General features: G+C 45.3%; 1 protein-coding gene across 1 annotated transcript; it reads left to right on the forward strand.

Moving 5' to 3' along the window:
• Positions 1–18,628: 18,628 nt before the first annotated feature.
• Positions 18,629–29,410, forward strand: LOC140206984 (uncharacterized). The gene is made up of 2 exons (XM_072275303.1): positions 18,629–18,680; positions 26,410–29,410. The coding sequence occupies exon 2, from the start codon at positions 26,850–26,852 to the stop codon at positions 28,707–28,709; it is 1,860 nt and encodes a 619-aa protein (XP_072131404.1). The 5' UTR covers positions 18,629–18,680; positions 26,410–26,849; the 3' UTR covers positions 28,710–29,410.
• Positions 29,411–72,089: the final 42,679 nt, after the last annotated feature.

Below are 72,089 nucleotides of genomic sequence, written 5' to 3' on the forward strand. Positions count from 1 at the left end.
TCAGCTCATTTGGAGTATTCTATACAGTCGCCCACCAGATTAACAAAACAAACATTCAAGAAGAACAGTGAGGAAACGATCGGGAGCGGAACTTGGACATGTTATTGGCACTGACAATTGAAACGTCCCTAATATTCTTCGGCACCTCCCCCAGGGTAAAAGTTTTTGGTATGGCATAATTTATCAGTTGTGTCCAGGATGGATTCATGTCACTATGAGGCGGGCTAGTGAACAGTCCATACGAGATCTAATAGTAGAAAAGCAAACGGATCAGGTGGCAGATCTCTCCGCGGGTCAGCATTTCAGAATGATAGAGCAGAACCCCCCGACATTTACCTTGCACAGGGACAGGACCAGAGTGCATGGACTGTGTTTAATCGGGGGTCTGCGATTTATGGTGCTACCTGGCAAGAACTTGGGAAGGACAATGGGAAATGGTGTTCTCAGGGAAATGCGAAAGAGATGTTGTTCAGGGAGCACTTACATAGGGTTCAATATAGGTTTGCCTCATTGAGGCAGGGAAATGATGATAGCTAAAGTAACCCCGGGTTACAAGAAATGTGGAGCAACCCATCAAGAGAAAAGAAAGAAAGATATTTACGGTTTAGGAAGAAAGGATCAGATAGGGCTATGGCGAGTCAGAAGGGGAGAAGAGAAGGCCTTGGCGAGTTGCTCTAACGTAAGTGAAGAACAGGAGGAGAGTGGAGATCGTGTGGGCAGATCAGAGGTGAAAGAGGAAAATTTGTGTCTGGAGTCCAAGGAGACATTGAAGCACCTCACTGAAGACCTTTGAATCGTGGCTTTATCATATCGGGTGTAGATACGTTCATATTTTGATCCCTTGAGCCCTGAATCCACATGGCCGGTGTGGAATCCGTGTCTCCCTCTGAAATCAATAATAAATGAAACATACAAAATGACACAAACTGACAACGCAGCGCGAGCAAAGTAAACATCCATACTCACACTTGTCTTCCTTCAAAACTATCGCAAGCAATTGCAGAATACAGAATAAACAACTTGTGAAGCAAAAGGCCTCAGCACGTATTCTACAGAACTTAGGAGAGTAAGATGTGGGGAGCTGAGGCTCCCATACACTAACACTTCATAGAATTTTGAAAAGTCTTGCAGGCTCCGAATTTCACATCCGTTCCTGGAAATCACTTCTGGCAAGGAGACACACAATTTCTGCCACATGTATGGTGAAAAAGATGATGAATTCAATCATCCACGCAACACAAACTAAAGAAACACACGACTCCTAAAAAGTATTTCATTACCATAATCTTCCTCTTTCTCTTTCAATTGAACTCACTTATGATCCACACATTGTGGAATATTTTAAAACCACAATGCAACCATATTTTAAAAATATCACAGAAAATGGCATGCTCTTATTTGTTCAACAGTTATCAAACATCTGTAATGGCAATCAGACAATATTTAATAGAGCCTTTCGATTCCAAGACAAAGAGACACAGAAATTAATATTCAGCACAATTAAAATATGACGTCCCCACAACTTCAAACATTCAACGACTGCCAGGATTTCCCACCTCCAATTTCTGATCAGGAATGGCTGATCCCCAGCTGGGCTCCACCAGGAGCTGCTCTAAAAAGCCATCTTGTGGGCATTCTAGGAAATCACCCTCTTGGTATACAGCAACTACCTGATCTTCCCATTATATCTGCATGACTATCTCCCAGGAATACGGCAATATTGCTGTTTTGACATGCCTTTTCCCTCTCTCGTTGCAATTTGTGGAAGATATACATACTACTGATGGGGGGGTCTCTATAAAAATCCCATCAGTGTCTTTTCACTCTTGCTATTCCTCTGTTCTACCCACAGTGACTCAACACCTTCCGACTCTAATGATTTGATTTTATTTTTTACCAACAGAACCATACAACCTTCTCTGCCTACCTGTGTGTCCTATTCAAGAAACATGCAAGTATATGGGACACAAGAGACCCTGCAGGTGCTGGGAATCTACAGCAATACACACAATGTGCTGGAGGAGATCAGCAGGTCAGGCAGTGTCTATGGTTGGGAATCAACATCTTGGGCCAAGACCCTTCATCAGAACTCTTGATACACAGGTATCTGGAATATCAACAAGCAGAGAAAATAGAAAGTAGTGTGAAAAAGCAAAAACATGTTTCAAAATTTACTTCAAGGCTTAAGAACATTTGCCAACCATATTTCCATGGTATAGCAAATACAACAAAGGCAATAAACTCTTTCACTATTCCCATATTAATATATTCCTTGGCAAAATATCTTGGTTCCATTCCAATCTGGAAACTTTACAAAAAAAAATAAGAACTGAAATGACAAATTCAGAAAAGACTATTTACACTCAAACGCACTTAGATTAACACTACCAAGGACAGAAGGAGGAAGAGCTATAACAGACATTTAAAAAAAATCACTCAACAGTCTGGTAAGATTTCTAAAGTATATATTTTCATCAAAAATACAGGATTCAGCACTCCATGCGAGTATATACAATTCTGATAAGAAATACAGACCAGAAAACTTAAATGAGAGGCCAACCCAGAAAAATGAATCATCACTATGGAAGAAAACATTAACCAGTGGAATGAGTATGACCCTCCATGGGAGACATTCCAATGATCTGAGCAGACTAGCTGGTGACAGGGAAGCATCGAGCACCTGACTGAGAGTTGGAGACCTCTTCACAGAAATAGGGGTTTCTTGGGGAAATACAGAACAAGGTAGTTAACATTTTAAAATATCAAAATTACATTAAAGACAAACAAACCAGGCAATAAATGCAGAAAATGCCAAGGGAAACCAGACACAGTCCAAAACATTCTGGGATCCTGCAGGAATTTAACTCAATCTGATTACTTATATAGGTACAATCAAGTGACAAATATCATTCACCAAAATCTTGCTTTAAAATACAAACTTATGAATGACCACCGTAACATCATAAAGGCACAATAAATTCAAGCCTTATCCAGTTTTAGAGTAAAAATCTTACAAAGTATATGATAATCAATACATAACCACTAATAGGACAATCCGTAATAACCATCCGGATATAATATTACAGGATAAACAAGCAGGAACAACTCCCTCAATAGATAAAAACATTCCCCACACACACATGTTCCTCAACCAGAGGAGCACCTCACAACAGGCAGTGATTGTGTCATCAGTCAGACAAACAAATTATTTTCTCTGTCAATCAGCTTCCAAATGTTGCTACTCTGAAATATGTTGCCACGCCCCGCTGCTGATACCCTTCTCCTCATTATACATTCTTACCCCGACCATCGTCCAGAGCCCCAAACTCTGCCCTGTGCCCGCCTCTGGTTTCTGACTCTTCTCCGTTGAACATCCAACTGATGGTTTTCCATTCTGTTTTCAGTATTTAGAGGACAGTGGTGTTTTCTAACAACCCTTTAGAAGCAGAAAAAATGACCCATAATGTGAAAAAGAGTCATGATTAAGGAGGTTAACTCCCAATGTCATTCTCCCTCAGCCCAGGGATTGGAGGGGCAAAGAATATCTCAGACAGAACTGCAGTCAGCTCGACTTCTTCAGTCTGCAGAGAATTCAGGGGAAACCTCTTAATTCACAGAGTGGTGACTGTTTGGAAGCCATCACCACAGGGAGAGTGAGAGGGGAACAACAGGGGAGGATTTAAAAGGACTGTCATGGAACTGAATCACTGGCAGGGTCCAGATGGCCTGAGTTGACTCTCTTCTGTACACTAGTTGTGTTGTAAATTCACTAAGTACTGGAGACAGAGTTTAAAATAGAACTGAATTATTTGTCTACGATCCAGAATATTAAACTCCAGTCCCGTTAAAGGTGAATGTGCAGCAGAAGAAACTCCTCCCATGCCCAGTGACCAGGGTGCAGAACTGGGTGTGGTGAGCAGCAACAATAATTGCAGAGTTCAGCACCGACAGTCACTGCTGAAATTGCACTGAGAAACAATGATGGACAAATACCAGCATGCAGCTTATTGAAACTTTCTCTCCAGTGTGAACCCGGTAGTGTGACACAAGTGTAACATGCTGTAGGTTTCGCTGCTAACATAATAGCCTCTCTGTAATATTTCACTGCTGAGGTAATGGTTTCTCTGCAGCAGCAATGTTTGGGTTACGACTAGAGATAACAGGGTTTTGGAGTGTGGGTGATCCAACAAGAGAAACGTTCTTTCTTGTGAGTCTGGAAGAGAGATTTTCGTGGTCTTTTGCCGGGGAGAGATGAGAAGACGCGAATGGAGAGAGTGGGCCCTTTTTCTTATTTCTTCACGAACCGTATAGTCAAAGTAAGAATTATAAAGCGCAATCCTTTAATCACAGATTGTGTACTGTTTGTTATTTCAGGGTACTGATTTGTAACAGGGGACACATCGTGCAGTATCCACCCAAACGAGATTTCTCAAGTTTTGCTGGGCTGGGGGGCTATCACCCCCTATATTATACTGCTAGCCAAAACAAGAGTTACATAAGGCCAGATGACTGAGTGAATCACTTCCCACATTCACAGCAGATGAATGGCCTCTCTCCAATGTGAACTCGCTCATGTAACTTCAGTTGAGATGAATGAGTGAATCCTTTCCCACAGACAGAGCAGGTGAACAGTCATTTCCCTGTGTGGGCTGACTGGTGTTTCTGTAGGCGATCTGATGAAGTGAATCCCTTCTCACAAACTGAGCACGTGAATGGCCACTCTCCGGTGTGAACTTACTGGTGTCTCAGTAGGTGATATGAGGAAGTGAATCCCTTTCCACAGTCTGAGCAGGCAAATGGCCTCTCTCCATTGTGAACTCTCTGATGTACCTTCAGTTGGGATGACAAAATGAAGCCCTTCCCACAGTCTGAGCAGGTATAAGGCCTCTCCCCAGTGTGAACTCGCTGATGTATCTTCAGTAGAGATGACTGAGTGAATCCCCTCCCACAGTCTGAGCAGGTGAATGGCCCTTTCCCTGTGTGGGCTGACTGATGTCTTAGTAGATGAGATGACCGATTGAATCCCTTCCCACAGTCTGAGCAGGTGAACTGCCACTTCCCAGTGTGAACTGACTGGTGTCTCTGTAGGGAGGATGATTCAGTGAATCCCTTCCCACACTCTGAGCAGGTGAATGGCCACACCCCAGTGTGAACTCGCTGATGTACCTTCAGTTGAGATGACTGAGTGAATCCCTTCCCACAGTCTGAGCAGGTGAATGGCCACTCTCCAGTGTGAACTGACTGGTGTCTCAGTAGATGAGATGACTGAGTGAATCCCTTCCCACAGTCCGAGCAGGTGAACGGCCACTCCCCAGTGCAAACTCGCTGGTGAGCCATTAGGTCAGATGACTGAGTGAATCCTTCCCCACAATTTCAGCAGATGACCAGTCTCTGCCCAGTGTGAAATGACTGGTGTGTCCACAGGTGGGAAGAGTGACTGAATCCCTTCTCACCCACAGAACAGGTGAATGGCCTTGTCCCAGTGTGAATTTGCTGATGTACCTTCATGAATTGACCTTGAATCCCCACAGTCTGAAAAGGTGAATGGCCTCTCCCCTGTGTAAACTGACAGGCATGCCAGTTAGTCAGATGATTGAGTGAATCCCTCGCCACAGTCTGAGCAGGAAGGAAGGTCGAGTGAATCCCTTGCTCCACTTCTTAAATATCTGGACAGAGACAGCAAAACTGGTGTGTTGTGTTTGAGATTCCTGTAGATATATTCCTTGTCGTTTTTAACCTGAAAAAAGATTTATAAAATCCATCAATGAGTGGAGGACAACACTTAAGAAGAGATCACTCTGTTGTCAAGGTGTGATCTGGCATCACACTGTTACAGTGAAGTTCAACGTAAGTTGGAGAGAGAAATCATCTTCTAACTGGGCACAGTACTGGTATCTGGAATGACCATTAAACTCTCTGAAGCTCTTCCTGTCTCTATAAGAATCGGGCATTTCTGCATCTCCAATCTGTTACTTGGCTCAGTTTAACACTCTCCATTGGTATTATTCCCTGTTCCCACTGAGCTGCATGGGTGCCTGGCCCCACACTAACTGAAACACTGTCAGACAAATCGCCTTTGTTGACGTGCAGCTGGGATTTTCTATTATCTACTGTCAATGTGAAGTGCCACAGTTTTAAAGCCATGTAAACATTTCCTGACCAGATGAATGGTTGGTCCACACAGCTGTTAAAAGGAATTACATTAATATTAGTACTATTTCATGTCACAGAGTCATAGAAAAGTACAACATAGAAACAGGCCCTTTGGGCCTTCTAGTTCGTGCTGAACTATTTAAACTGCCTACACCCACACCCATACCATCCAGGTACTTATACAAACCTCCTAAATGCTGAAATTGAGCTCGCATGCAACAGTTGGACTGTCTGCTCATTCCACACCTGGATGACCATCTGTGTGAAGAAGTTTTCCCCCATTTTCCCCTTAATGTTTCACCTTTCACCCTTAACCCATGACCCTGGTTGTAGTCCCAACCAATCTCAGTGGAAAAAGCCAGCTTGCATTTACTCCATCTATAACTCTCATAATTTTTTCACACCTCCATCAAATCTCCCCTCAATCTCTACATTCCAAGGAATAAAGCCCAGACCCGTTCAATCTCTCCTTATAACCCAAGACCTCCAGACCTGGCAAAATCCTTGTGAATTTCTTCTGAACTCTTTCAAACTCTTTTACATCTTTTCTGTAGGTTGGTGACCAAAACTGCACACAATACTCCAAATTATGCCTCACCAATATCTTGTACAATGTCAACATAATATCCATCTCCTCTACTTACCACTTTTGTTTATGAAAGCCAATGTGCCAAAATCTTTATTTCCATCCTGTTGAACTGTGCCACCAGTTTCAGTGAAATATAGACCTGTATTCCCATGTCCCTTTCTTCTACAACATTCCTCAGTGCCCTACCAGTCACTGTGTACGACCTACCCTGGCAGCAACTACCAAAGCACAACACCTCACGCTTGTCTGCATTAAATTCCATTTTCCATTTCTCAAACCATTTTTTTCCAGCAGTCCAGATCGCACTGCAAGCCATGATAGTCTTCCTCACTGTCTACTGCACCACCAGTCCTGGTGTCATCCTCAAATTTGCTGATCCAGTTAACCACACTATCATCCAGGTTACTGATAGAGATGACAAACAACAACAGATCCAGCACTGATCCATGTGGCGCTCCACTAGTCACAGGTTTTCAGTCAGAAAGGCAACTATCTGCTACAACACTCTGGTGATGAAGTTTTAAGGGTATTGGGGGATGTAAGAAATGATTCTTGGATTCTGTAAATAACAGGTTAAAACTAAGTCCAAACTTATGTGTGCTCTGTTCCGGATAGTGTGCAAATTTCTGTTCTGTCCTTCACTGAGGAATCTGCTTGCAGCTTGTTTAGATTAACGACTCACAGATGTCTCTTGGGAATGTTATGTAGAGTTGAGTTCTCACGAGACACGAATTGAACAAAGTGTCTAACGAAAGAGAATAACTAATAAGGATTGGACAAAACATTCATTTGTATTTAAGACCCTGATTTAGTGGACTCTCTTATCTAAGAAATGAAGTTTTGCTCCGACAGCCTTGGTGGGAATACCAGTTGAACTAAAGTGCTCTTTGTTTCGCTAGTTCTGTAACTGTAACGTTTCTGCATGTTAGACAGAGATTCATCATGAGCCGCCAGAGGGAGAGGAGTTGTGTCCCTCTGATGCTTGGCCCCGAGCTTCTCGCCGGCTGAGTTTGAAGAAATAAACTGGTGAAAAGGATAAAGTAAAGAACTGTTTGTAGTGTTGCTATTCATCTGGCAAATTTAAGTTTACACCATAAAAAAGTATCCCATCCGGATACTTCACACCTTTGCACAGCTATTCTCTTCTTTTGACTTCAAGAAATAGAAGAGAACTGTGGACACATCATGGACACAAGTCTCCCCTCCATGGACTCTCTCTATACCTCCTGCAGCCTCAGTAAATCAGGCAACATAGTTAAAGATTCCCAAGCCTAGGGACATTTTCCATTCTGCTGTTATAAGCAAACTGAAAATTCCTCAGCATTGTTAGATGGACTCTTGATTTCATAATGTAACTCGATTTGACCTTGCACCATATGTCTACCTGCAGTGGATTTTCTCTGTAACCATAATGCTTTGTTACACTCTGTTAATGAATTACCATAACCTACTGTTGTAATGTGTTGATCTGAGAGGATGGTATGCAGGACAAAATTTTCATTAAACCTTGGTACATGACAATAATAAATAATTCCCTACTTTAATTGTGTGGAAACATTAGACAGACTGAGCTTCTACTCTAGAACTTCCGGAGGGATATTTAACCGAAGTGTACAAATATTTGAGAAGCCCAGAAAAACAGAAAAGGCTTCCTTCTTGCATTAATAGGGTTATATACCTCGAAACATTGGCTGCACTTCGGCAAGTTGTAATAGTGGAATAGAGTCAATGGGGAAAAAAAAATGCCCACCCACAATGAGAGAACGTGACAGATCTGGATCTCACTCCCTTGTCTGAACGGAAGAAAGATTAAACTGCACAACCACGAGAAACAAACCTGCACACATGAAGTCAGACCCCAGTGTAGCAAAACCATGCATGACATCAGGCATGTGGAGGGGGAGGGAAAGAGAGGGGATAAGATTTTTGGTTCCATGGCTCTCTTCCAGTGAAGGTGGGACCTGTACAGAAGGGACCACAACAAGAGAGAAGGTTCTTTGGAAACTGAAGATCTGAAGGCAGATAAGTCACTTGGACCAGATGGTTTGCACCCACTGTTCTGAAAGAGGTAGCCGGAGAGATTGTGGAGGCATTAGTAATGATCCTTCAAGAACCACTAAATTCAGGAATGGTTCTGAAAGACTGGAAAGTTGCAAATGTCACTCCACTCTTCAAGAACGGAGAGAGGCAATGAAAGGAAACTATACACCACTCAGTCTGACAGTGGTTTGAACGGTGTTGGAGACGATTGGTATGGATGTGAATTCAGGGTACTTGAAGGCACAAGATAAAATAGGCCGGAGTCAGCATTGTTTCCTCAAGGGAAAATCTTGTCTGATAAATTTGTTGGAATGCTTTGAAGAAATAATAAGCAGGGTAGACAAAGGAGAATTGGTTGATGTTGTGTGCTTGGATTTTCAGGCCTTTGACAAGGCGCCACACGTGAGGCTCCTTAACGAGCTCTGAGCCTATGTTATTACAGGGAAAAGGTAGTGACTGATTGGCAGGAGGAAACGAGTGGGAATGGAGACAGCCTTTTCTGGCTGGCTACTGGTTTCTAGTGGAGTTCCACAGTGGTCTATGTTGGGAACGATTCTTCTCATGTTATATGCCAATGATTTGGATGATGGAATTGATGGCTTTGTTGCAAAGTTTGCAGGAGATGTAAAGATAAGTGGAAGGGCAGGTTGTTTTGGGGAAGTAGGGACGCTACAGAAAGATCAGGAAAATGGGCAAGGAAATGGCAGATGGAATACTGTGTCGGGAGGTGCATGATTATACACTTTTCTAGAAGAAATGAAAGGGTTGGCTATTCTCTAAATGGACAGAATGTACAAAAAAAATCTGAGGTGCAAATGGACTTGGGAGCCATTGTTCAGGATTCCCTAAAGGTTAATTTGTGCATTCAGTCTTTAATGAGGAAGGCAAGTATGATGTTTGCATTCAGTTCAAGAATATAAAATATAAATACAAAACTAAATATAAAAGTGAGGATGTAATGTTGAGACTTCACAAAGCTCCTGGATTATTCTCAGCAGTTTTGGGCCCCTTATCTCAGGAAGGATGTGCTAATACTGGAGAGAGTTCAAAGGAGGTTTACGAAAATGAGTACAGAATTGAATGGCCTGTCATATGAGAATATTTGATGGCTCTGGACCTGTATTCAGAGGAATAAAGGATGATTTCTTTGAATCCTATCAAATGGTGAATGGCCTTGATGGAGTGGATGTGGAGAGGATGTTTCCTGTGTTGGGAGAGTCCAGGACCAGAGGACACAACCTCAGATTAAAGGGGATAGGCGGGAATTCTTTTAGAAAGGATATGGGGGGAATTTCTTCAGCCAGAGAGTGGTGAATCTATGGAATTCTTTGTCATGAGATGCTGTGAATGCCAAGTACTTATGGATATCAAAGGCAGAGGTTCCTAGATTCTTGATTGATGACGGTTTATGGGGAGAAGGAAGGAGACTGGGAATGAGGAAAATTGGAGCAGGCATGATTAAATGGCAGAACAGGAGCAATGGGCCAAATGGCCTAATTTTGCTCCTAAGTTTTATGGTTTTATGTGAGGGCATCAGAATGACGTCACATATGGGTGAAAGTTTGTACTGAAAAGCTGTTTAATGGAGTTTTTTAATGATTTCGGGGAGTGAGCGAAGGAAACCTAATGGGTTTCATCAATGAACCAACATTGTGTGATTTAAAGTCCCCTACAAGATACCCTGCTCTGCCATGTTGTCCGTAGAGTGGGCAGTGTGGTGCTTGTCTCGAGTTGGGTCACAAAGCTCCAATGTTTCTGAGGAGGACTTCCCAGAGTGATCTGGTCTGGGGTGGTTCAGTCAGTGCAGTGTCTCGTTGTTTTGTATTTTCAGAAACAACAGTTTTACTGATATAACCCGGAATTGCCAGCAGGGTAAAGACAGGTTCATATCAGTTAACTGAAGATCTCTTATCCCTGTGGTCCTTGTCTCCCGGCAATCTAAACACCCCAACAGTGTAGGTACCCGTTCATCTAAAAGTGAGTGAATCATTCCGATAGTTGATCACTAAGAGGAATTATATTTGTTGGGAACAGCTAGACGATAGGAAGCAGATGATGATGATAGGAAGCTGTTTATTGGAGTCAAGGCCCTGTGCCTCATGGAGTTCTCCAGGGTTTGGGTAGTGAGTTTGCAGCAAGTAATTTCAAAGAATTACCTCTTTTTGCAAGATAGTAAATATAAGCACCCCTCTTTCCCTCTCCACACTTAGAACCGGCCAAAAGCTACTTCAGAAGATGCAAGTTCTTCAAATGAGCAAATACTGAGAGAATGTGCGTGAGTTTAAAGAGCTGGGATACTGACAGAATATTACCAGACCTGGAGTGATTGCAACTGGGTCTGACAAAGGCATAACTGATATTTCTGGGCACATTCATTCTCACCTCAACTATTCCCTACCTCACTTTGTACAGATATGTAATGTCTAAAGGACCAGTGTCTGAGTAAATGAGACTCACCAAACTTTCTCCTGGTGAATCAATGGAAACCCTGAGTCAGATGGGTTCTCTCCAGTTTGTGCTCTCAGTCCTCGGGCTGGTTCACTTGCTGCTGTTCCCTCGTCTTCAGTTGTAGTTCACTTCCAGTTGTGGGTTTTTCTTCCAATAAAACTCTCACCGCAGGTCTAACTTTAACATGAAAGATAATGAAGCATGTCAACAATACAAAGGAGAACAAAATATTTCTGCTCACTGAAATCTAAACATTGAAGACAAATATAATGATCTCAGTGAACAAATCTGTAATTGTCCCTGACAAGTCACAAGACTTGATTTGGGATAGGAAGGACTCATCGTTCAGTCATGGTAAGATATGAGATGGAGGAACAGAATTAGGTGATTCGATCCATCGAGTCTGCTCCAGCACTCAACCATGGCTGAGATTTATTCCAACACCATATTCCTGCCTTCCTCCTGTAACCTTGAAGCTACTTAGCAATCATAAATATATTAATCTTTGCCCTAAATATGCACAAATGACAGCCTCAACCACACTCAGTGGCAACAAATTCCACGCATCAGCCATCTTTTGGCTGAAGAAATTTTTCTCACCTCAGTTTCTTTATTCTGAGACTGTGCTGTCAAATCAGACTCTCCGTGTAATGGAAACGTCCTCTCCATGTCCACTGTATCCAGGCTTTTCAGCATTCAGTCAGTTTACTTAACCACACACCTGCTTTCACCACCCCGTTAAAGGCTCCTCATTCATAAAGCCGATCATTTCTGAGATTACTCATGTGAACCTTGTTAGCAACAACCACACTGATCACATTTTCACGTATAACAGACAATCAGGAAATGTAAACCATTCCAGGGTGAACGTAAAAAAAAGAAACTGGAATCACCAGAATCGCCCAACAGGTAAGGAGCTGCTGTGGGGAGAGCAACAAATTTAACGATTCAGGTTCACAATCTTCTGTCAGAATGCATTCACAATTTTCCATTTTTACTGCAGACCGCCAGCAACGTGAGTTCCTGTTTGATTTCCACTGCCTGACAGACAGGTGACAGTGAGGAGGAATTTCCATACACAGTTTGAACACTGAACCCCCAGGTCTATTTCTACTGGTGTAAACACAGAACAGCCCATTTGATCACAGCGTCTCCTTGTGAGGGATGTAATACAAACTCATTCTTTCCTCAGATTAACAGCCATTTCTTCCAAAGGAACTCCAGATATGAACATTTGATCCCAGACCAGAAATATTCGCTCAACACCTCATAAACCCGGGTCCATTTTACTTGGATCTAAAACTGTGATATCCCAGGACCCAACCTCACACAGCCACACAGCTGGACGTGCCACTTACCCACACCGAGAGTCTCACACATCGTCCCCACATCTCAGACTGGGTGGTGCAGTCAGGGATTCCCCCACAACCAATGTCCAGCTGCTTGAAATTTCTGCTTCATTGCAGAAGGACGACCACCCAGCCCCATCTGTAGAAGCAGTGACCAATGTCAAAGCCAAAACACCAATAGTTCCATATCCCTGGAATGCTGATCACAGAATTATATCCCAAGCACCAACTCTCCCAGTACTCTTTGCAGTAAAATGCTGCAGTGTGTCAGCCAGTCACAGTTCAATAACTAGCACCTCCACACCAATGTACAACAGAACTGGTACCTGATGACCCTTTGGCATTCCAGCTCACATAAACTGATTCCAGAAATAACTCAGCGAGGCCAAAGCTGTAAAAGAACACATTGCAATGAAGACAAGTGTTAGAAGAAAGATTGCTGATATATATCATTGAAGAGGTGTAATGCAGGGTGGACCAAGATTGACCCAGATGGTTGATATACATCACTGAAGCTGGGGGAGAGAGAGACTGGACAGAGGTTGAACAAGATGGGCAGGGAATGAGCAAATGGAACCAGGTGGAGAAGAGCTCAAGGAGGATCAGTGATGGTTCTCCAGCAATACACAGATACAGAATTAATAGTACACACTACCGCATAAAAGATCTTAAAATGACAAAGTTAGAACAAACAATAAGAACTTTGGCATTTACAATTTGACCCTCACCAAATTTTTATCAGCACACCATAGAAAGTTTCCGAGCTGGACACTTCAACCCCTTGCATGGTAACTACTCTGTCCGTGACTGTAAGGAGCTGCAGAGACCTTTGGATACAGATCAGCACATCACAGAAACCATTCTCCCCCCCTAGTCTTCCCAGTCCCTCGGTAAGCAGGCAGTGAAATCAAACATCTCCTCAACCTGGGACGTTCTTCCTCACCCACCCCAGTCAGGGAGAAGACACAACAGCCATAATGCTCAAGTACCGACGCGAGGAGCCTCAGGAAGCGAGGCGAGTTGGGGGAAGTTAACGAGACTCAGTGGCCAACATCAGATTCCCCAACACAATATGGATGAAGCATCACCACACATCCCGGGAGTGTAAAACATACCACGTGATCGTGCGTCGCAAAGCGGAGGGCGGGGCAAATCTGCTGGAAGCAGCCTCACATGACCTGTTGGCGGGACTGCTATTTCAATTCTGCGGAAATATACAGCCTGGGCTCCTGGTTTGAATCGTTCAATGCAGATTAAGTGAAGTCTACACATTTTTGACGAGCCCAGATAACTGGGTACTAAATGAGCAATCGGCCCTCAGTTCCGGGCTCACGGCCAACATCAGATCTTCCCGCTCAGGATCTATACTCACCAATGGGAAAGTGATATCTTCGGCCCGCAAACAGTGACCCCGACGCCCGAGTCCCCAAGCGAGGAAGCGAGGACACTTTCCCGAAATCACAGACGATCCGCTTCAGCACTGGAGGAGAAAGGTAAACACCGCTCACTCGGAGACTGTCAGCATGCGCGAAGTGATTATTGCATCGGGGTCTCGGAAACAGACGCGCAGATGCTGCCCATCTGCGGATAAATGGGAGGGGCGAACGTGGTCACGTGACGTGTGTGTGTGTGTGTGTGTGTGTGTGTGTGTGTGTGTGTGTGTGTGTGTGTGTGTGTCTCTCTAACTCTCTCTCTCTAACTCTCTCTCTCTCTTCCCCACCCCCCCAGCCCAGGCAGAGCATTCCAGCTACCCACCACTCTGTGGAAATAAACAAACTTGCCCCTCACATCTCCTCTCACCTTGAATGTATTAGACATTTCAATCCCCTGGAAAATTATATCATCTGTCCACTCTATCTATTCCTCTCGTAATCTTATAAACGTTCATCCATTCTCACCCCAGCCTGCGCCGCTCTGTACAAAACAAAATAAGTGTGTCCAACCTCTCGTTATAGCTCATGCCCTCTAATCCAGGCAGTATCCTGGTAAACCTCCTCTGCGCCCTCTCCAAAGCCCCGACATCCTTCCGAGAGTGGGGGCGACCAGAACTGTATGAAACATTCCAGATGTGGTCTAACTAGTTTTATAAAGCTGTGTTACAAACTGTAACGTTTTAGAAACGAACCAGCAGCAATAGAGATCACACTAGAGTCTGGTTTTGATGTTAAAATCGTTATCTTTATTAATACCTACTTATTACATAGTAACTTAACCGTATAGAGGAAAGTTAACAGTGTTATGTGTATATATGTGTAAATATAACTCTCAAACTATCGAGCCTGAGGGAACAAAGCTTAGAGTCTTGAGACGGTAAAGTAGGAAAGTTCAGTAATCCACGGAATAAATGATGGGAGAGAGATATTTGTAATCCAGGGTGAAACGTAGAGAAAAGGCCGTTACACCAAAATAACCGTCGTCGATGTTCTTATTCGTTGAATCCGTCCACATACAAGTTATCAGCGAAAGTGACCTGTCACAGGAATACGGTTTTCCAGGGGTTACCACACAACATACCCAGGCAAGGGTTAACACTAGCGGTCCCCCAAGATATTCCAAAATCCACTCCTGTGGATATTATGAAGTGATAGCCACACACATTCGTTGTGGTTCCGTGTACCGATGATCAACCCACTCTTGTGGGCATAGGAGAGTTCCAAGCCTCAGCTGCGACAGACTGAAGCTATCAGCTTTTCCAGTCCCTCTCTCTCTCTGTCTAGACTGGCCGACTGCCTGTCTGCAGATCGCTCTCTCTCTCTTATGGTTAAATCCACAGTCAGCGCCGTCAGCCTGTGACTGACGTCATAGTCCCGCCTCCTCACTCCGGCGCTCTTAAAGACACAGTCACAGTCCGACCGCAGGCTCGCAACAGCCACAACACAACTTCCCGACTTTTCAACTCAATGCTTCAACTAATAAAGACAACCACGTCATTTGCCTTCTTAACCACCCGATCAATCTGTGCAGTCTCTTTCAGGAAGCGATGAACCTGGAGTCTAAGATCCCTCTGATCATCAACACTGTTCAGGGTTTCGCATTTCACAGTGTACTGTCTCATACATTCGACCGACCGAGCTGCCAAGATGATCATCACTAATCAAATCTCACTGAGATTTCTCAGATCCTGTTGAATTTATTGCCAAGTGCACAAGTACGGGAAGGTACAGGTACAGAGAAACACTGACTTGTGGCAGCATCACAGGCAAGTACATTCAGATAACACACAGAACACAAATTATACGATTCTCTGTCAGTCACAATCTATAAATATGTTTTATGTCATTAACAGTATATAAAATACATTGTGTCAGGATAAATATTAAAATGTGAATTTTGTGTCAATAACAAACTTGGAAATGTTGAATTTGGTCCCTGTTTCCATTCCTCCTGTAGTCCACAACCAGCTCCTTTGTTTTTTGTCACCATGAGGGAGAGGTTGTGTTCTTCACACCACTGTGTTGGGGTGATGACTTCTTCTCTGTAGGCTGCCTCGTTATTATTTGAGATTAGGCCAATCAGTGTAGTGTCGTCAGCAAATGTAATTAGCAGATTGGAGCTGTGGGTGGCGACACAAGTCATGGGAATACAGGGAGTAAAAGAGGGGGCCAAGGAGACAGCCCTGTGGGGTATGAGTGCTGAGGGTCAGAGAGACAGGGGTGAGGGAGTCCACTCTTACCACCTGCCGGCGATCTGACAGGAAGTCCAGGATCCAGTGACACAAGGCAGGGTGAAGGCCGAGGTCTCTGAGCTTCTTGTCGATACTTCACGCCTTCGTATGGCTACCGCTCTGCCCATGGCTGCAAGGAACTGCAGAGAACTTTGGAGAGCAGAGAACATCAGAGAAACAAGCCTCCCCTCCATGGACTCTTCCTACACTTCCCCTGCATCGGAAAAGCAGGCCGTGTACTCAAAGATCCTCACAACCTGGACATTCTTGCTGCATTCCTCCCCATTTTAATTGTGTGGAAATATTAGACAGACTGAGCTTCTGCTTTGGAACCTCAGAAGGAAACTTAACTGAACTGTTGTCATTTCTGAGGAATGCAGGTAAATAGAAAAGGCTTCAATCTCACATTATGATCTGCGGTAACTGGGATCAGGTGACCGGTGGTGGTTCTCCCATATCAATATCAGAATCAGGTTTAATAGCACCGTCATATGTCATGACATTCGTTATCTCTGCGGCAGCAGTAGAACCTGATTCATAACAATAGATTTTAATAACGATGAATTACAATAATGTACATATTAAATAGGTAAATTACGTAAGTGGTGCAAAACAAAAATAAAAAAAAATGTAATAAACTCTTTTAATTGTGTGGAAATTCTGGAGCAAAGCTTAACTAAACTGTACAAGTTTATGAGAAGCTCAGAAAAATAGGAAAGGCTAAATTCTCACATGAATGCTCTGTGTTAAATGTTTAACCATCACGGTGACTGAAGGCAGCTGTAGGTTCATGAGGGACTGTTACTGTCAGATTCTGCAGTTCTTGCGGCTGCTCATCGCACCCAGGACTGAACCCTGGTCACTTGAGCATTGGAGGAGCCTGTTCTGCTGATGTTAGCCTTAAACTGGACTGGTGTTTAATATTGTGGATCTGTGAAAGATCAATCAGTTTTGTATCAAATCTCGTGTCTCAGGTACTTCCTGTCTCTACCACACTCACAATGTACACTAGAGAGGCCAGTCGGCCCATCTGGTCCCTGCCCATGTTTCTGTTCCATATCAGTATATCAAAATCTATCCCTGCCGTTCCCCTCTCACTCTCCCTGTGATGACAGGTTGCAACTAGTCACCACTCCGTGGGATAGGAGATTTCCCTTGAATTTCAGAGAATCATAGAAATCTACAGCACATTACAGACACTTTGGCTCAAAATGATGTGACAACCATGTAACTTACTCTGGAACCTGCCTAGAATTACCATACCGCATAGCCCTCTATTTTCCTAAACTCCATGTACCTATCTAAGAGTCTCTTAAAAGACCTGATTGTATCCGCCTCTATCACCGTCGCAGGCAGTGCATTCTACACACACACCACACTTTGTTTAAAAAACGTAGCTCTGACATCTCCTCTGTACCTACTTCCAAGCACCTTAAGCCTATGTCCCCTTGTGTTAGCCGTTTCAGCCCTGGGAAGAAGCCTCTGGCTATCGACACGACCAATGCCTCCCATCATCCTGCACACCTGCATGAATTTCCTGCATGCTTCTGTCCAGGCTGAATAACGCGATGAGCTCACTGTGGTTTTAACGTTCTTCGGGGCTCTGGACTAAGGTGGTTAAGCTCCTTCTTCCCTGATCTTTTCAATGTTTTGTGTCATTTTCACTCATTTCAAAGGTCTGTGCCTCAGACAGCTGGGTTGGTTGAATGAGGCTCTAAAGTCTGACAGCAGATGAGCGAGTGAATCTTCGATGGTGTAGAGTCAGAAACCAAAAAGTTAACAGCCTGAGTCAGGGCTTTGGGGCTCCAGGAAGAGCTGGGAATTAAGAGTTTACAAGGACAAGGAGGAAGAGGAATCCAACCAGCAGAATATGGCTACAAATGAAAGATCAGAAACACTTTGAAACTGTTTGATTGAAAAAAAAGGTGGTTAATTTCAGCAAAGTACTGGAGGAAATCAACAGATCAGGCAGCAAATGTGGAGAGGAATAAATAGACAACGTTTAGGCCGAGCCCCTTCAGCATGCCCAGACTGTGTACTACTCTGCTTAGTTGCTGCCTGAACTGCAGAGTTCCTCCAGCATTTTGTGTGTATTTGTTCACATTTCCATCAACAGTAGAATCTCTTGTGTTGTATATCTGCATTTGTAACAAGGTTCTACTTTGGCATTAGACACGCGGAAAGCTTGTTGACATTAAGTGTATTGCTTATGGGAGCTGCTTTCTGCATTAGAAGAGCTGCCGAGTTTTCTACACAAAAAAAAACTGAGGTATGGACATGGAACCGGTGCTTGCAGAAACTTTTAATGGCACCGTGATTACCCAGAAAGCTCTGCGAAGAATTTTCGCCGTCGATGAAACACCGATCGAATGCACAGGCTGTTCCCGAATATCGCGCATGCGCGCGGTACACAAAGGCCTTGAGGAATCGGCACCAGGTAAGAGATATTCCCCGGCTGCGGGTGGGGGTTTTCAACACCGAATTCGGGACAATTGCTGTGAGCTCCGGACACCGTGGGCCGTAATCCCGGGACAGTCCTGCTCTCTTCCCTCTGTCTCAGCCCCACGATCTGTACACGGGCCCCGGGGAGCTTCCGGCTGATGAGGGAATGGGAACCGATGGATCTCTCAGACAGAGCTGAGCTCCAGCTGTCTAAATGCAAGGATTAGGAACTCGGAGAAAGGGGACAAAATCTTTTACATCAGCTGTTGAGAAAATCACCTTCCTTCTCCCTCCAATCACAAACAAGAGAAAATCTGCAGATATTGAAAATCCAAGCAACACACACAAAATGCTGGAGCAACTCAGCATTAGTACACTTTTCCATAGATGCTGCCTGGCCTGCTGATTTCCTCCAGCATTTTGTGTGTGTTGCTTGTTCTACCTCCTCTTGTTCTGGACCTTTGTACCCGTGGGAACATGTTTTGACCCATTCTCTCTGTGAAGATAATGATATCAAACACCTTTGTCCTGAGCAACAAATAGCTTTCACATCACAAATGTGCCAGACTCCAATGAGACAGACTACTGCCCTTCTCTTCATATTCATTGGCCGTCAGTCACCTGGGGGAGGGTTCAGGGGAAATATTTATGTACAATACAGAAACTGGTATTACCTGTGTGTATTGTGGCGATGCAAAAGTTGCTGGAGAATTTGCAAGTGGGAGGAAGTGGAGTAATATTTGGAAATCTGACTTTTTAAAGCATCATTTAGCGAGCAAATCAGATATGGACGGTGTGCAAAAGGTCTGGCGAGAAAATCCTTCATAACCCTCTACAGGCCTGCTATATAGGTTGTGTGAGAGTGCAGATGAACACGATCAAACCCAGAGGAGATCAAAGTTCTCATTTGCTAGCTGTTAAAATAAATACCTCTCTATTTAAAGTTCAGTGTGCACATGTTGTTGTCAATGGGTAAAAACTGCACAGGCAAGATTTTTTGGCACACTGGTCATTACAAATTAGATGGGACATTGGTGGGAAGGTGAGGAGACTTCCAGTGTCCTTGACACCCTCACCTGCTAGGTATGCATCCAGCTGCAGCTTGTAACCCCGCACGTTAGGGAGTTGGAGCTGGAAATGGTTGAATTCCAGATCATCCAGGAGTTGGTGAGGGTGATAGATATGACATGAAGAGAGGTGAATTCTCACCCACAGGAATCTGGGTGAGAGTCAGGAAGGCAAATGAGGTTAATTAGCCATTGCAGAGTACTCTTGTTGCCATCCCACACAACAACACTTTAGAAACTGTTGGGGGGGGGGATAACCTGGCAGGGGAGTGTCAAAGAGCTGATAGGGGATTTGTTAGCAGAGATCAAATATCCTAGTGGTAAGGCTTGCTAGTGCTAGTGTGTGGTGGGGGAGGGGGGATGGTGGTTAAACTAAATTTGCAGAGGGGATTGGAGTCAGAATGCCAGAACAGATAGTGGAGAGGGTGAATTGAAATGACATGCATCTTTAATTAACATGAGGAGTAGAAATCTTTACATTACTTCTCTATCTAAATGTGCAATGTGTAATTTCTAGTAATTTATAATAAATAGTACATAGGACAGTCATTAAAACATAGAAATACAATTGCATCAGTATGAATTAATCAGTCTGACGACCTGGTGGAATGAGCTGTCCCGGAGCCTGTCGGGCCTGGCTTTTATGCTGTGGTACCGTTTCCTGGATGGTAGCAGCTGGAACAGTTTGTGGTTGGGGTGACTCAGGTCCCCAATAATCCTTCGGGCTTTTTTACGCACCTGACTCTGTAAATGTCCTGAATAGTGGAAAGTTCACGTCTACAGATGCGCTGGGCTGTCCGCACCACTCTCTGCAGAGTCCTGCGATTGAGGGAAGTACAGTTCCCATACCAGGCAGTGATGCAGCCAGTCAGGATGCTCTCAATTGTGCCCCGGTAGAAAGATCTTCCATACCAAACTTCATCAAGCATCTGAGGTGGAAGAGGCGCACAGCCACATGACACACAGTGGGTATGTACAGACTATGTGAGATCCTTGGTGATGTTTATGCCGAGGAACTTAAAGCTGTTCACCCTCTCAGCCCCAGATCCATTGATGTCAATAGGGGTCAGCCTGTCTCCATTCCTCCTGTCATCCACAATCAGTTCCTTTGTTTTTGTGACATTGAGGGAGAGGGTGCTTTCTTTACACCCAGACAGATGTTGTTCAGACAAAGTCAGCAATCAAATGGTTGAGCATGGTGTGATGAATGTGCTGAGCTGTGTATATCACAATGCAGGAAACGTCATAGGAAAGCCAGATGAGCTCAGGACAGGGAATCATGATATTGTAGCCATTACTGGGACTTGGTTGCACCCAACAGTCTGAGGGATTTAGAGGAACACATTTCTAGAGAGATTGCACCCCATGCCAAGAAACAAAGGTGGATTCAGTAAGTGATTATAACTTTCCATATGTTGACTGGGACTCCCATACTTAAAAGGAGTAGATGGGGTAGAGTTTGTCAAATGTGCCCCTAATTAGGGCTGGTGACAGAAATTAGTGATTATAATGCTATTAGATCTAAAGTAATTATGGAAAAAGAGAGGTCTAGACCATGAGTTGAGATTCTAAATTGGAGAAAGGTTAATTTTGATGGTATCAGAAAGGATCTAGAGGAACAGATTTGTCGAGAGATTGCAGAATATGCCAAGAAACAAATATTGATATAGTAAGCAATTTTAACTTTCCAAATATTGACTGGGTCTCCCATACTGTCAAAGGTCTAGCTGGGGTAGAGTTTGTCAATTGTGTCCTCAATCAGCATGTAGAGTTCCCAATGTAGAAGTGTGCAATAAGCTGTTAGGAAATGATCCAGGGCTGGTGATGGAAATTAGTGTATGGAAACACTTTGTATCTAGTGATCATAATGCCATGAGATTTAAAGTAAATATGGAAAAAGAGAAGTCAGGACCACGGGTTGAGATTGTAAATTGGAGAAAGGTCAATTTTAATGGTATCAGAAAGGATCTGACAAGTGCGGTTTGTGACAGGCTGTTTTCTGGCAAAGGAGTACTTGGTAAGTGGGAATTCTTCAGAAGTGCAATCTTGAATGTGCAGAGTTTGTGTGTGCCTGCCAAATTAAAAGTTGAAAGGTCACTGGTGCAGGGGTCCCTGATTTTCAAGAGATATTGAGGCCCTGGATATTTTGTTCCTCTAAATGCCTCAGACTTTTGGGTGCAACCAAGAAACATTAATGGTTACAAACCATAATTCAATGCCCTGAGCATATCTCATTTTTTTTTTTTAGTTGTCTTCTGTAAGTTTTAAAAATCTTTGCAATAGTTTTTGTTCTATTATTTGCCCTCTCTGGCTTTTATGTTGGCTTTGGCTTCTCATTTCAGCCATGGTTGTGTCCTCCTGCCTTTACAATGCTTCCATTTCTTTGGGATGTATCTATCACTCACCTCCCAAATTGCTCCCAGAAACTCCAGCCTTTGCTGCTCTGTTGTCATTCCTACCAGTTTCCCCTGACAATCAAATTTGCCCAGCTTCTCTGTCATAGAGACATGGAGAAGTTCCATGAAACAGGCCATTTGGCCCATTTAGACAATGCCAAAAATATGTAAACTCTAATGCAATGTCCTACACTGGGACCACAGCCCTCCATACCCCTACCATCCAGGTACCTATCCAAACTTCTCTTAAATGGTGAAATCGAGCTGGCATGAATCACTTGTGCTGGCATCTCATTCCACACTGTCACGAGCATTTCAGTGAAGAGTTTTTTCACATGTTCCCCTTGACCTTTCACCTTCCTCACTTACCCATGACCTCCAGTTGTTGTCCCACCCAACCTCAGTGGAAAAAGTCTGCTGCATTTACCCTATCTCTACCTTCATAATTGTGTATACTTCCAACAAATCCTCAGAGCAATGTATAATTTCCTTGTTTATGTTTAGAGCGTTTTTTACGTGTATAAGATGATGAGGGGTATTGATCATGTGGATAGCCAGAGGCTTTTTCCCAGTGCTGAAATGGCTAACGTGATGGGGCACAGTGTTAAGGTGCTTGAAAATATGTACCAATGGGATGTCAGGGGTAAGTTTTGCACACAGAGAGTAGTGGATGCATGGAATGCACGGCCAGCAGCAGTGGTAGAGGCAGATACAATAGGGTCTTTTAAGAGACTCGGATAGGTACATGGAGCTTAGAAAAATAGAGGGCTATGATTTAGGGAAATTCCAGGCAGTTTCTAGAGTAGGTATGAGGATTGGCAGAACATTGTGGGCCGAAGGGCCTACAATATGTTGTAGATTTCTCATTCCTATGTTAAACAGCAAAACAACATTGGCTGTTCTCCAATCCTCTGGTACCTCCCCCTATCACTACGGAAGATTTAATCATCTCTGCTAGGGGCCTCAACAATTTCTGCACTTAACTCCCGTAGAGTCTGAGGGAGCACCTTGTCATGCCCTGGAGATTTATCCACCCTAATCTGCCTCATGATAGCAAACATCTCCTCTTTTAATCTGTACAGGGTCCATGATGTTAATGCCATTGCCCACACTTCCATAGACTCTGTGTCCATCTCCTGGGTAAATAGAGATGATCTTCCCCGTCTGCATTGGTTCCAAACATGGATTACCATTCTGGTCTTCCAGAGGACCAACTTTGTCCCTTGCAATACTTTTACTCTTAATCTATCTCTCGAATCACTTAGGATTATCCTTCATCTTTCCTGTGAGGGCAACCTCATGCCTTCTTTCAGCCATCCTGATTTACTTCTTCTTTGTTCTCTTGCATTTATTCTTCATAAGAACCTACCCGCTATCCCTATTATGTAACTCCATTTTGTGCTCAATACCAATGTCTCAATATCTCTTGGAAACCAAGGTTCCCTATAGTTTCTATCTTTACCTTTTATTCTGACAAGCACATACCCGCTTTGTACTTACAAAATATTGCTTTGAAGGCCTCAATTTACGAAGCACACCTTTGCCATAAAGCAGCCTATCCCAGCCCACAGTTGCCAGATCCTAGTGTCATAATTCAGATCCATACCCTGAACACATCCACCTTTCCTACGATGCTCCTTGTATTGAAATATACAGGGCTCAGCATATTCACTGCACCATGCTCAACTTTTTCATTCCTGACTTTGTCTGAGGTCTGAACAACATCTGTTTCCACAACCCCTCCATTATCTGTTCTGTTATCCAGGCTCCTATTCCCCCTGCAACTTCAGTTTAAACACCACCCTACCCCCAACTCCCACCATACCACTCTGTCACCCCTTTGGCTTTCATCTCCCAGATCAATAAAAAGGAGGTGCATACCAGGTACAGGCAGACAGGAACAAATGGGGTACTTATGAAGTACAGGAAATTCACGTGAATACTTATGAAAGAAATAAAAGAAGGCATGAGGTTGCCCCAGCAGACAAGGTGAAGGAGAATCCTCAGGGATTCTGCAGATATGTTAAGAGTGAAAAGATTGCAAGGGAAAAAAATAATCCTCTGGAAGATCAGAATGGTAATCCATATAAGGAGACAAAATAGATGGGGCAGATTTTTTTTGCATCCGTATTTACACAGGAGATGGACACAGAGTCTATAGAAGTGAGGCAAAGCAGCATCGACTTCATGGACCCTGTACAGATTACAGAGGTGGAGGTGTTTGCTGTCTTAAGGCAAATTACCATGGATAAATCCCCAGGGTCTGATAAGTTGTTCCCTGGGACCCCGCGGAAGACAAGTGCAGAAATTGTCAGGGCCCAAGCACAAATATTTAAATCATCCTCAGTGTCAGGTGAGGTACCGGAGGACTGGGGGACAGCCAATGTTGTTCCACTGTTCAAGAAAGGCTCTAAAAATAAACTAAGAAATTGTATGGTGGTGAGCTTGACATCAGTAGAGGGAAAGTTATTGGAATGCATGTGCAGGAACCGGATATATAAGTATTTGGATAGATGTGGACTGATTAAAGATAGACAGCATGGCTTTGTGCACGGTAGGTCATGTCTAACAAATCTTATAGAATCTCTCGAGGAAGTTATCAGGAAAGTGGATGAAGGCAAGGCAGTGGATGTTGTCTACATGGACTTTAGCAAGGCACTTGACAGAGTCTCATATGGGAGGTTGCTCAAGAAGGTTCAGTCACTCAGCATTCAAGATGATATAGTAAATTGGATGAGACACTGTCTTTGGGAGAAGCCACACTGTGGTAGCAGATGGTTGCCTCTCTGACCGGAGGCCTGTGACTAGTGGTGTGCAATAGGGATCAGTTGGATCTGTTGTTGTTTGTCATCTATATCAGTAATCTGCATGATAGTGTGGTTAACTGGATCAGCAAATTTGTGGATGACACCAAGATTGGTGGTGTAGTGGACAACGAGGAAGACTATCATGGCTTGCACTGCTATCTGGACCAGCTGAGAAAATGGTTTGAGAAATGGAAAATGGAATTTAATGCAGACAAGTGTGAGTAATTGCACTTTGGTATGATCTACCAAGGGAGGTCTTTCACAGTGACTGGTCGGGCACGGAGGAATGTTGTAGTAGAAAGGGACCTGTGAATACAAGTCCTTAATTCACTGAAAGTGGTATCACAGTTAGATAGGGACGGAAAGAAAGATTTCAGCCCATTGGCCTTCATGAACCAAAGTACTGACAACAATAGATGGATGTTATGTTGATTTATAGAAGACATCGGTGAGGCCGAATTTGGAGTATTGTGTGCTGTTTTGGTCACCTACCTGCAGGAAAGATGTAAAATTGAAAGAGTTCAGAGGAAATTCACAAGGATGTTGCCAGGTCTGGAGGACTTGGGTTATTGGGAAAGATTGAACAGGTCAGGACTTTATTGCTTGGAATGTAGAAGATTGAGGGGAGATTTGATTGTGATGGAGGGGCATAGATAGGGTAAATGCAAGCTGGCTTTCTCCACTGAGATTGGGTGGGACTACAACCAGAGGCCATGGGTTAAGGGTGAAAGGTGAAACATTAAGGGGAACATGAGCGGAAACTTCTTCACACAGATGGTTATCCGGGTGTGGAATGAGCAGCCAGCACAAGTGGTGCATGCGAGCATGATTTCAACATTTAAGAGGTTTGTATGGGTACCTGGATGGTAGAGGAATGGGAGTAGACAGTTTAAATTGTTCAATGCAAACTAGGTGGCCCAAAGGGTCTATGTTGTAACTTTCTATGACTATGACTGTGACAAGAACCTGAAATATTACAAAAAATCACTCTAAGTACTCTTAACAGCTGTGCGGACCAACCATTCATCTCGGCAGGAAGTTTTTATATGGCGTTAAAACTGTGGCGCTTTAAGTTAATAATACATAAAAGAAAATCCCAGCTGCACGTCTTGAAAGACTATTTGCATGATAATGTTTCAGTTACTGTGGGGCCAGGCACTCATGCAGCTCAGTAGGAACAGGGAATAATACCAATGGAGAGAGTCAAACTGAGCCAAGGCATGAATTGGAGATGGCAGAAATGCCCCATTCTTATAGAGACAGGAAGAGCGTCAGGGAATTGATGGTCATTCCAGATGCCACCACTGTGCCCAGACAGAAGATGATTTCTCTGTCCAACTTGGGTTGAACCTCACTGTAACAGTGTGATACCAGATCAAACCGTGGCAACTCAAGTGATCTCATCTGAAATGTTGTCCTACACCCATTGATGGAATTTGTAAATCTTTTTACAGGTTAAAAACGAGAAGGAATTTGCTCCAGGATTCTCAAACACGGCATGCCAGTTTTGCTGCCTCTGTCTAGGTATTTAAGAAGTGGAGCAAGGGATTCAAACGACCATCCTTCTTGCTCAGACTGTGGGGAGGGATTCACTCGGTCATTTGACCAACTGGCATGCCCAACATTTGACAGAGGGGAAAGACCGTTCACCTGCTCAGACAGTGGGAATGGATTCACTCGGTCATCTCAATTGAAGGTACATCAGCAGGTTCACACTGGCCAAGGCCATTCATCTGTTCTGTGTGTGAGAAAGGTTTCAGTCGGTCTTCCCACCTGTGGACACACCAGTCAGTACAGACCGGGCAGAGGCTTGTCATATGCTGAATTTCTGGGAAAGGAATTCACTCAGTCATCTGACCTAGTGGCTCACCAGTGAGTTCACACCGGGGAGTGGATGTTCAGCTGCTCAGACTCTGGGAAGGGATTCACTTGGTCATCTAACATAATGGCTCACCAGCGAGTTCACACCAGGGAGCAGCCGTTCACCTGCTCGGACTGTGGGAAGGGATTCACTTTGTCATTTAAGCTACTGACACACCAGTCAGTTCACACAGGAGAGAAGCCGTTCACCTGCTCAGTCTGTGGGAAGGGATTCACTCGGTCATACAACCTGCAGAGTCATCAGCGAGTTCACACAGGGGAGAAGCCGTACACCTGCTCAGAATGTGGGAAGAGATTCACTCAGTCATTCTACCTACAGAGACACCTGCGAATTCACACTGGGGAGAAGCTGTTCACCTGCTCAGTCTGTGAGAAGAGATTCACTCACCCTTTCACCCTACAAAGACACCAGCGAGTTCACACTGGGGAGAAGCCATTTACCTGCTCAGTCTGTGAGAAGAGATTTACTCACTGTTTCACCCTACAAAGACACCAGCGAGTTCACATTGGGGAGAAGCCGTTCACCTGCTCAGTCTGTGGGAAGAGATTCACTGATTCATCCACCCTACAGAGTCACCATCGAGTTCACACTGGGGAGAAGCCGTTCACCTGCTCAGAATGTGGGAAGGGATTCACTCAGTCATCCAACCTACAGAGTCATCAGCGAGTTCACACTGGGGAGAAGCCATTTACCTGCTCAGAATGTGGGAAGGGATTCACTCAGTTACACAACCTACAGAGTCATCAGCGAGTTCACACTGGGGAGAAGCCGTTCACATGCCCAGACTGTGGGAAGGGATTCACTCGGTCATCCCAACTATTGTCACACCGGTCAGTTCACACTGGAGAGAAGCCATTCTCCTGCTCAGAATGTGGGAAGGGATTCACTCAGTCATCCCAACTACTGGCACACCAGTCAGTTCACATTGGAGAAAGGCCATTCACCTGCTCAGTCTGTGGGAAGAGATTCACTCAGTCATCCCACCTACAGAGTCATCACCGAGTTCACACAGGGGAGAAGCCATTCACCTGCTCAGTCTGTGGGAAGAGATTCACTGCGTCATCCCAACTGAAGGTACATCAGCGGGTTCACACTGGGGAGAGACCGTTCACCTGCTCAGTCTGTGGGAAGGGATTCTCTCAGTCATCCCAACTACAGACTCATCAGCGAGTTCACACTGGGGAGAGGCCATTCACCTGCTCAGTCTGTGGGAAGAGGTTCACTCAGTCATCCCAACTACAGATTCATCAGCGAGTTCACACTGGGGAGAAGCCGTTCACCTGCTCAGAATGTGGGAAACGATTCACTCAGTCATCCCAACTACTGGCACATCAGTCAGTTCACAGTGAGGAGTGGTCTTTCACCTGCTCAGAATGTGGGAAGGGATTCACTCAGTCATCCCAACTACTAGCACACCAGTCAGTTCACACTGGAGAGTGGCCACTCACCTGCTCAGACTGTGGGAAGGGATTCACTCGGTCATCCAACCTACTGGCACACCAGTCAGTTCACACAGGGGAGAGGCCATTCAGCTGCTCAGAATGTGGGAAAGGATTCACTCATTTATCCAAGCTACTGGCACACCAGTTAGTTCACACCGGGGACAGGCCATTCACGTGCTCGGTCTGTGAGAAGAAATTCACTCAGTCATCCTACCTACAGAGACATCTGCGAGTTCACACTGGGGAGAAGCCATTCAACTGCTCAGAATGTGGGAAGAAATTCACTCACTCTTCCACCCTACAGAGACATCAGCAGGTTCACACCGGGAAGAAGCCATTCACCTGCTCAGAATGTGGGAAAGGATTCACTCAGTCATCCCAACTACTGGCACACCAGTCAGTTCACAATGGGGAGTGGTCGTTGTTATGAATCCCTGGGTTTCCTTTGCTGTGGACTGTCATCTTAAGAGAGAGAGAGAGAGAGATATTAAGGCGAATCAGTCTGACTTACGGCTTGTTTACATCGCTCGCAGCTTGTTTAGTTTTAACTGAGGACACAGACACTCAAAGTCAGACAGAGATGAAGGAGAAAAAAATGGAAGGATCGACATAAGGGAACTGGTGGCCAAGGGTCACTGTTTAGAACTTTCCAATGCCCACAAGGGTGGGTTAATTATCGATTCAGCGAACGTTGAATGTGTGGTTGTCACCTCATTTGATCCATAGGAGTGGATCGGATTTGGGGTATCCTGTGAAGACCACACCCTTGCCTAGGTGTGGTGTGGTAATTCACTTGAAGACGATATGCCTTGTGACAAGTCACTTTTGGAGATAATTCGTATGTCGATTTGGAACGATGACGGATAAAATCTACAGCGGCTGTTCTCCACTTTTATCACCATGAACCTGTGGAATTCGACATAATTGCCTTCTCTCGATATTTACCCTGGATTACAAATATCTCTCTCTCATCATCTATTCTGTGGATGAACAGAACTTTCATACTTTACCATCTCAAGACTCTTAAGCCTTGTTTCCCCAGAGCTCAATAGTTTGGGAGTTATATTTACACACATATATACACGTAACACTGTTAACTATTGTTATCTTGCTTAAGTTACTATATTATAAGTCAATACTAATAAAGATAGCGGTTTTCACCTTAAAACCAGACTCCAGGTGTAGTCTATTGTTGCTGGTTCATTTCTAAAGCGTTACAATTCGTAACAAAATTGGGGCCTGCATCCAGGATATGAACAAATTTGGTGGTGTATTGATTGATTAATTATCAGTTTCATTGGGGAAATCTGTTTAGATTTATTTGTGTGTGGAAAATCAGCAGCAATGGATGTTAATAGATTTCTGGAACCACCAACATCTGAGGCATTAGAGGACGTCAGTAGCATTGAGTTGTTGAGTACTGCTAAAAGGTTCAAACTTGTTCCGGTGAAATCAACAATGAGGAGGGCACAGATGCAGAGGATAATAGCTGAGCATTATGTATCTGAGGGTGTGTTTAAACCGGAGGAGTTGGAGGTGTTTCATGAAAGTAAACCTAGTGAGCTTGAGCTCCCGTACAAGTTAGAAAAGTTAAAGATGGAGGCTGCGGAAAGGCAGAGGCAGTTTGAGGCTAGAGAAGCAGGAAAACAGAGGGAGGAAGCAGAAAGAGGCTGTTTGAGCTGGAAAAGATAGAGAGATTGCTGCAAAGGGGTCTAGTGTTAGACTCTAGTGATAAGTTTGAGGCCAGTCAGGAAGTTAAATTGGTACAGTACCTCCATTTGACGAGGCAGAGGTTAATAAATACTTTCAGCATTTTGAGAGGGTTGCTCAGAGTTTAAAGTGGCTAAAAGAGGCTTGGCCTATTCTCTCACAAAGTGTAATTAAGGAGAAGGCTCAGCAACCCTATTCTGCTTTGACAGTTGATGAAGCAGCTGATTATGACATTGTGAATGAGGCTGTGCTCAGAGCTTACGAGTTGGTCCCAGAAGCATACAGGCAAAATTTAGACATTTGAGGAAATCTGTAAACCACACTTATATATAGAATTTGCTTATGAGAAGTTTGTGTGTTTTGACCGCTGGTGCACATCTAAAAATGTAAATGATGATTTTAACAGCTTGAAAGAGTTGGTTTTAATTGAAGAATTCAAAAGGTGCATCCCTGATGACATAAAGACATACTTAGATGAAAAGGATGCTGCCACTTTGCAGGAGTCTGCTAGATTAGCAGATGAGTTTTCTTTAACTCATAAGGTTAAATTTACCCTGAGTAAAAGCTTCGAAAACAGTATCAGGGATAACCAGGGTAAACTGGAAATTAAAGCTGGGACTAGTGACAAGAGTAAGGATGAAGGGAAGCAGTTGAAGGAGAAATATTGTGGTCTTACTATTTACTTGCTACTATTGTAAGAAGGCTGGTCATATGATGCTAATTGTTCCATCCTGAAGAAGAAAAAGGAAAAGGAGGCAGCCCCAAATGCCTGTGATCAGCAAGTTGAAGCACTGATAAATCCGCAGGGTTCTGAACATTCTCTTGAGGCTCAGTTAAGAACTGAGAGGTCTGACCGAGTTGAGAGGGAGTCGATCGTTTTATGTCAGATGGGTTTGTATTAGTGAAGGAAGGGTCAGCCCTGGTACCAGTGAAAATTCTTTGAGATACTGGGGCTTCTCAGTCACTTATATTAGACAGCGTTCTAAAGTTTGGTGATGAGACTGACATTGGTGAGGTAAATCTTATTAAGGGTATTGGGGGCAGCATGGTTTCTGTGCCATTGCACAGGGTAACTTTACAGTCAGGGTTGGTTTCGGGACCTGTTAAGATCGGATTATGCTCCAGTTTACCAGTGGAAGATGTTACAAACGTTTGTACTTTGCTGTTAGGGAATGACCGGGCAGATGGTAAAGTTGTTCCTGCAGTGCAGTTGACAACTAAGCCAACCACTGACGATCCACAGATGGATTTTAACATTTATCCTTCCTGCGCAGTATCTCCAAGTATGGCTAAAATGTCTGCCAATGCAGAGAGTTCTGTGCAGCATGATTCTGATACCCATGATAGCCAAAATCGGGATTCAGGTTGTGATGAGTTGTCAGGGACATTTTCTGCCTTCACTGTTTCAACAGGATTCAGGTATGTCTGATGAGAAAGATTTATCCCTGTGTAGGAGGGAGTTTATAGCAGAACGGAACCGAGACCCTGAGATTGAAGCTTTAAAAGAAACAGCTCTCTCAGATGATGAGATTAAGAAAGTGCCAGTAGGATATTATCTCAAGGATGGAGTGTTAATGAGGAAGTGGAGACCACCTGCTATACCTGCGAGTGAGGAATGGGCAGTTGTTCACCAAGTTGTAGTTCCTAAAGTTCATAGGACTGAAAGTTTAACTTTGGCCCACAGTATGACCTCAGGTGGCCATTTTGGAGTGAATAAAACTGTAAACAGGATTATGAAAGATTTTGACTGGCCTAATTTGAGGAAAGATGTTGTGACCTTTTGCAGAACCTGTCACACTTATCAATTTGTGGATAAACCTAATCAGGTCACCCCAGTGGCCCCACTCCGGCCTATACCTGCATTCGGTGAACCCTTTTCCAAAGTTATAGTGGATTGTGTTGGCCCATTGCCAAAGACTAAAGCTGCCCATCAGTGTTTGCTCACTATTATGTGTACTGCATCCAGATTCCCAGAAGCAATAACTCTCAGAAATATTAAAGCTAAAACTGTGGCGAAGACTCTGAACAGGTTTTTTACTTTATTTGGTTTACCTAAAGAAATCCAGTCTGATCAAGGAAGTAATATTACATCTGGATTGTTTCAGCAGGTCGTTTATAAACTCGGAGCTAAACAAATTACATCGTCTGCATACCACCCGGAATCACAAGGGGCTTTAGAAAGATTTTATTCTACCCTCTAAACAATGATTAAGACATACCATATTGAAAATGGAAAAGAATGGGATGAAGGAATACATTTGTTTTTGTTTGCAGTAAGAGCGTCAGTACAGGAGTCACTGGGTTTTAGTCCATTTGAAATTGTATTTGGTCATAGAATGAGGGGACCTTTGAATTTGATAAAGGAACAGTGGATTGATGGGTATGTACATGTTAACTTGTTGGACTTGTTTTGAGTTTCAAAAATAAACTACAGCAAGCCTGTAGTCAAGCAAGACAAAACTTAAAGATTTCTCAAAACAAAATGAAGTGTTGGTTTAATAAGTGGACTTGTGAAAGAAAATGTTAGGGTGGGGGATAAGGTGCTTTCCTATTTCCAATGTTGACAAATCCACTTCAGGCAAAATTCAATGGACCATATGAAATAGTCTCTCAAATTAATGAGGTAAATTATGTTATTAAAACACCCAACCAATGTAAACCAACACAGGTGGCACACATAAATATGATAAAGCCTTATTTTGGCAAGCAGGCACCATCTGTGAGTGTTGTTGTCAAAACATATGAATCTGGCAACCCTGAGATTGAAACAATTGACTCGTCTGAGACTTTTCACAAGCCAAACATGGTCCCAGTTAGGGTAATGAACTCGGTTGTTCTAGAAAACATTGATAACAAGTTGGCTCATCTGCAGCCAAAGCAACAGCAACAGCTGAAGGAATTAATTCTGAAGTCCTGATGTTCCCAAGGAAACCATGGTGGCAGTACATGACCTAGATATTGGTCAAGCCAAACTGATTAAACAATGTCCATATCACATGAATGTAGAAAAGTGTAAATTGGCTGAGCAAGAAATTGAATATATGCTGAAAAATTATATTATTAGGCCTTCAACATCAAATTGGAGCTCACCCTGCGTTATTGTGCCCAAACCTGATGGTAGTGTTAAATTTTTCACTGATTATAGGAAGGTAAATGCAGTAACAAAAACAGATGCCTATCCTATCCTTCGGGTGATGATTACATCGATAAGATTGGAAAAGCTAAATTTCTTACAAAGGTTGATCTGTTGAAAGGATATTGGCGTGTTCCATTGACGGACAGAGGTAGAGAAATTTCTGCATTTGTGACACCTTCTGGGTGGTATGAATACAATGTTTTGCCGTTTGGAATGAAAAATGCTCCAGGAACATTCCAGAGAATGATTGATTCTGTAATTTGAGGGTTAGAACACACAGGTGCCTATATTAATGACTTAGTCACAGGGAGTGACACTTGGGAAGAGCATATCTCTGCAGTAGAAAAGCTGTTTGACAGGCTTTCCCAGGCCAGCCTTACAGTTAACTTAGCTGAGAGTGAATTTGGCAATGCCACTGTGACCTACCTTGGCTATGTAGTAGGTCAAGTCAAGTTGGCACCTGTTTAGGCAATTTCTGAAGTTCCTATTCCAACTGATAAGAAGGCTCTTAGGAGGTTTCTGGGAATGGTTGGATAATATCGTAAGTTTTGTAAGAACTTTGCTGATATTGCTCTTACTCTGACTAATCTCCTGAAGAAGGGCGAAAAGTTTGTTTGGACTGAGCCTTGTCAGGATGCATTTGATCAATTGAATGTTATTATTTGAGATGAGGCCAATCAATGTAGTGTCTTCAGCAAATGTATTTAGCAGATTGGAGCTGTGGGTGGCAACACAAGTCATGGGTGCACAGAGAGTAAAGGAGGGGGCCAAGGAGACAACCCTGTGGGGTATGTGTCCTGAAGGTGAGAGAGACAGAAGTGAGGGAGCCCACTCTTACCACCTGCCGGCGATCTGACAGGAAGTCCAGGATCCAGCTACACAAGGCAGGATGAAGGCCGAGGTCTCTGAGCTTCTTGTCGATACTTCACGCCTTCGTATGGCTACTGCTCTGCCCATGACTGCAAGGAACTGCAGAGAACTTTGGGGAACAGAGAACATGAGATAAACAAGCCTCCCCTCCATGGACTCTTCCTACACTTCCCCTGCGTCGGAAAAGCAGGCCGGGTACTCAAAGATCCTCACAACCCGGACATTCTTGCTGCAAACCCGCTCCCCCATCGGGGAAGAGATACAAAAGCCTTAGAGCGCGTACCACTAGGCTCAAGGATGGCTTCCTGTCTGTGGTTATAAGCCAAATGAATGATAAAATGGACTCAACCCTACAATGTAAATCAATGCATGACCCTGTACCATGTCTATCTGCACTGCACTTTCTCTGCAGCCATAATGCTTTGTTACAGTTATTGTTTTGTCGTCTATCAGTTCAATGTACTGTTGTAATGTACTGATCTGTGTGGATGGTACGTCAGGCAAGATTTTCACTGTAGCTCAGTATGTGACGATAATAAACAAATTCCCCATTTTAATTGTGTGGAAATATTAGATAGACTGAGCTTCTGCTTTGGAGCCAGAAAAGGAAACTTAACTGTTGTCATTTCTGAGGAATGCAGATAAATAGAAAAGGCTTCAATCTCTCATTACGATCTGCAGTAACTGGGATCAGGTGACCGGTGGTGGGTCTCCCAGAACAATTATCAGAATCAGGATTAATAGCACCGGCATTTGTCATGAAATTCATTGTCTCTGCAGCAGCAATAGAACCTCATTCTTAACAATAGATTTTAACAATTGTGATTTAAAATAAGAATATACATATTAAATAGTTCAATTATATAAGTAGTACAAAATAAAAATTTTAAAAATGTAATAAACTAGTTTAATTGTGTGGAACTATTTGACGGACTGGGTTGTTGCTTTGGAAATTCTGGAGTGAAGCTGAAGTTAACTGTACTAAACTATAACTAAACTTATGAGAAGCTCAGATAAATACAAAAGGATAAATTCTCCTATTAATGGGTCACACACCCATAAAAATTGGCTGCACTTCAGCAGGTAAAAACAGTGGAATGAAACATGATGAAAATATTGCAGAAAAAGTCATTGTCCACCCACAACGAGAGGACGTAACAGATCCGGATCTCACTGCCTTGTCTGAACAGGCGAAAGATGAAGCTACACGGACACATAGAGCAGTGACCGGAAGATGCTGCAGATCTGCGGGAAAAAGTGAACAGGAAATGGGATCAGGTGACGGGTGGAGGGTCTCCCACCTGAGCTGGTGACTTTGCTCCTCGCCCCTCACATGCTGCCCGACCCATCCGCTGCATTTTCCATATTTACACCAGATACATTGTCCCTTCATATCTTTCCTGCCCCTTTCCCTCCACCTTCAGGTCACAGAGTTACAGGCTCAATTCCCATTCCGATCCAACACACAATTCAGATCCAAAACAAAAATTGTGCAGGTTTCATTTAAATCAGTCCATGTTTATAAACACTAATTTCTATTCACATTCCTCCGGCCTCACTGGACAGCAACACTGAAACAGCAACACTGAAACAGCAGGAGGTGGCCATTCAGCCCCTCTAACCATCAACAAGATGACGGCTGCTCTCCCATCTCAGCCACATGTTTCTGCCTGATCCTCATTTCCTCGATCCCTCCGGTCTCCACACATCTGCCGGCCTCTGTTTTATGTGAGGACAATCACTGAGTCTTCACTGCCCTCTGTGGTGCGGATTTACAGACATTCACCACCCTCGGAGTGGAGACATTTCCCCTCATCTCAGTCCCAGACAGTCCACCCCCTTTTTCAGAGACTGGGATCCCTGGTTCAACCGGTAATGATGTTGTGCATTTCAATGTGTTCACCTCTCAGTCCTCGGTTCTCTAAATGAAAGGGTTATCACATTTGATCTTTCTTCATATGATGACCCACCACTCCAGGGATCAGTCTGGTGAATCTTCATTGCACTCTCTATAACAAATACTCTCTAATCTCTTTGTTAATCCTCTATGGAATTAATTTCCATTTTCTGCAGCCCCGTGTTGCCCCAACCACTCACCTCCCACCCCTGTCACTATTTCCACCTTCCCACCTCCCCCTCACCTGGATCCACCTCTCACTCCCCAGCTCTTGCCCCATCCCCACCCCTCACCTCTTTTCTCGGACTATTTCCCGTCCACTCTCAGTCCAGAGGGAGGGTCTCGGCCCGAAATGTTGACGGTCCATTTCCCTCCACAGATGCTGCTCGACCCACTGAGTTCCTCCGGCAGTTTGTTCTTTGGTCTGTGTGACTCGTGTTAGTGTGGGGAGCGGGATTTTACACCATATTCCCGGTACAATCTCAACAAAACACAAATAATTGTCACTTTGCCCGGACCATTGGCCCCGCTTGCAGGGCAACAGTCTGCCGGTGTTTGCCCCCAATGTGGTGAATCGCCACCACCGTGGGCTCAGACATTTCCACAGATGAGCCCCTCCTGTCCCCACCGGGACAAACATCCTGTCCGCCCCCTCTCTCACCGTCTTCATCCTCTCCCTCCCCGGGGAACCGGCATCAAACCGACGGGCCGAGCGGTCTCCTCCTACCTCTCAGCGATACATCAGACTCCGGCCGCAGGAGACGCTTCACAAACGCCCCAACTTCCCTCGGAGGGAAATGGAAATAAATCAAAAAGCGGACATTTACTTTGGGATTTGCAGCAGGGGACGGGGTAACGCCCTCTCGGCTGATCCGGCTCCACTATTGGGTGTAACCAGTGATTGACATCGCTGCGCACCAATGGGAATAGCGCAGCTCCGCAATCGATTCAGTTCCTCTGTTGACTGCTGGGTGGGTGGGTGGGTGGGTGGGTGGGGGGGGGGCGCGGCTCGTGCTCAGTAGCTCAGCCGTTAAACCGAAAATGCTCGAGCGTGTGTGACGTAAGGCACCGTGCTCGTGACAGCAGATGCAGATGCGGGGAGACCATGGGTGACGTCAGGCGCGTGCGGAGGGGCTGCTGGGTGACGTCAGGTGCGTGGGGGGGGCTGCTGTGTGACGTCACGTGAGGGGGAGCGCTTCAATTTTAAAACACCTTTTGTTGGGTCCGATCTGGAACAACAAAATTAAATTCGGGTTTCATCGGGACCGGATCCGGTGTTGTGAGATGTGTCCGGCTGTGTCGTGTTGTTGGTGGAGTGGGCAGCGGGGTGTTTGTCTCCGGGCTCTCCTCAGCCCCGGTTTTCACTTTGCGACCGAGCCCGGGCCGTGGATCAATTCCTTGTGGTTCTGCAGGGGGTTTGGGGCGAAGGGACAGTCTGTCTGTCTGTCTGTCTGTGTGGGTCGGGGTTATGAGTGGGTCCCGGGACAAATTAACTTGTAAACACCGGGCCATCTGGTGAATTGGATCAGACAGCTTCGCTCGCCTGTCCTTTCAGGAAACAACAATTCTCTCTTCATATTAATGACTGTCTAAACTTGCTGTGAACAAGATTATGTGTTACAAGATTGTGAGTTACAGAGTCTAGGACAGCTGTCACCGTCATGGGCTGCGAGTGCAGACAGGGATTGGGGTCACTGAGCTGTGCATCAGAGAAGGACACGGGTTTGTACAGCCTCCTGTGGGGTAGAAATGTCCACACGGTGAATTCGGATCTGCTGGCACATCGGGAGTCTGAAAGGGAAAGGGAATAGGGAAGGGGCTGAGCAGAGAGTTTTAACAGGGGTGGAGGGGTACAGGAGCTGTCTGATAGATCGTTTTAATTGTTTTTTATAATCTGACAGATGGTGACTGAGGAAGAAGCTTGTTGACGGAGGATATTCGGAGGCGAGCAGCTCAGACACGGAATCAGGAATTGAATTGAATTAACTTTATTTCTTACATCCATCAGGAGTAAAAATCTTTACGTTACGTCTCCATCTAAATGTGCAACGTGCAATCATAGTAATTTATAATTGTTTATAATAAATAAAACAGACAATGTAATATAGAGCACACTCAAGTCAGCGTGAGTTCATCAGTCTGACGGCCTGGTGGAAGAAGCTGTCCCGGAGCCTGTTGGTCCTGGCTTTTATGTTGCGGTACCGCTTCCCGGATGGTATCAGGAGAGTGACAGTGATGTGATTTCCTGTGTCACGGGTACAGACAGTCATCTCAAGTGAGGAGTTTGTGTGGAGATGCAGCTTCCCTGGAGGTGGAGGAAAGAGGACACACCAACAGGTGGAACCAGCTGTGGGAAGACATGGTTTGTCAGGTCTAACAATTAGCTGAATGTACCATAACCTTCAGACTGAATCAGAAAACCATTCTGAGGGTATCTGAAATGTCAGAAGCAGGGGAGATGTGATTGCATGTGCAGAGGGCAGGGGGTGTGTCTCCATCAGACCCTCAGTGAGATGGTTCAAGTTACAAGTGCAGGGATGAAAGCACAGTGTTTAAGGCCAGATTTAATCACTGATTCTGACACAGTGAGAGGGGTAGTTTTCCTGTAAGGAAGCAACATTAGTGGAAGACAACACAGGGACTTCATCAATTGCCAGTTGTTTAGCAGAAGTGACCAATCTGTATGTTACCTCGACAGAAACAGATTTTCACAGTGGTGACTGGTTCAGTCTGGTTTATTTCAGGTTGGAGAGGGGTGTGGGGTTTTGAAATCAATGCCTTGCGGTGCCACCATCGTTAATTTGTCATGTCCGGAGTGGTGGATCAGACAGAACGGAAACAGGCCTTTGGCCGGCCATACCTGTTCTGACCATCCACTCACTGTCTACACTGGTCCCATTTATCAGCACTCGGTTCATAGACGACTGTATCTCAGCAGTTTCAATGCTCACCCACTTCGTAATGTTGTGAAGGGACCTGTCTCCACCACCACCTCGGACAGTGTGTTCCAGATTTCAGCTACCCTCTGAGTGAAAAATCTCTTCTTCAGATCCCTCAATACCTCTTCGTCCTCTGTTTAAATCTGTGCCCTCTGATTTGTGACACCTCTGTCCCAGGATCGTGGCCAACATGGGCATCAGTGAGGCCTTTGACAAGGTTCAACATGGTAAGTTGCTGTGGAAAGTTAGATCACATGGGATCCAGGGAGAGCTGGCTAACTGGATGCACAGTTGTCTTGATGGTAGGAAGCAGAGAGTGATGGTGGGAGGCTGTTTATTGGACTCAAGGCCCGGCCCAGTGGGGTTCCCCAGGGTTACACCCCATTGCTTTTGTTATTTATTGATATTTAATTATATTTGCATTTACACAGTTTGTTGAATTCTCTGCTCTACTTGATCTTTCACTGATGCTGTTACTATTCTATAGATTTGCTAATTGTTCCTGTAGGAAAAAGTATCTCAGAGTTGTATGTGGTGACATATGTACTCTGATAATAAAATGTACTTCGAGCTTTGAACATTGCTACATGTCATCTCGATCAATAATTTGGTTGAGAATGTACAGGATGTGGATAGTAGGTTTGCAGCAAGTTAGTTTAAACAAGTATTTTTTCTGAAAGATATTAAGTATAAATTCTCCGCTCTGTTTCCCTCTCCGCACTTGACCACCCCCTCCCCTTACTGTCTTCCCTCTCATCCCCACAGTGGACATAAGTTCAGGGTAAAAGTGAATTCTTTTAGGGGAGTCTGAAGGGGAATTCTTCACTCAGAGGTTGGTGGGAGTGTGGAATGAGCTGCCAGTGGAAGAGGTGGATGTGGGTTCGATTTAGACACTAAAGAGACATTTGGGTGATGACATAGATGGAAGGTGTATGGAAGCAATGGTGCAGGTAGTTGGAAATCGTAAAAACAGAAACAGGTTGGCATTGACTAGAAGGGCCAAAGGGCCTGTTTCAGTGCTGCTGGGCTCTGTGATTCTAATAATATTCTGATTTGTAATTTCCACAGTCAATGCTTTGCTGCTATTGACTGAACCCAGAAATTTACCCAAGCAAGAATTGAAAGACTATTAGCTGGCTACAAAAAGTGTTTACAAGCTGTGATACTTGCTAAAGGGGGTGTTACTAAGTACTGACCATGCAGGTTGCCCAAACTTTTGCTTCGGGCAAAAGTTTGGGCAACTTTTCCTTTTTCATTATTTTGAAACTGTAAAAGGTGAAAATAAAAATGTAACCCTGCTTAAAATATTAAAGAAATTTGCCATGTTTAACTTTATGCCTTTTGGAAAACAGGTCATCTTTTACTCGCTTAGCTATTCACAGCAACAGACATTTTAACCAGGGGAGCCCAAATATTTACATGCCACTGTATATAGCCCGTGCCTTCCGAATTGCTTCCAGAAATTCCTGCCCGTGTTCTTTGCAAATCAATTTTGATCAATTTTTCTCTCATGCCTCTCTAATTCTCTTTATTCCACATCTGACTTTAGCTTCTCCTTCTCTAATGTCAGGGTGAATTTGATCATATTATGATCACTTGCCCCTAAGGGTTCTTTGAACTTCAGTGACCTAATTAATTTTGGTTCATTACAACACCCAATCCAGAATAGCTGATCCCCAAGTGGACTCAACCACCAACAGCTCTAAAAAAGCATCTTGTAGGCATTCTAGGAACTCCTCCTCTTGAGACCAACACCATCCTAATTCTCCTAGTCACCTGCATGACAATCCCCCATGATTATTGTAACATTGCCCTTTTGGCACACATTTTCTATCTCCCATTGTAATTTGTGGCCCACATACTTACTACTGTTTGGAGGTCTCTATACAATTCCCATCAGGGATTTTTTATTACATTTGCTGTTCCTTAATTCTACCCACAGATGCTGCACATTCCAACTCTATGCCACGTCTTTTCACAATTCTATTTAATATTTTACCAACAGATCCACACAACACCACTACCAGCTTGTTTTTGGCTTGTTCTTTCAAGAAACATATAAGTATTTGGAAACGAGAGGACCTGCAGATGCTAGAAATCTAGAGAACTACACACAAAGTGCTGGAGGAGCTCAGCATGTCAGGCAGAATCTATGGATGGGAATTAACATTTCAGGCCAAAACCCTTCATCAGGACTCTTGATACCCACGTATCTGGAATATCAACAAACAAAGAAAATAGAAAGTAGGTCGAAATTGTGAAAACCTTTGTCAAAATTTAGTTGAAGGCTTAAAAAAAAACCCTGCCAAACAGAGCTCAATAGTTAACAAATACAACAAAGGCAATAAACACTTTCATCAATACCGACATTGATTTTTTTATATAAAAATATCTTGGTCCCATTTCAATCATTAAAATTTACAAAGATACAGAACTGAAATGACAGCTTTAGAAAAGACTATTTACACTCAGACTCAGTTAGATTAACACTACCTTGGACAGGAGGAGGAAGGGGAATAACATGAAAAAAAATCACACAAGTCAGATAAAACTTCTAAGTATATATTTTCATCAAAAATGAACAGTATTCATTGCTCCATGTGTGTATATGCAATCGTGATAAGAAATACAGACCAGAAAACTTAAATGAGAGGCCAACTCAGGAAAATGAATCATCACTATGGAAGAAAACATTAACCAGTGGAACGAGTACGACCCTCCATGGGAGACATCCCAATGATCTGAGCAGACAAGATGTTGACAAGGAAGCATCGAGCACCTGACTGAGAGTTGGAGACCTCTTCCCAGAAACAGAGGGGTTCCTTGCAGAAATATAGGACAAGGTGGTCAACAATATGAAAAAAAATCGAAAATACATGAAATACAAACAAACAAGGCAATAAATACAGAAAATGCCAAGAGAAACCAGACACTATCCAACACATTCCAGGATCCTGCAGCAGTTTAACTCAATCTGATTACTTATGCAGGTACAATCAAGTGGCAAACATATTTCAGCAAAATCTTGCTTTAACATACAAACTCATGAATGACCACCATAACTTCATTAAGGCACTATAAATTCAGGCCTGATCCAGATAGGGACAGTATCTCACAATTTATATGATAATCAATACATTATTACAGATAGGATAATCTAAAATAACCATCCAGATATATTATTACTGGAACAACTCCCTCAATAGATAAAATCATCCCAACACATACATGTTCCTCGACCAGTGCAGCACCTCACAACAGGCATTGTTTGTGTCATTAGACAAATTATTTTCTTTGCCAATTAGCTTCTAAATGTTGCTACTCTGTCATTCGTTGCCACGCCTGGCTGCTGATTCCCTTCTCCTCATCATACATTCTTACCCTGACATTGATCCAAAGCCCCAAACTCTGCCCTGTGCAGACCCGCCTCTGGTTTCTGCCCCTGCTTCATTAAACATCCAACTGATGGTTTCCTGTTCTGATTTCAGTCTTTGGAGGTCAGGAGTTGTGTTTGCAAGCAATCCTTTAGAAGCAGGGAAAATAACCCATAATGTGGAAATGAGCCCTGAATAAGGAGGTTAACTCCCAATGTCATTCTTCCTCAGCCCAGAGATTTCAGAGGCGAAGAACATCTCAGACAGAACTGCAGTCAACTCGACTTCTTCAATTTGCAGAGAATTCAAGGGAAACCTCTTCACCCACAGAGTGGTGACTGTTTTGGAACCCATTAGCACAGGGGGAGCAAGAGATGAACAACAGGGGAGGATTTAATAGGATTGTCATGGAACAGAATCACTGGTAGGGTCCAGCCGGCCTGAGTTGACTCTCTACTGTACACTAGGTGTGTTATAAATTCACTAAGTACTGGAGACAGAGTTCAAAATAGAACTGATTTATTTGTCTCAGATCCAGAATATTAAACTCCAGTCCTATTAAAGGTGAATATGCAGCAGAAGAAACTCCTCCCATGCCCAGTGACCAGGGTGCAGAACTGGGTGTGGTGAGCAGCAGCAATAATTGCAGAGTTCAGCACCGACAGTCACTCTCAAAATTGTTTTCAGCAACGGTGATGGACAAATATCCAGCATGCAGCTTATTGAAACTTTCTCCCCGGTGTGAACCCAGTAGTGTGTCACAAGTGTAACACGCTGCAAGGTTTCACTGCTAATGTAATGGCCTCTCTGTAATGTTTCACGTCTGAGGTAATGGTTTTTCTGTAGCAGCAATGTTTAGGTTACAACTAGAGATAACAGGGTTTTGGAATGCGGCACTATCCAATGACAGAAATGTTGTTCTTTCTTGTGAGTCTGGAAGAGAGATTTTCATGGTATTTTGCTGGGGAGAGATGAGAAGACACGAATGGAGAAAGTGGGCCCTTTTTTTTTTGTTTACTTCACTAACCCTGTAGTCAAAGAAAGAATTATAAAGCTGAATCGTTTAATCACATATTGTGTAGCATTTGTTATTTCGGAGTACTGATTTGTAACAGGGGACACATCATGCAGCATCCACCCAAACAAGATTTCTTAAGCTTGGCCGAGCTGGGCGGCTATTTCCCCCTATATTAAGCTGCCAGCTGAAGGTTAGATAACTGAATGAATCCTTTCCCACATTCACAGCAGGTGTACAGCCTCCCCTCAGTGTGAACAATGATGCACATTTGGTTGGTTTGGCTGAGAGCATCTCTTCCCAGAGTCTAAACAGGAGATTGGCCTCTACCTAGTGTGAACTCGCTGGTGTCTCTGTAGTTGAGATGACTGAGTGAATCCCTTCCCACAGTCTGAGCAGGTGAATGGGCTCTCCCCAGTGTGAACTCGCTGATGTACCTTCAGTTGAGATGACGAAGTGAATCCCTTCCCACAGTCTGAGCAGGTGAATGGACTCTCCCCAGTGTGAACTCGCTGATGTACCTTCAGTTGAGATGACCGAGTGAATCCCTTCCCACAGTCTGAGCAGGTGAACGGCCTCTCCCCAGTGTGAACTGACTGGTGTGCTTGTAAGATAGCGAACCGTCTGAATCCCTTCCCACAGTCTGAGCAAGTGAATGGCCTCTCCCCAGTGTGAACTTGCTGATGTACCTTCAGTTCTGATGACAAAGTGAATTCCTTTCCACAGTCTGAGCAGGTGAATGGCCTCTCTCCAGTGTGAACTCGCTGATGTACCTTCAGAATAGATGACCTAATGAATCCCTTCCCACAGACTGAGCAGGTAAATGGCCTCTCCCCTGTGTGAGCTCTCTGATGTACCTTATGTTGAGGTGATTCAGTGAATCCCTTCCCACAATCTGAGCAGGTGAATGGCTACTCTCCAGTGTGAACTGACTGGTGTCTCAGTAGGTGAGGTGAGAAAGTGAATTCCTTCCCACAGACTGAGCAGGTGAATGGCCATTCTCCGGTGTGAACTGACTGGAGTCTCAGTAATCGAGATGACAAAGTGAATCCCTTCCCACAGTCTGAGCAGGTGAACGGCCTCTCCCCAGTGTGAACTGACTGATGCACCTTCAGTTGGGATGAGCAAGAGAATCCTTTCCCACAGTCCGAGCAGGTGAATGGCTTCTCTCCAGTGTGAACTCTCTGATGTACCTGCAGATTAAATGACAGAGTGAATCCCTTCCCACAGTATGAGCAGGTGAACGGCCTCTCTGCAGTGTGATCTCGCTGGTGAGCCATGAGGCCAGATGACCGAGTGAATCCTTCACCACAAATTCAGCAGAGAACCAACCTCTGCCCAGTGTGAACTGACTGGTGTGTCCACAGGTGGGAAGACTGACTGAATCCCTTCTCACCCACAGAACAGATTAATGGCCTTGCCCTGTGTGAACTGCTGATGTACCTTCAGTTGAGATGACCGAGTGAGTCCATTCCCAATGTCTGAACAGATGAATAGCCTCTCCCCTGTGTAAAATTATGGGCAAGTCAGTAGGTCAGATGATCGAGTGAATCCCTTGCTCCACTTCTTAAATGTCTGGACAGAGACAGCAAAACTTGTGTGTTGTGTTCTGGATTACCGTAGACAAATTCCTTGTCATTTTTAACCTGTAAAAAGATTTACAAAATCCATCAATGGGTGTTGGACAACATTTCAGATGAGATCACTTGAGTTGTCAAGGTGTGATCTGACATCACACTGTTACAGTGAAGTTCAACCTAAGTTGGAGAGAGAAATTATCTTCTGAGTGGGCACAGTGCTGGTATCTGGAATGACCATCAAATTCTCTGATGCTCTTCCTGTCTGTATAAGAATGGGGCATTTCTGCCATCTCCAACCTGTGTCCTGGCTCAGCTTGACTCTCTCCATTGGTATTATTCCATGTTCCTGTTGGCTGCATGGGTGCCTGGCCCCACAGTAACTGAAACAATCAAATGCAAATTAGCCGGCAGCGCAGTCCATGCACATACCACTCTCTGTGTAAAAAAAACTTACCCCTGACATCCCCTCGGTATGTATTTCCAAGCACCTTAAAACTATGCCCCTCGTATTAGCAATTTCAGCCCTGGGAATAAAACCTCTGGCTATCCACACGAACAATGCCCCTCATCATCTTATACACCTAAAAAAGGCTCTAAACATAAACAAGGAAATTATACATTGAAGATTTGTTAGCAGTATACAAAATTATGAGGGTATAGATAGGGTTAATGCAAGCAGCTCTTTCCACTGAGGTTGGGTGAGATGACAACCAAGTTCATTGGTAAGTGGGGAAGGTGAAAATTTAAGGGGAACGTTTGGAAAAGCTCTTTACTGAAATGGTCAAGAGAGTGTGGAATGAGATGCCAGCACAAGTGGTGAATATAAGCTCGGTTTCACCATTTAAGATACGTTTGGATGGGAGCCTAGATGGTAGGGGTATGGAGGGCGATGGTCCCGGTGCAGGTAGTTGCATTAGACAACTTAAGTGTTTTTCAGCATTGACTAACAGTCTGAGGCACTTAGAGGAACAAAATATCCAGGGCATCAATATCTCTTGAAAACCAAGGTTCCCAGCGCCAGTTACCTTTCAATTTTTAATTTGGCAGGCCCATACAAACTCTACACCCTCAAACTTTCACTTCTGAAGTCCTCCCAAATACCAAGTACTCTTTTGTCAAAAAACAGCCTGTCCCAAACCACACTTGTCAGATCCTTTGATACCATCAAAATTGACCTTTCTCCAATTTAGAATCTCAACACATTCATCGCACCATGCTCAACCGTTTGATTGCTGACTCTATCTGAGGTCTGAACAACATCTGACTGGTGTCAAGAAAACAAACTCTCCCTCATTGTCACAAGAACAAAGGAGCTGATTGTGGACAACAGGAGAAATGGAGACAGGCTAACCCCTATTGACATCAAGGGATCTGGGGTTGAGAGGGTGAACAGCTTTAAGTTCCTTGGCATAAACATCACCGAGGATCTCACATTGTCTGTACATACCGGCTGTGTTGTGAAAAAAGCACCTCTTTCCCCTCAGACGGTTGAAGAAGTTTGGGATGGGGCCCCAAATCATGAACTTCCTGCAGGGACACAATTGAGAACATCCTGACTGGCTGCATCACTGCCTGGTATGGAAACTGTATTTCCCTTAATTGGAGGAACCTGCAGAGAATGGTGCATACAGCCCAGCAAAACTGCAGATGTGAACTTTCCACTATTCAGGACATTTACAGAGACAAATATGTAAAAAGGCCCCAAAGGATATTGGGGACACAATTCACCACAACCAAAAACTGTTCCTGCTGCTACCATCCAGGAAACAGTACCACAGCAAAAGGAGCAACAGGCTCCGGGACATCATCTTCCACCAGGCCAACAGAGTGATTAATTCATGCTGAAACAATTGACTGTCCTATGTACAAACTATTTATTATAAGTTATTAGAAATTACACATTGCACATTTAGAGGGAGACGCAACGTTAAGATTTCTGCACCTCGTGTATATGAACGATGTATGGAATAAAGTCAATTCAATTCAATTCACCCTCTCCACTATCTGTTCTGTCATTCTGGCTCCCATTCCTCCTACAACTTATTTTAACCACATCACCCCCTCCCCCCACGCGAGCACTAGCAAGCCTTACCACTGGGATATTAGTCCCCTCTTGTTCTGTTCCCCTAAGTAACGAATCCCCTATCATGCCTCTGACTTTCCTCTGCCAGGTAATCCCCCCAACAGTTTCTAAAGTGGTCCACCTGCTGTTGTGCGGGATAGCAACAAGAGTACTCTGCGATGGCTATTTAAACTCATTCCCCTTCCTGACTCTCACCCAGTTTCCTGTGTCCTGCACCTTGGGTGTAACTCACCTCTCTTCATGTCATATCTATAACCCCCTCTGACTGCCAGATGATCTGGAATTCATCCATTTCAAGTTCCAACTCCTTAAAGTGCAGGGTTACAAGCTGCAGATGGATGCACATCTTGTTGGTGAGGGCATCAGGGACACTGAAGGTCGCCCCACCTTCCCACCAATGTCCTCTCCAATTTGTAATGACCAGTGTGCACATAAATCTTGTACTGTGCATTTTTTTACCCAGTGACAACACGTGCACAGTGAATTTTATATAGAGAGGTATTCATTTTAACAGCTCGCAATTCACTGTCGATAAGAACTTTGATATCCTCTGGGTTCGATCAAGTTCACCTGCACTCTCACACAACCTATGTTAGAAGGCCTGTTACTAGTGATGAAGGAATTTCTTACCAGAGATTTTGCACATTGTCCATGTGCTTTGCTTGCTAAATTATGCTTTAAAAAGCCAGATTTCAAAAATATCACTCCACTTCTTCCCACTTGTAAATTCTGCAGAAACTTTTGCATCACCACAATACACACAGGTAACACCAGTTTCTATATTGTACATAAATATTTCCCCTGAATCCTCCGGAGGAATTGAGAATATATAAAAAAAAATCATTTTGAACTTATGTAACCTCTGGCTGAAAGAATAATTGGGACTGAATAGGAATTTTTTTAACTGAAGTAAACTCTGTCTTCAGCGGTTAGCTAAGACAGGCTCATTACTAGTTCTCTGCAGCTTGCAGAGAGACAGACTGAGAGCTGATAACATTATACATTGTACTCTCATTAGTTGATAACATTATACATTGTACCCTCGTTTGAGTAAAGGGAGGAGGACTCACTGATAAGAACAGGAATGAACATCTGTCTGTAATTAAGTCAGGGCTTTGCAAAGGGAATAACTGGGAAGTACTGAACAGTACATCCGTCTGTAGTTAGATTAGATTAGATTAGATTTTTTTAGATTAGATTATGAGGACATTCAGTTCTCGTTCAAAAACTTTATTTAGCAAACTCTCTTATCTAAGTAATTAAGTTTTGCACCAACAGACTTGGTTGGCGTACCAGTTCAAATAACGTCTTGCGAGAGTAATGTATGCGGCTTACTATATATAAGTATATGGCTGTAACCCGACTAAGTCAGTCCACTTTTCAGATGGTGGCAGTGCTTACATGCCTTCCCTTTGACAACTGGGTCTCAAACATCCTGCAGGAGAATATGCAATAAACTGTGGAGACAATAAGAAGCTGGTGTCCCAAGTTTTATTCAGATTCAACTTTAACATTTGGTGTCACGAACAGGATCCCAATATAGGGAGTGCCAAGCAGACAGGCTGAGTAAGTGGCTGGACCACTCTGGGGACTGCAGAGACCGACCGGGCGTCCAATAGGTATTTTACCTTTTGTCGCTCTCCGTTAGTTCCTTTGGAGGTTCCGTCCCTCGCCCAAGGCTGATCTCATACCTTGACGGGATTGGGAAAAAATCTGTCAGGAGACTCGTATAAGGAAGGCAAAATTTTACTGAGTGGACAGGAGGCGGTACCGGGTAAATTTTACTGAGTGGGCAGGAGGCAGTACCGGGTAAATTTTACTGAGTGGGCAGGAGGCGGTACCGGGTAAATTTTACTGAGTGGACAGGAGGCGGTACCGGGTAAATTTTACTGAGTGGACAGGAGGCGGTACCGGGTAAATTTTACTGAGTGGACAGGAGGCGGTACCGGGTAAATTTTACTGAGTGGGCAGGAGGCAGACGTGCTGGGTAAATTACTTAGAGAACATGGGTCAATTGCAGTCGATTGACATGAGTGGGCCAGGAGAGGCCCTACACAATATGCGTGAGAGTTTTCCAGACAAGGAAAAAGATTTATGAATACTGAGTGCAGCCCTGAATAAGAAATTGGGGACAAAATGTGGCCACTGGGGGGGAGGGGGGAACCTGGGATATTACCTCATGAGAACAAGCAGTAATTTCGATATGGAAAAAGAACTGTGGAAAGAAGTGGAAATTGTTGAAATGGGAATGGAAGGAAAAGGCAGATGTAAAGAGGAACAGTATATTATTAGCAAGTTGGAGGAAAACTGCATGTGAGATTGGGATAGAGGTATGTACTGCAGAAGGAACGCCAAAGGTTGGGAGACGCTAAAACCGGAGTGTGAATGGGTGGATGGGCACCGGAAACGAGAGCAGGAAAAACAACACAAGCAAACCAAGGCCGGCCTAGATAGGAGAGAAGGGCAGGAACATCACACTAAACTTCGAACTACATCGAACAGACTGCAAACGTGTTACTGAAGGAACTGAGTAGCAGGACTCTCTCGGACTAAAGGAGAATGTATTGGTTGATGGTGGTATTTGTGTTTATGTCCTTGAGAAGGCTCACCCCAGCATCTGGGGTCCCCCATGCTAACACCTTTCTGTCTCTCTGTCATGCCTATGCCGAACAGGTAGAACTAGGGCCTAACAACAGGAATTCTGCAGATGCTGGAAATTCAAGCAACACACATCAAAGTTGCTGGTGAACGCAGCAGGCCAGGCAGCATCTGTAGGAAGAGGTGCAGTCGACGTTTCAGGCCGAGACCCTTCGTCAGGACTAACTGAAGGAAGAGTGAGTAAGGGATTTGAAAGTGGGAGGGGGAGGGGGAGATCCAAAATGGTAGTAGAAGACAGGAGGGGGAGGGATGGAGCCAAGAGCTGGACAGGTGATTGGCAAAAGAGATATGAGAGGATCATGGGACAGGAGGTCCGGGGAGAAAGACAAGCGGGGCGGGGGGGGGGGGAGGAGACCCAGAGGATGGGCAAGAGGTATATTCAGAGAGACAGAGGGAGGAAAAGGAGAGTGAGAGAAAGAATGTGTGCATAAAAATAAGTAACAGATGGGGTACGAGGGGGAGGTGGGGCCTCAGCAGAAGTTAGAGAAGTCGATGTTCATGCCATCAGGTTGGAGGCTACCCAGACGGAATATAAGTTGTTGTTCCTCCAATCTGAGTGTGGCTTCATCTTTACAGTAGAGGAGGCCGTGGATAGACATGTCAGAATGGGAATGGGATGTGGAATTAAAATGTGTGGCCACTGGGAGATCCTGCTTTCTCTGGCGGACAGAGCGTAGATGTTCAGCAAAGCGGTCTCCCAGTCTGCGTCGGGTCTCGCCAATATATAAAAGGCCACATCGGGAGCACCAGACGCAGTATATCACCCCAGTCGACTCACAGGTGAAGTGTTGCCTCACCTGGAAGGACTGTTTGGAGCCCTGAATGGTGGTAAGGGAGGAAGTGTAAGGGCATGTGTAGCACTTGTTCCGCTTACACGGATAAGTGCCAGTAGGGAGATCAGTGGTGAGGGATGGGGGGACGAATGGACAAGGGAGTTGCGTAGGGAGCGATACCTGCGGAATGCAGAGAGAGGTGGGGAGGGAAAGATGTGCTCAGTGGTGGGATCCCGTTGGAGGTGGCGGAAGTTACGGAGAATATTACGTTGGACCCGGAGGGTGGTGGGGTGGTAGGTGAGGACCAGGGGAGCGCTATTCCTAGTGGGGTGGCGGGAGGATGGAGTGAGAGCAGATATACGTGAAATGGGGGAGATGCGTTTGAGAGCAGAGTTGATAGTGGAGGAAGGGAAGCCCCTTCCTTTAAAAAAGGAGGACATCTCCCTCGTCCTGGAATGAAAAGCCTCATCCTGAGAGCAGATGCGGCGGAGACGGAGGAATTGCGCGAAGGGGATGGCATTTTTGCAAGAGACAGGGTGAGAAGAGGAATAGTCCAGATAGCTGTGAGAGTCAGTAGGCTTATAGTAGACATCCGTGGATAAGCTATCTCCAGAGACAGAGACAGAAAGATTTAGAAAGGGGAGGGAGGTGTCGGAAATGGACCATGTAAACTTGAGGGCAGGATGAAAGTTGGAGGCAAAGTTAATAAAGTCAACGAGCTCAGCATGCGTGCAGGAAGCAGCGCCAATGCAGTCGTCGATGTAGCGAAGGAAAAGTGGAGGACAGATACCAGAATAGTCACGGAACATAGATTGTTCCACAAAGCCAACAAAAAGGCAGGCATAGCTAGGACCCATACGAGTGCCGATAGCTACACCTTTAGTTTGGAGGAAGTGGGGGGAGCCAAAGGAGAAATTATTAAGAGTAAGGACTAAATCCGCGAGACGGAGCAGAGTGGTGGTAGAGGGGAACTTTTTTTTTGGAGTGTTTGCTTTCCTATTGTTTGAATATTTGTGGAGAATACGGGAAACCTCGTGGGTTAACAGACAAGCATTTGCTCTACAGCTATAGCACGGCCGCTTTAGACAATGGGGACTCTGGTAAGTAGTTGCTAGGTGTGACTCGCCTGCCATTTTTGCCACTTCAGCTCAAACATCCTCTTTATTTCTTTCTATAGATCGGCCTGCTTTGGCCATAAACTTCTGGCATCTTATACCCACTATTTTATTCCAGCGTGAGTCACATGACAGATTTTGAAAAAAGCTAGTACTGGAGAAAGCCACAGTCAGAGACATAAAATGTCAGTGTTAAACAATTAAAACGTGATAAAATCAAGGGGCTGAGGGCTAACTACGTGACCATGAGGAATGAACACTCAAACTCAATTCGGTTGTTTGGTTTTCCTCTCTAACGTAGTCTAGAGGAAAATCTTCAAAAGCGAATATTGAAACTTCCTGATTGGTTAACCTTGACACGGCGTGAAGGAACCTGCGCCAAATTTACAGAAATTAAAAAAGAAGCGAGGCCAAGCTTCCGTGGGCGGTGGTAAAAGGGAGTCGAGAAGGAGACGAAGACATGCAGAAAGGGGAAATCAATTCGCTTTCGAGTTTGAAACCTGTAAATGGACAGAGGTGGAGGTAGCAGGATTCGTCGTGCAAGGGGAGCGCCAGAATAAAGGTGGCGGGAATCACTATCACTGAGAAATTCGCCGAGGTATCGAGGCTTTACCCATCAATCAAATCCCTGATGGTGGCCGTTTTATATTAATCGCTCTAAAGCTCCCTCGGCGTTCAGTTGACAATGCCTGTTTCCCAGATCCTGCTCTTCTCCCAGTACCGAGTACAGTACCCTTTCAACAAGCATGCACTCCTTTGACGCATCTGCGGGTTGTACTTTACTATTTTTAAATCTCCAGAAATGTGCTATCTGAAAAGTTTGGTTATTCTCAGTTTCCAGCTTATCTCTACCCTGAGGACCGTGGAGTAGAGAGACAGTAATTCATTTATTATCTTTGCTTGTTTCCCAGTGAATTTAGTGGCGATGGTGATCCTGTCCCGGGGAAAGTGCGGTCTCTCCAGCTGCGCCACTCTCTACCTGGTGGCCACGGCAGCGGCGGATCTACTGACCATCGTGTTTGCGGTGATATTGTGGCGGGTCGGTTATTATTACTTCCCCGGGACTTTCCTGGACATCACCCCCGTGTGCAGTGTGATCTCCTTCCTGGGAGAGGCAGCAACAGAAAGTTCTGTCTGGTTCACCGTCACTTTTACGTTTGATCGGATTGTCGCCATATGCTGCTCGAAGTGGAAAACAAAGTATTACACCGGGAAAACTGCGGCTGCGGTTCTGACAGCCACCGGCGACCTTCTCTGTTTTAAAAATATGTCTAACTTCTTTATATATCGTCCCGCGAAAGTGATCAACAATATACCCTGGGACTGTATTCGAAAGCCGGGCCACGATACGGATCCCGGGGGGTGGGATATAGCTGGTTTTCTACCGTCCTAACGCCATTACTCCCGTTCGTGCTAATACTCCTGTTCAACGCTCTGACAGTCAGACACATTTTAGTGACTAGTCGTGTCCGTAAGGGGCTGAGGGGTCAGAGCAAGGCGGAGAACCGCAGTGACCCGGAGATGGAGAGCAGGAGGAGGTCTGTGATCTTACTTCTCACCATCTCCGGAAGCTTCAAAATCCTGTGGTCGGTGAGTGTTGCCGAATTTCTTTACATCACCATTGCCCGATTGGATCCAAGTAATTACAACTATTCGGAATACATATTTGAACAGTCCGGAGACATGCTGATGATATTAAGTTGCTGCACAAACACTTTTATTTTTGGGGTAACTAAGTCTAAGTTCAGAGAGCAGTTCATCAGCGCAGCGAAATATCCGCTCACGTCAATTGTTAAACTAATTAAACAAAATATCTAAGTTTGTCTCCCTGGCAATCACAGTGTGTTCCATCTTGACACTGCAACACTGCCGGTCACTGGAGAACGTAGCAGCGTGAGAATAAAACTGGCTGAGTGGCCGAGAGAGACACAGCACGAGAACGGCCACGACATCCACCTCCTACCAGTTATTAAACTCATCCAAAGTTTAGATTTATTTGTTCACCATACTCCCGCTGTCGTCACCGCTGCACCTCCCGACAATGTATCCTGCGGCTATAGTAAATGCACATCCGTCAATTTTCCATCGCAAAGTGAACGGGCGGAATTCTCAGTGATCTGATCGAGCCTGGTACGTGCTGGGAGAGATGAGACAGCGCCGCAAAAAGATTTAACTGATTGCATCCAACATACTATGAAAAGGCCACATCCACGTATACAAATATCCTAACTTCAACTGACGGTGTCCAATGAGCTGGCATCAAAATCGTGGTGTGTTTACTCGCACAAGCAATGACTGTCCAGGGTCCAATTAGCATCTGCATAAAGTCTATTTCTGAAGGTCTATTGATGTCCTTGTGAGAAAGGCGCCTTTCTTCCTTGGACACTCCCAGGGTGTGTTATACCGGGTAGGAAAGACGTTCAATGAACGCAACGCGGTAGGAGCTCTCGTTAGGCACTTTATCAATACTTTGAGAAAAGGGATCATTGTTAATTAACTCGGCCGAATGACATGAGATAAGACCATTGGACCGAAGGATAACTGGGTCATTAGTTCCTCTGCCGTTCTTTCCTGGGTGACCTGTTTGTCGACCCCAGTCTGCTCGCGTCTCCCAGAAACCGTTAACACTCTGAACATCAAGAACTATTCAACTTTTTTTTTCTTAAGTACAGAGAACTTACACGATCAGTGGAATTAAATTTGATCTCACTTGAAATACAAGCCAGCATTGAATTTACTTTCGTTACAGCCGAAATAACGTTCCCGGCATCCGGAAGTTGAACTCATAAGTCAATGTCCATCTCGTCTTCCTGAGTTTTCCCTCCGGTTAAAAAAAAACCCTTCAATCCATTACTCCGAAGTGCATGTCCCACTCCCCTGTTACGTCATTGCCTACTCTGTCAAATTGAACATCTTTCTGTCGTCTCACTGCAAGTAAACTTTGTCATCTGAATCCCATCATGAGCTGACTCATGTCCCAATTGTTCCCCGGCACATCGCTGCATCCCTTATATAACGTCAGCTGCCTCCTGGCCTTTCGATTCCCTGCTCTTCGATAAGGGCAAAACCATCTCCGCTGTAGTTTTCCAAAACACCCTCGGCTAGGGCAGGTCAGGATCTGACGGCATTCAAGACCAAATCGGTAATAAAAGCAACTCATTTGTTATTTCAGTCTTTTGTATAAGAATGAAACAAAAAAGAGGATTAGCAGTCTTCACGAATTTAGAGTAAGCCTTGCACATGCGCTTCGTATTAGATAAACCTGTTGTGGAGAAATGCTTAGCACTACAGGGATGGGGAAGTGACCGTGAAGGGAGAGACAGTGTAGAGAGAGAAGGGAAGAGAGAGAGAGAGAGAGAGAGAGAGAGAGAGAGAGAGAGAGAGAGAGAGAGAGAGAGAGAGACTGGAGTGAGCGAAAATTGGAGAAAAGAGAATCTGGGGGACAGAGATATTGGTGAGAGAATGAGAGAGAGACTGGGGAGAGAAACGTGGGAGAGGGACGGGAAGTGTGGAAAGCAGAGACTGATACAGGGGCGAGAGTTTAGGTGAGGATAAAGGGCAGAGGGCGACAGACTAAGGGAGAGAGAGAGATAAACTGAGTGAGAGAAGGAGCGAGACTGTGGAGAGACAGACTGGGGGATAGAGAGAAGGGAAAGAGGGACGAGGACATTCGGAGTGAGAGAGACCAGGGCTTGAATGGTCGAGAGTGACAGAGTGGGAAAAGAGAAACTGAAGGCGAGAGACAGAGTGGAAGGAATGTGGGAGAATGGACTGAGAGAGACAGCGGGAGGGATTGGTAGAGAGCGACTGGGAGTTAGGGACTTCGGGAAAAGTAAGAATAAGAGAGAGTGGGAGGATAGCGAGAAGGGGGTGGGGTGGTGGCACAACGAGGGTCCAGGGTTGGAGAGTGGGCGTGGAGAGATTGACAACGGGAGAGAGACACATGCAAAATGCCGGAGAAACTCAGCAGCCCAGGCAGATCTATGGGAAAACGTACAGTTGACGTTCCGGGCAGAAACCCTTCGGCAAGACTGGAGTAAAAAGTGCTGAGGAGTGAATTTAAAAGGTAGGGGGGAGTGCGGGGAGAGAGAAACACCGGGTGACAGGTGAAACCTGAATGGGGAGGGCTGCAGTAAGGAGCCTGGAAGTTGATTGGTGATAGTGACACCGGGACATTGAGGAATGAAAGAGACAGCAGGAGCACAACAGGGAGGCAGTGGGCTGGCAAGAGATAAGGTGAGAGGGGGGAAACATAGAAACATAGAAATACAGAAACATAGAAAACCTACAGCACAATACAGGCCCTTCGGTACACAAAGCTGTGCCGAACATGTCCTTACTTTAGAACTACCTAGGCTTACCTATAACCCTCTATTTTTTCCAAGCTCCATCCAGGAATCTCTTAAAAGGCGCCATCGCTTCCGCCTCCAGCACGGTTGTCGGCAGCCCATTCCACGCACTCACCGCTCTCTGTATATATACAAAAAAACTTACCCCTGACATTTCCTCTGACCTAAAGAAAGGGGATGGAGTACGGTGAAAGCCGGCCGTGGGCATTGCCAGAAGTTTGAGAAATTGATGTTCATGCGATCAGATTGGAGACTATCCAAACGCAATACAAGGTTTTGTTCCTTCAGCCTAAGTGTGGCCTCATCGCAACAGTGGAGGAGGCCATAGATAGACATATCGGGATGAGAATGGGACGACGAATTAAAATGGGTGGCCACTGGGAGATCTCGCTTGATCTGGCGACGAGAGCGTAGATACTAAACAAAGCAGTCTCCCAGACAATGTTATATGTCACCGATATGCAGGAGGCCACACCGGGCGCAACGGACACAGTAACTGAATCCAACAGAATCGAAATGTTGCCTCACCTGGAGGTACTGTTTCAGGCCCTGAATGGTAGTGAGGGAGGAGATGTATGGACAGGTGTAGTGCTTGATCTGCTTGCAAGGATAAGTGGCCAGAGGAGATTAGGGGAAGGGGCGGATGGACAAGGGAGTCGTGTTGGGAGCGATCCCTGCGGAAAGCAAAAAGTGGGGAGGGGTTGTAAGGTAAAGAATTGCTGAGGGCCTCCAACTTATTTCAACAATCAACATCCCAGCTTCTTACTTCATCCCTACCCCTCCAGGTTTCACCTATCAACTGGTATTTCTCTCTCACATCCCCCACCTTTTAAATCTACTCCTCAGCTTTTCCCCCACTCCTTCCGAAGGATGTCGGTCCGAAACAGCCACTATACTCTTCTCCATAGGTGCTGCCTGGCATGCTGAGTTCATGCAGAATTTTGTGTGTGTTATTCCGATTTGCAGCATCTGCAGCTTTCCTCTTGTTTGTGAGGGTAGAGAAAGATTGTTTTAGAGGCGGGATAGAGCGGAAATATCTGGGGGAAACAGAAAGACGAGAGATAGAAATACTGGAGAGAGTGATAGACACTGGGGGTTGAGAGAGAATGGGATGAGGGAAGGTGGGAAACGTGAGGCGAAGAAAAAGCTTACGTACCTTGAGTGTCTCGAGGGCTTTCTGGGATTTGCATTTCCACGATTTGCATTTCCACGATTCTAAAGTCCTTCGGAAACATTCAACCCTTCCTGTCTCGCTAAACCCTCCATTCCAGTCTCGTCGAACCCACACCTTCCCAAACCGTATACTTGCTCTGCCTCCTGCCAGCCCGTCTTCGTGACCATCACCTCCCTTCCCCTCTCTGTTAACTCCTACTTCCCTCTCCGTCATCAGAAGGCCAGGTCTTGGCGAGTAGGATTATGAAAACCCCCAAGACGTTGTGAAGAGGATGAAGAGAGTGAGGGTAGTTCGGGTCAGGGATAGAAGATAAAACGTGCGCTGGAGTCGGCGAGGTGGGGCAAGTCCTTAATGATGACTTTACTTCCGTATTCGTCAGTGAGAGTAGTCTTGAAGTTTGTGAAGGCAGCGTTATATCCTCTTGCGTGGTCAGGATATAACCCAGATTAATGCTGGAAGAGGAGTGAAAGATTATGTTTTAAAGCAAGATTTTCATGAATGATGATTTCCACTTGATTATCCTTGTGTAAGTAATCGGAATGAGTTTAACTACTTCAGGATGATGTAATAAGCTTGACTGTTCCTTGTTTCTGTTGGAATTTTATGCATTTATCGTCTCCAAGTCTTAGACTTTTATTATGTTTTTTTTAAATATATTTTTTTTGAGTGTAGAGTTCTCACTGTGTCAGAAGGCTGCGCGTGGTGGGGGGTCCGCGAGAAGAGGGGTGGCCGTTAGCGTGTGCTATAACTGCGGTAAAGAGGGACATTTTTGGAGAGAATGTGAGTGGCACGGGGTGCGCTATAACTGTGGGGAAGAGGGTCACTTCCAGCAGAAATGTGGGCAGCAGGGAATCCCTCCGAGGGGGAGTCCCCGGGCATCCAAGCAGGGAGAGGTGTCGGGAAATTTAGAGCAGACCCAGTGAGGGAACAGTCTGGTGTCTCTGGGGGAACACGATGTACCAAGGAACCCCGAAAGCGAAAGACCCGATTCCAGAAGGAGTAATGGGTCCCCGATCCAGCGTGCCGCTATACGGGGTCGCAGGTCGCGTTACTATACCGTTGGGGTTACAACTAGTGTTTAAAGCATTTGTCCGTGACCCCATTCAGTGCACTGGAGAACTGGCGCGTCAGTGCTGGTGATTATGCGTATGACGCGTATTTGTCAGAGAGACTGGAGTTTTCAGTAGCCGATGTGGGGTTGTCCGAAGATCGGGAGACGTTAATGCTGGTTTGTCTGGACCCGGTTGAGACGGGGGGTGCTTCAATTCTTGTGGGGACCAACACCCCTGTGGTGCGGAGGCTCATGGGGGCCTGCCAGGAAAGGGCAGGTGAGAACTTTTTCGAGACCCGGTCTGTGCACCCAATGTTTCGAGCTGCTTTTGTGGCAGTGCGGAGCCACCCTGGGCCGGATACTGAACGTAAGCGAGGGACTGTGTGGTGCACCCAGTCGAAGCCTAAGGCAATAAGGCCCGGGGAAGTAGCGAGGGTGATGGGAACCCCCAGATTTCCCTGTGTGCTTGATGGTGAGGCCTTTTAGTGGACCTCGAGGGGGAGTAAAGATTTCCGGCTGGGGTGCTGGTGAGGCCCGAAGTGCAGAGGCTCTCCGTGGTACAGGCGAACAGGATTTCTGTGATTGTCAGAACAGCACAACGAGAGAAATCACCTTTAAGAGAGGGTTGCCGCTGGCACATCTGTTCCCGGTAACTGTAATGTCGAGCGCCCCCTTGAGGCCTGCTGGAGAGATACGATTGGAAAACATAGAGAAGCTGACTGGTGAGGCTTTTAACTTTGGGAACTCGCCGGTGTCGCCGGGTTGGAAGAAGAGGCTGGTGGAGAAGATGTTGCAGCTGGAAGATGTTTTTCCCCTTGGCGATTTCGATGTGGGTTGTTTGAAGAGCAGTCGCCGCACCATCCGGGTGACGAGGACACGCCGATCAGAGAGAGGTCGCGGCGACTGTCCCCTGCCGATGTGGAAAATGTGCGCCAATACCTGCGTAAGTTGAAGGAAGCAGGGATAATCTCTGAATCACGAAGCCCTTATGCATCTCCAATAGTAATGGCCTGGAAGAAGAACGGAAAGGGATGCATGTGTGTGGACAATAGGACTCTAAACCGGCGCACTGTCCCCGACCAGTATACAGTCCCGAGCGTCGAAGATGCGCTGACCTGTCCCAGTGGAGCGAAGTGGTTCAGTGTTCTGGATTTGAGGAGTGGATACTACCAGATCCCGATGAGCGATGCCGATAAAGAGAAGACGGCATTTATATGCCCTCTGGGATTTTCCCAGTTTGAAAGAATACCCCAGGACATATCGGAAGCCCCTGTCACTTTCCAGAGGGTCATGTGGAAGAAGGTGGGGGATATGAATTTGTTTGATGTGTTGGTGTACTTGGATGACTTGATAGTATTTAGATACACCTTGGAAGAGCATAAAGCGAGGCTACTGAAGGTGCTAAGCCGACTGAATGAGGAAGGGTTAAAACTCTCCCTGGACAAGTGCCAGTTCTGCAAGACGTATGTTAGCTATGTTGGGCACATAATCTCGCGGGATGGAGTAGTTAATACCCGGCTAAGATAGAAGCGATGACAACGTAGCCGGAGATTCGTGAAGGGCTACGCCAAAGTGAGTCACCCCTTGAACCAGCTTCGACCTGGTTACCCTCCCTTGGGGCAGAAAAGGAAAAGGGGAATGCAGACCGGAGATTATCTCTACCGAGCGGAACCTTTCGGACAGAGGTGGGATGCAAAATGTAAGGAGGCTTTTAAATTGCTGAAAGAGTTGCTGACCCAGACGCCGGTGCTGGCTTTTGTGGAACCCCGGTTACCTTATGTACTACACACCGATGCCAGCCGAGAGGGATTAGGGACTGTCTTGTATCAAGATCAGGGTAGCCGGTTGAGGCCTGTAGCGTTTGTCATCCGGAGCTTGTCACCCTCCGAGAGGAACTATACCACCCACAATTTGGAGTTCCTACCGTTGAAATGGGCATGGTCGATAAGCTGAGTGACTGTCTCTACGAGGCCAAGTTTGAGATGAAGACGGACTGTTGTTACATGGTCACTTTACATCCTGACGTCCGCGAATTGGATGCTGCAGGCCATCGGTGGTTGGCGGCCTTGTCGTATTATGATTTCAGCCTGAACTACCGGCCGGGGAGCCAGAACGTCGATGCCGACGCTTTGTCCCGACGGGTGCATCAGGAACTGGAGAGTGACCAGGAGTGGGAGAGCGTTACTGACCCTGCGGTGAAGGCCATGCTTCAGTTCGCTATGACTGTGAAGGCCGACGAAAAGGAGATGCCGGTTCGCGCAGTGGACCCACTGGGGGCTTCTGACGACGCCCTACCCCCTGTTTACTGTGACCTGACTGCTCTGAAGACCAAGCAGCTGCTGGAATTGAGTCCGGGGGAAGTGGCTGCTGCTCAGTGAGATGGTCCGGGCATTGGCATCGTTTGATACGCGGTAGATAAGGGGGATATGGCCTGGGCGGTGAAGAAGAAACACGTTTCAGTGCCTCCGTTACTGAGGGAGTGGCCTCGGTTGAAGTTGAGGAAACAAATTTTATACCGGGTAACGTCATCCTCGGACCGACCTCGGTGTTGGCAGTTGGTCCTGCCTGAGAAGTATCGGAAGATTGCCTTGAAGTCACTGCGCGATGAATCTAGACATTTGAGGATGGAGACCTATGGGTTACTCAAGGACAGGAGTTACTTGCGTTGAATGAAGTCAGAGTTTTAAGAGTACTGCAAGTCGTGTATTCGCTGCATACGCCGGAAAACACTGCCAGTGAAGGCTCTTCCTTTCTCACTCTTGCAGAGTGCAGGGCCCTTGAACCTGGTGTGTATGGATTTTCTGTCTATAGAACCCGATGCCAGCAACACGGCGAATGTCTTAGTCATCACGGACCACCACACCAGATATACTCAGGCTCTTCCGACCAAGGACCAGAGGGCGACTACGGTGGGAAAAGCGTTATGGGTGAGTATTTCTTGCATTATGGCCTTCCCCGGCGGATACACAGTGATCAAGGACGGGACTTTGAGAGTAAGCTCATCTATGAGTCACTGGGCATGCTGGGAGTTGAGGAATCGAGGACCACGCCTTATCATCCGCAGGCCCCCAGGCGGAGAGGTTCAATCAGACCTTGTTAGACATACTCGGGACTCTGGAGGTCAGCAAAAAGAAATGAAGGAGTCAACATATTGGACATTTGTTTCACTGTTACAACTGTACAAGCAATAAAGCTACTGGGTATTCGCCCTGTTATCTGATGGTTGGGCGTGAGGCGAGGCTGCCCATTGACCTCTTTTTCGGGATTGATGCGGGTGAGGTGCAGCCAAAGTCTTATCTGAAGTATATGTCTGATATGAGGAGAGAGCTGAAAAGGGCTTACGAAATAGGCTGGGGCGGCGGCCGCCAAGCAGAATCGGGAAAGTAAGAGGAGGTATGACCAGTGTTACGTGGGCGACAACAATGGATATGGAATTGAGACAGGTTTTTTATAAACAAACATAAACATTTATTAAAGACTGATCAAAAATAGTGAAAATTAAAAAAAAAGACTAATTTAACCGGAAGTCAACTGCTCTACGGCAATTTAACAAACCGCCAAACTTTGGAATAGTTCTTACAGTGGTAAATGCGAACACAGTATTAAAGTGGCAAATTGGAAAGTTCGAGTGATTTATACAGTCAATTAGGAGAGGCCTCCCTGAAGTACAGAATTCCTCGAACACGTGACGTTACTGCTGATCCCAGCAGAAATATGCCTTGTACAAAGGATTCGCAACGAAGGAAAATAAAACGGTTCAAAGGAACTGACCTTCTTCTCTGGAAGGTGAACACTGCACCAAACTTTCCTGCTCTTGCAGATGTTATCTCAGATGCAGGCCACTATTGTTGAACGAAGATTCAATAAGGTCGATCCTTTTTCAAACTACCGAACGACAGCAACTTTCCCCAGTCGTTCGGGTTCCCGTACATTGGTAAGGCTTTCACTCTCCAATACTGGACTGTAAAGGCGAATCAAAGGTGCTACAAACAAAGACTGGCAGCGATTGGTGAAACTGTCAGCAGCAACCTTTCCATCTTAAAATATGAAGTAAAGCTCCGTTTTGAAGTGAAACTGCGTCATGAGACGAATACGCAGACAAACTAAACACCGACGAACCAACCAACACAAAACTCTTGCGTCACAGCAAGGCTTTCCCGGTTTATACCTGTTGGAACAAGCCATCACGTGACTTCACACCGGCGGGAAAATAGCATCATGTGACCTCACACTGGCGGGAGAATTACATCACCACACCATCACAGGGCCATTACATCATGCTCACAAGATACTCTATTACAACATGGTCCTAGAAGAAGCGATATCTGCCATTGGTCACCTAGTTTCATGCCACTTCCCATTCCCATTCCAATATGTCAATCCGTGGCTTCCTCGACTATCGCCACGAGGTTATACTCAGGTTGGAGGAACAACATCTTATATTCCGTCGGGGCAGCCTCCGAGCTGATGGCATGAAGACGATTTCCCAAACTTCCGGTAATGGCACTCCCACCTACCTTCACCAAGCCCCATCCCCTTTTCCGTCTCTCTCCTTATCTCCTTGCCCGCCAATCGCATCCCTTTGGGGCTTCAACCTGATTTTCTTTCTTCCATGCTCTTCTATTCTCACCTGCCAGACTTCTCCAGCTCCGGACCTCTTTCACCAATCAGCTTCTGCAGCTATTTATTTCAACCCTTCCTCCCACGGTTTCACCTATAACCTTGTGTTTCCCTTTTTAAATCTACACCTCACCTTTTTTTCTCCAGTCCTGCTGACTGGTCTCGTCCCAAGACGTCAACTGTCCTTTTACCGATGTTGAGATCTACCAGCACTTTTTACTTGAATTTCCATCGTCTTTATTTGTGAGAGGGAAGGAGGAATTTTGTTAGTCGGAGGGTAGTGTATCTGTGGAACGCTCTGCCGCAGACTTCGTCGGAGGCACAGTTTCCGTCTATATTTTTGTGTTTTATCAAGAAGTTGATCATTACTGGATCGGTTAGGGCATCCAAAGATATGGCAAGGTGTAAGGGATTCAGTGTGGGATCTAGGATCAGCGGAGCAGACTAGATGAGCTGAATGGCATAATTCTACACCCAAGTCCTATGGTCTTATCGTATTATGGAACAAGCCCCCACATTCATGATGAATCTTCTCTGCAGACTTACAGCACAAAAGATCCTTTGCACAGAATACTAAGTAGAAATTAATGACACTGTTGAAGAAACTTGGCAGGTCAGCCAGGATCTATTGAGAGGAATAGAGTCACTGTTCGGATGAAACTTTCCTTTACAGCGTTGACACAGACTCTTCGGCCCAACCGTTCCATACCGTACTGCTGTCCATTTAAATTAGTCACATCTGCCTGCCTTTGACCTAGCACTTCTGGGACATGAATTAGTTTGAATGTACATCTAGATCGTAATGACATACACGCTGAAGGGTCTTTTCCCTGCTGTAAAAGTCTGTGAAGAAACGTTTCCTATGCTGTACTTACCAAAACTGATTCGCTTTGGAAGCTCGGGGCCAATGAAGAGATACTGCTAAAGAGCAGTGAGCTGGGTAATTTCTCAGGGCCCACTGGGCTCTACTGCATATTATTCCGAGAAGCAGGAGTTGAGATTACTGCGGTCTAGACCAGTATATTTGCGTTCCCTGCAGCCATGAACAAGACCCCAGAAAAGCTGTGATAAATATTAAGACGTGGAATTGATAATGCAGGAAAATATAGACGAGTGAGTCTCACGTCAGGGGTTGGAAAGATACTGGAAAGGACGCTTTGGGTTAGGATGTAGAGCTATCGAACACCACACACATAAGTAGACCGCCTCACTCTTCTGATTTGTGACAGCATATTGTCTGGCCCAGTCCCATTTGCCTGCACAGGAACCGTCGCTTTCATTCCATTCGCATCCATGTACCCATCAGCCGGTCTTCTGAATGTTGATATTCAACTTGCATTTACTACTGTCTCTTACAGCTCATTCCAGACTCCCACTGACCCCTCCGTGAAGATACTTCCTCTCATGTTCCGCTTAAATATTTCAACTTTTTCCATTAGTCTATGATTACTTGTTTCAGTGCCACCTTACCCGAGGAAGAAAAGCCTCAGTTTGGATGAGACTAAATCTTTTAAAATATTTTTATTAATTTTCAAAATTATAAACTTAATAGCAAAGTTGGTACAAAGTTATTGGAATAATCTTAATCAGCAAATACAAAACGGATTTTAAGTAACATAGATATAAAAGACTTCAAAACTCATAATGAAATTAGTCATTAAAAAAAGAAATAAAAAGAAAAAAAATATATATGAACAAAAAAATCCCCAAAAGAAAAAAACAGAAAAAAAACCCAAAAAAGAACAAAACAGGGCTCGACCAATATCTTGTATCAGACACGTTCAGTAACGCCGTCAACTTCACTCCTCTAATCATATAATTTAAGTTTAAAAAAATGATTCAGAAGGGTCAGATGAAAATGTTGAGACTAAATCTATTGAATTATTCTCTCTAACGCTGGCCATCAAATCCTCAGAAAATCCTGATACGTGACGTTTGTTTTATTCTTCTCTCTCTGTGGAAAGGGGTGAAACCTCTCTCTGTTTGTAAGATTGAGAACATGAGACATGCCGATATTACCAGGTGATTAATAGGTTTGTTGACCTCCGTCACTCTTCGTGGGGTTTGCTGTTACTTGTTTGTTTGTTGGGTGGTCAGCCCTGATGCTTCCTGAAGGAGCAAGTGAGGGGGTGGGGGCGGGAGATGGGGCTGGTGATATTTTTCGTGGTTCATTATTTTTCCAGGGTTTTCTTCTGTTTCGAGGATGTATGCGAAGAGCAAGAATTTCAGGATGTACATTCTCTGATAATACATGGAGCCATTAGACCTGTCGGATGCTAAAAGGGCTCGATGGAGTTTATCTGGCGAGGACGTTCCCGCGCTGGGGGAATTTCGGACCAGAAGACGAAACCTCAGAGCACAGGGCCAACCATTTAGAATGCAGAAGAAGAGGATTGTATATAGGCCGAGAAATGAACCTCTAGACTGCGTTGCCACAGGCGGCTGGAAATTGAGAATATTCAAGACAAGAGTTTATAAACATATAAAGGATGATGGGGAGAAGGCACGAGTCTGAGGCTGAAAGGGTAATGGATCAGCGGGAAACAAATTGCGAAGTCGTCTCGCTGGACGGAATGGCCAAATTCTGCCTCTACATCACATGGCCTTATGGTCGTATGGCATCCAGGAATATTGAGGGGCCACCGCTCCTCTCGCCTCGCTTTGCCCGCAATATCCCAGAGTGCCTCACTGCAATCCTGACACGCGATTCTGTCGGCTTATGTACGTATCCACCTATCTATCTATCTATCTATCTATCTATCTATCTATCTATCTATCTGACTGTCCATCTATCTATCTACCTATCTATCTATCTGACTGTCTGTCTATCTATCTATCTATCTATCTATCTATCTGACTGTCTATCTATCTATCTGTCTGTCTGTCTATCTATCTATCGACCTATCTATCTCCATCTATCTCTCTATCCAGACAGTCTGTGCGGAACAGCGCCTCCCAACCCTGACTGTCGTCGAGAACAAGGTAATGTGGTAGTGGAGAAGCTGAAGTTGGTGATTTTACGAAACGGTGTGAAAACTTTGAGTTACCATTACAATCAGGTGCGCGTTCATGATTTAAAAGGTGGAACTTCGCGGGAGCATTTCAGATTTTGACTGTGATCTTTTCTATCAGGTCCGCTCTCAAGTTTTAAAAGACAGAACTTTTCGGAGTTGGACTGAGGCCAATAGTTGAGCGGGATTCATTAGAAACGTTGAGTTAAAATAGCATAATTTTGCGGGGCGGCCATTCTGGGAAAGGGCATTGTTGCGAGTGGGCCAGTGTTTGGAGTGGCTTTGGATCACCAGGCTTCGCGAGATCAGGTTTAGGTGAACTAATTATCTGATCGATTTCTCTTTTTCTCCCTAATTTTTCATTCCTCGCCCATGAGGGTACAGTGGTGCAGAGAGAATGTCTCCAGTGGCGGACTTTTGTTCCGTGCTTCAGATATGGTCTTCCGGATAACCAAATTAGCATCAGAAACATCGAGCTGTGGCTCCCCCGTGAACACATTAAGCAACTGGCGCTGTCGCTCGATGAATTTTGGCTCACAAAAGCGACTGTGGACAGGTAGGAGCTGCAGGGAGGCCGGCGTCTCTAGATTGCAGGAGGGAGGCAACTGGGTTTTTGTCAGCAGAAGGAAAGGAAACGGGAGCCAGTGCGGAGTTTTCTGTGCCCTTTCCCCTCTCTATTAAGACACTGTAAATACCGTTGATGACTGCCTACAAGAAAGGGGCAGGGGTCGCTGTGGCCGGGTTTCTGGCCCTGAATCTGCGGCTGCTGCTCACAAACGAAGAGGATTGAAGAGGACTACAGGGTTTGAAGGAGATTGAAAAGTCCGAGGAGCAGAGTCGAGATTCTGTAGGCGCGATAGAGACTCCTGGATGATATGTTGACTCTCAGCTGCCAGGATCAGGGATGTCTCAGATCAGAACCATAATATTCTGACGTGGAACAGTAGGCAGCTAGGTGTCTTGGTACCTATCAGTACCAATGACATCGATAGAAAAGATAAAGTGGTACTGAAGAGAAATGTTAGGTTGCGAGATGAAAACGGAAAAACAGGACATCCACTGGTCGGGAAATCGGTGTACTGAGGGTTACAGTCTGTGTTTGCTTCCGCGCCCCTCATGTGTTAACGGGCGGCGAACCTCCCAAAACCGCAACTCTTCCCTGAACTTTCAATTATCACCCGGCGGAACTTCCATCATTTCCACAGAAAATATATATTAATAAAAACCCGCAGAAATCTCAGCCAAGTGCATCACGGGAACCAGCCTCTCAGACATCGAAGGCATCTTCGAAAATAGATGATTAGAAATGGGGCATCCATCATTAAAGATATTCAATCCTGGACATGCCCTCTTCTCATTGCTGCCGTCAATGAAGAATTGACGGTGCCTGAGGCCCCACACACCAAGTTTCAGGAAGTTTATTTTCCTCCAGCACCAGATTTCTAAATGGACAATGTACCCCTCTACACTACCTTAATATTTACCCTCTGTTTAAGAACTACATATTTACCTTAAAACACTTATTTTAGAAAGACATTTCAGTATTTATTTTACTGAACGACTGCCGTAAAACAAATTCCAAACATAGGACTGTGATATTAAGCCTACTGCTGAATCCGTTCTCCTCCACGCCCCTTCCCCCGTCCCCCGAAAGCTCGATGGCCGTTCTCTCTGAAAGCCATCTATCCGCACGAGTCACCTCCAGAAATGCCACCCTCTACCCACCCTCAACGACCCTTACTTTGGTGTCAAACGTTTCTCTCCACCGACCAGTCATTTATCCCTCCTCCCACCCTCACACTCGGCATCCTTCTGCTTGTCCTGCAGTGAATGCTCCACTCCCCACCGTGACCATTAATGTCCCTGATTCCCACACACCCGACTGCCATGTCTTCCATCCCTGGTGTTACTGTCTCCGAGCGATAGGGGTTCAGTGACGCGCCCCGCGGTGATTTACAGCCCTGGGATTGGAGGGGGAGAAGCGTAGGAAAACCGTCTGCCCGGAGTAGGGGAGACCCGGTCCGTCACCCGGCTAACACCCACCTGCAGTCTGCCCAGCTCAGCCATCGCTTCAGACCAGAGTACTTCCACGCCAAGTGATATCATACCGACGGGAGTTCGTTTTGCCTATCGGACCCAAGAGAGTAATGCCACTGGTGACAGTCCCTGCGTCGGTGTGCCGCACCATTTCCTCACCCTCACACACCAGGCGGCTTCACCAGCAGCTTGCAGTTGCCTCAGAGTGACTCGGCATTGGGAGGGAATTGGGATGGGCTGTTTCAGGCCACTGCATTGTCTGCTCTGGGAACAGGCTGCTCTATGCGTCCGGTGGGGCTGCACAGACCTTCCTAATGGCCCGCCGGTATCGAAGGCAGCGAGCTTTTAGCAAGAGACGGAGACCAGTTTAATGCAAACAGCGTCAGTTTTATTGAGTCATGCAGCTGGATGGATTAACGGTTATACGACGGCGGGACAGCGATCAGCGGGATAGTGTATAGTCAGTACCGATACCAGAGAGTGTGAACACCGGAAAACTTTAACCCCTTCCCATAATCAGAGCACAGGAGAATTATTGCAGTTACATGGAGACAGGAGGTGGATCATATCGAACGTCCACTGCCTGTTCTGCCCAGTGTCTGTAACGCTCCAGCGCCGACAACCCGTGCGGCCAGACAGAAGTGGTCTGTGGCCTTCATCTTCCCCAGTGCGTTCCCCGAGGAGACACAGACATCCCCTCCAACCCCAAGCGTCAACCTGCGTGGCCCACGGTTTTTGATGTATTTCCGATCTCACTCTTTCACCAGGAATGCAAAAGAGCCCGGGGAAGGACTCATCTGAATGTTCACCGTGACGCGGCTCCCCACACCAACATGGGCAAAGTTTTCTCAAGGCTGCTTCCCTTATCAACGCGGCCCGATGTTCTTGGGTCAGTGGAGGATCATGGTGGCCGGAAGTCCTAGAACTGGGCTCCTCAGCCAGCCACATTGCGGTTACTGTGGGGGTCGGTGATGATCGGTCACGTGTTGGTTATCGGGTGCCGAGGCCAGGCTGGGTGAATAGGCCAGTGCTTTGATTACTGAATAACGGTATGGGAATGCGTTATTAGCGGAGTGCGTGCCGAAAGCGGTGATTGATACGAAGCAAGGTGGGGGGATCCAAAGCGATTTCCGTCGTCCTCACATGCGTGGGCAATCCGCTCTGCCAGTGGCAACGAACCAGATCTCCTCACTGAAAGGTGTAAGAGAAAGGTGAGGGGAAACTTCCTGAGTGCAACCGCTGTCCCTTTATTGACGGGATCGTCCTCATCAGCAGAGAACCGGCCCCAAAAATCGGCAGTGCTTGGCCGGCTGAGTGTGGAGAGCCGGTGGCACAGATGCGCTGAGAAACGCATTCCTACCGTTAGAGAGCATGGGATCTACGATCAGACAGGGTAACAATATCGCCAGCAAGGAGACTAAATATCCAAGGTGTTTTCCACGGATGTGGGGACCTGAAGGATGACATGTGTCACGACAGGACTGATCAGGAATAACAGAGCCTGGTGTCGGAGAGGTAGGAAAGGTCCTTAATGAATATTTCTCTCAGTATTCATGATTCAGAAAGATCTTGACAAATGTGAGCACAACTATAACAGGCTGATATGCTTGAACAGGTCAATGTTGTGTAGGATAAGTGCATAGAATGGACGATCTGACAATTCAGCTGCAGATTGGCCAATATGACGTTGAGGTTATCTCTGAAACTTGGCTAAGGGATGGCTGCCATCGGGATCTGAACCTCCAAGGATATAAGGTATATCGGAAAGATAGGTTAGTAGGCAGAGGGGGTGCTGTAGCTCTGTGTATAAGAAATAATATTAAATCATTGGAAAGAGGTGACATAGGATTGGAAGGCGTAGAGTCTCCATGGGTTGAGTTAAGAAATAGCAAGGGTAAAAGGACATTAATGGCAGTTGTATACAGGCCTCCAAACAGCAGCCGGAATGTGGTTTACAAATTACAGCAGGAGATAGAAGACTCATGTCAGAAAGGCAATGTCATGATAATCGTTGGGGATTTTAACATGAAAATGGATTGGGAAAACTGGGTCAGTACTGAACCTCGAGAGAGAATGTGTAGAATGTTTAAGGGATAGCATTTTAGAAACCGTCTGTTGCTGAGCCAACTAGCGGATCGGCTGTGCTGGATTGGGTGTTATGCAATGATTGGAGGTGGTAAGAGAGCACAAGGTTAAGGAACCATTAGGGAACAGTGATCGCAATATGATCGAGTTCATATTGATATTTGAGAGGGAAAATAAAATCTAATGTGTGGAATTTCAATGGAATAAAGGATATTGCAATGGCATGGAAGGGAAACTGGCCGAAGTTGACTGGAAAGGGACATTTGAAGGAAAGACAAAGAAGAAGAAATTTCAAGAAGAAGAAGGGCAGGACCGCGGCTGCCAAGTAGAGTCAGAGCCGATGTAAAGGCAAAAGACGGGCCATAAAATAAAGCCGCAGCTAGTGGGAAGATCGAGCATTGGGAAGCTTTAAAAAACTTGCGGAAGTAAACTACGAAGGTCATTAAGAAGGAAAAGATGAATTACAAGAGGAAGCTGGAGACTAATATCAAAGAAGACACCAAAAGCTGTTTATTGTACATTAAGGGTCAAAGAGAGTCGAGGGCAGAAATAGGATCAATACAAAATGACGCCGGAGATACTGCAATGAGAGATGTAGAGGTGGCAGAGGATCTGAATGCGTATTTTGCATCAGTGTTCACAATGGAAGAGTCAGCAGTGTACCGAACATTCACGAGTGTCAGGGAAGTGAAGCACGTGCTGTGAAAATTACGACTGAAAAGGTGCTCAGGAAGTTTAATGGTCTGAGGGTGGATAAATCTCCTGGACCTGATGGATTGCACACCCGTGTTCTGAAAGAAGTAGCTGGAGAGAATACAGAGGCATTAACGATGATCTTTCAAGAATCGATAGATCCTGACATGGTAGCGGATGACTGGAAGATTGCAAATGTTACTCCTTTATACAGGAAGGGTGGGAGGCAGCAGAAAGGAAACTATAGACGTGTTAGCATGACATCAGTGGTTGGGAAGTTGTTGGAATTGATTGTCCGGGATGAGATTACGGAGTACGTGAAGGCACATGACAAGAAAGGTAAAGCCAGCATGGTTTCCTGAAAGGAAAATCCTGCCTGACAAACATACTGCAATTCTTTGAGGAAATTAAAAGCAGCGTAGACAAAGGAGATGCAGTAGACGTGGTGTACTTGGATGTTCAAAAGGACTTTGACAAGGTGCCGCACATGAGTCTGTTTAGCAAGATAAGAGCCAATGGAACTACAGGGAAGTTACTAGCTTGGTTACCAGTCTGATCGACAGAAAACAGAGTGTGGAATGAGAGGATTGTATTTTGGTTGGCTACGGCTTACCAATGGAGCTCCACAGTTGTCACTGTTGGGACCGTTACTTTTTACGATGCACGTTAATGATTTTGACTACAGTATTAATGGATTTATGACCAAATTTGCCAATGATACCAGGATAGGTGGAGGAGCGGGTAGTGTTGAGGAAACAGAGAGCCTGCAGAGAGATGTAGGTAGTTTAGGGGAATTGGCAAAGTACTGGCAAATGAAATACAATGTTCGAAAGTTTATGGACTTGCACTTTGGTGGAAGAAATAAACGGACAGACTATTATTTCGATCGGGAAAGAATTCAAAATGCAGAGCTGCAAGGGAATTGGGACCTCATGTGCAGGACACCCTAAAGGTTAACCTCCAGGTTGAGTCGGTTGTTAATCAAGGCGATTGCTATGTTGGCATTCATTTCTCGAGGCACAGAAACACAGAATCATAGAAAACCTGCAGCACGATATAGGTCCTTCGGCCCACAAAGCTGTGCCGAACATGTCCTTACCTTAGAACCTCCTAGGCTTACCCATAGCTCTGTATTTTTTCGAAGCCCCATTTACCTATCCAGAAGCCTTTTAAAAGACCCTATCGGTTCCCTCTCCACCACCGCCGCCGGCTGCCTATTCCACACACTCGCCACTTTCTGCATAAAAAAATACCCCTGACATCTCCTCTGTCCCTACTTAAAAACACCCTAAAACTATGTCCTCTCGTACTAGCCACTTCACTACTGGGAAACAGCCTCTGACTATCCACATGACCAATGCCTCTCATTATCTTGTACACCTCTATATGGTCATCTCTCATCCTCTGTCGCTCCAATGAGGAAAGGCCCCAGTTTATTCAATTGATTCTCATCAGGCATGCTCCCAATGAAGGCAACCTCATTATAAAATTCCTCTGCATCCTTTCTATAGTTTCCAGGTCCTTCCTGTAGTGAGGCTACCGGAATTGAGCACAGTACTCCAAGTGGAGTCTGACCAGGGTCCTATATAGCTGCAACATTACCTCTCGGCACTTAAACACACGGCCAATACATTGTATGC

Source organism: Mobula birostris, chromosome 13, assembly GCF_030028105.1.
Source record: "Mobula birostris isolate sMobBir1 chromosome 13, sMobBir1.hap1, whole genome shotgun sequence".
Lineage (NCBI taxonomy): Eukaryota > Metazoa > Chordata > Chondrichthyes > Myliobatiformes > Myliobatidae > Mobula > Mobula birostris.

What these genes read in the sequence shown, in the direction of transcription:
- LOC140206984 (XM_072275303.1), top strand. Translation starts at nt 26,850, where the DNA reads ATGTTCAGCTGCTCAGACTCTGGGAAGGGATTCACTTGGTCATCTAAC.